Here is a 72,089-nt window from a genome sequence, read left to right as displayed (position 1 = left end):
CGCAATTTATTTATTCCATTTTATTTATATTATATAATACATAATTTGGCCCACATATTCATTAGAAGCACCGAGGTCCTCGTGTTCGATATATGAGGAGTTTAAAACCTATACCCTTCTGCACCGATATCTTCACCAGTACTTACTTTATATATTGTAAAGTAAACGATTCAGATTGTCTTCAAAGTTCTGGTATATAGGAAGTAGGCGTGGTTGTGAAGCGATTTTTCCTATTTTCACAACATGTCATTGAGATGTAAGGAAACTATTACAAACCAAATTTCATTGAAATCGGTCGAATAGTTCCTGAGATATGGTTTTTGACTCATAAGTGGGCGACGCCACGTTCATTTTCCATTTTGTAAAAAAAAATGAGTGCAGCTTCCATCTGCCATTTCTTATGTGAAATTTAGTGCTTTTGACGTTTTTCTTTAGTGAGTTAACCCACTTTTAGTAATTTTCAACCTAACCTTTGTATGGGAGTTGGGCGTGGTTATTATCCGATTTCTTTCATTTTTGGACTGTATTAAGAAGTGGCTAAAAAAACGACTGCAAAAGGTTTGGTTTATATAGCTCTATTGGTTTCCGAGATATGTACAAAAAACCTATTTGGGGGCGGGGCCACGCCCCACATCCAACATCCAAATATGCCCCTTCATAGTGCGATCCTTCGTATCAAATTTTTTTTCCATAGCTTAATTTATGGCTTAGTTATGGCACTTTATGTGTTTTCCGTTTTCGACATTTTGTGGGTGTGGCAGTAGTCCGATCACTGATCACTTTGGTATATATAACCCTACATCTAACTCGTTTAGTTTTGCGTGTTACAAACAATCATTATGTGAACAAAACTATAATACTCTTAAGAAACTTTGTTGCGAGAGTATAACGAGTAGCTAAGGGTTAACCCTTAAAAGCCTGATGACTCCGATGCACTACAAATATTGTTGGTTACAAACAACACTTGTTCTACGCTTTTTCTTAAAAAATATTCTTTTAGATTTTACAGGGTGTTTTATTGGTTGGTCCTTTAAGGAACCACTGGGTGCTCATTAGAGAAATATATTAAAAAAAAATAAATTTTATTACAATTTGAATAAAGTTATTAATAAACTGATAAAAATTAAATTAGTTAGTATGAAAATCTAGAGAACAATCTTGCTGTGACGAAAAAAGAGATATATCACATTTTATGCAATAAATTGGCGAATGTGATCAACAATTAGGATGATTGCCTCTTCGTTTAACCTCATTTAGAAACTTAGACAAATGTCCAATTAAACTCTATAGAATCATTAACTATCGTTCTGCCCGAGAAAAAGGGGACACATTGTGCTTGATATCCTATAGCCACTGTATGTAAAATATTGTCATTACATTCCGGGTCTTCTTGAATCTTCACTATCTGATCCCAAATTACGTCGAATCGTCAAAATGGTGACATTTAGATCAGCAATGCTGACGTCGTCAGAAACATCAGTTTCACAGTCACTATTCGACCAATCAAAATCATTAACGAACCTTACGGGATCATCCTGATGAATAAAACGATTACCCGCCTTGACATTCTACGTTATTAAAAACAAGTTATGCGTACACTACACTTTACACTTTTACTAATCACTTTATTATAATTTTCCATATTGAAGTAACAAAATATACTTCTCTAATGAGCATCTGATGGTTACTCAAGGATGGTCCCTAAGTTTAATTTCGTAAAATTTATTTTTTTTTTTAATTTTTATCAACACTTACATCAAATTAAATTGTCATAACGACGAAGATTCCAAATTCAAAATCAGCTCTAATTAATTACTATTATTTTCACACTAGTCACTTGAAAGAATAAAATTTTCCTCGAAATTATTTTTTCTATTCTCTCTTACTCAAGTCAAATGGCAAATGAATACAAAGGTCACACATAAGTGACGATTGAACTAAAAGTTAACGGATGTAGCAAAGCAATGCATATTTATACAAGAAAAATTTACAAAAATATCGCTTTGTTCCTAACCGCCGCCAGGCGTTTAAGGGCTTAGATTGGGTTTAACCGAACATTTTATACTCTCGCAATTTATTGATGTAATTTGAAAGTCTACTAGAATAACTAAAATCCTATATTGTATATGAGCGCTGAGGTAATTCCTCAACCGATTTCACTAATTTTCACCACCAAGGTACCAATTGCTCTTATTGATGTTGAAAAAATATTATGTGCCTAATTTCATTGAAATCAGTCGAGTAGTTTCTGAGATATGGTTTTTGACCCATAAGTGGGAGACGCTAAGCCCGTTTTCCATTTTTTTTTAACTGAGTGGAGATATTGTCTGCCATTTCTTCTGTGAAATTAAGCACTTTTAGTAATTTTCAAAATAAACTTTGTATTGGAGGTGGGTGTGGCTATTTTCCGATTTCCATATTTTCATGGTGCGTGTAAAAGAAATGACTGCAGAGAATTTGGTTTATTATTTTAAGATAGCTCACGAAACTGCCAATACTTTCGGTATAAAGTCAGTCGCAGGAACGGAGATCTTTAGATCTGGTATATTTGGATTAGAAATGGTATGATTAATTTCAGCTAAGTAGAGATCAAAGTTGACACACATTACAGGCACTTTCTGCGCTCGTTTAGTTTCAACATCCTCACATAGGACTTGTTTATTCGTTGCAAATGAAAATAACCTATTGGAATATAAATACCTTACATCTTCAATATAATAAGCAGATAGAACAAATTTTACCAACTGAATATGATCAAGTTGACAAAATATTTGCTGAACTAAGAATGTCTCCTAAAACGATTTCATCTATTTTTGAACTACATATATACATAGTTATACAGTTAAACAGTTGATTATTGTTAGATTCCAGGCTTGAATGTCTGTTTGACATGAATCTTGTATACAATTAGCGTACGTTTAAAGCATTCTTTTAACTAACCCACACGAACACAGTTTTGGACGAGTTTGGATAATGTGGAATCTGCATAAACCAGAGTTTATACTCCAAGATGCTCATACAAAAATCAATGATGTTTGAGAGATAACTGATGTGATAATACATAAATCTGTGATATATCAACGCAAACTTAGAAATATGAGTGGGAACCCTAGTATACATATGTGTAAATTCCTACTTATTTCATTCGTACGAAGAAATCTCGTTTGTCTTTTTTATATATTTTCACGTGTTCGCCTTCGTACAACTGCAAATGAATAAACAAAGATAAGCGATGTGTATAGATTTACAAAGCAAACAGGCAGCATAAATATTTACGCATATGTATGTGTGTGTGTGTATGTGTGTGTCTGACAGCTGCAGAACACATTACCTACAACAACAATGCCAACGGAGATGCCGGTCAAGAATGAAAACAAAATTAGCGATAAATAACAAAAGCGAGGCGAATGCTTATGCGCGGCTCAGCGTAATTTAAGTCGCTGATAAGCAACAGCAACACCGACAAGCCGACCGCAGCGATAGCTCCATAATGGCTTCGTGACGTTTCAAGTGAACCGTTGTTCAGTGAGCGATTGAGTGCGGCTTCGATTTAGTGTGTGACTGCAAGTGACAAAAGGCGGGTGTGCCGAGTACGTACGTAGTGCAGAGGAAAATAAAGCGCAGAGCAGAAATATGTTTTCGCATACACAACGCTGGCTACTATTGCTTTTTGCAATAACAATAGCCACAGCAACAACAACCAGCGCAGCAATAGTGCCACACAGTACAGCGAAAATCTCGCCGGAAATCATCAACGAGCTGAAAGACTTTCTCGATTTGATACCCACAGCCACGGTCGATGAAATCGTCGCCAAGCACTACATCACCGATTCGAATTTCCGCGAAGTGCTCAAATATCTACGCAGCACACAATTCACCGCGCTGATGCAGCAAGTCCAGCAAATACCGGAGGTTATCGACATACTGGATTATTTGCATCTGCTTGTGCCCGACGCACAACAACAGTTCGGCTATGGCCAGCCATCCGATGCTTGGACGTCCGTTGGAGGGTCGTCTGAGGGGCAGCTGTCGTCGGAACCGCAGCTCAATTTTGTGCTACTGAATGATTCGGAGGAGAACGAAGTGCTACCGACACGGGTATTGAAGGTGGAGAAGAAGGCGGAAACTGTGTCGCCACCACTTCGACTACGGTCACCACCCGCCAGCCGCCACTTACGCACGTTTAGTAGTTTTGTCGAAGAGCTGTTGGGACACTTGCCGCACGACCGTTACGTGCAACTGATTAATCAAAAGCGTCAGCAGAATCTGACATTCGCGCAATTTTATGCAGCATTGCGCAGCGCCGAACTGCGACCCATGGTCGATGCAACGCTGGTGAGTATCACAAGCTCAAGCTATTGCTTGGCGCTTGGCCGCCTGGTGTTGTAGCGCAAATTGAAAAGTTTTCGCTTCAACGCTGTTTTGTTTGCTTGGTTTTTTCTCTCGTCTTTCTCTTTAACACTCTCTCACGTTTTACAATTTGCAGAAATCTTCTAATCTGACGTCAATAATTAAAACGCTGGCTGCGAATGGTGTCGATGTGACGAGCTTGGAGGCCATCGCATTTAAAGTGATTTCCTGGGGACCTGTGCCGATTGCGTTGCCTTAGTTGCGAGATATTTATATTTTATATTTAAATGTGACGCAGTGTTGCTTTGAATTGGTGCGGAAGTAATGTTGTAGTGAAAGTGTGGCATTCACTTTAAGGCTTAATGCGAATGAGGTTAATTAATGTACTTTTGTGCTATAAATAACGAAATTATATGTACATTAATATGGAAGTACGTAATGACAAATATACCAACATTTAATATAAATGTACCTAGAATTTAATTTCAGTCGGGCCGTGAGCAAGAAGTATCTTCAATGTTTACATATATAAAAAGAAACTTAATAGCTCAAGTGTTGTTATTATAAAATGGTAATTTATAAGAAGACCCACTGAATCCTTTGATGCACAATTTTTGATACTGTAGTCACAGTGGATCTTCTTATGAACTGACAAAGCCCCGTCATCTTGATATCAAATTCCATAAACAAGCAGCTAATTCTCCGAACTTAAATGTGGTTCAATACATTTTTTGCATAAGTGGGCGTGGCTCCGCCCCTATAATGTTTTTTGTACATACCTCGTAAACTACTAAGGCTATATCAACCAAACTTTCTACAGTCGTTTCTTTTTGGTACTACCTTAAAATGGGGGATGTCGTATTATAACCACGCCCACATCCCATACAAATGTTAGGTTGAAAATTACTAAAAATGTTTTAATTCAGTAAGGGAAAACACCAAATACCTTAAAGATCTGCAAAATTGGTATACAAAATTTTAAATGGGCGTGGATCCGTCCACTTATGGGTCAAAAACCATATCGCCGAAACTACTCGACCAATTTCAATGAAATTTGATTTGAGTTATTTTCCTCGCATCCCAATGATATATTGTGAATACATGTAGGTCAAATCGGTTCACAACCACGCCTATTTCTTACATACCAGTCGATCGGAATTGTTTACTTTACAATATATAAAGTAAGCACCAGTGAAGATATCGGAACAGAACTTTCCATAAATACTGTATTTATAGTGTGGCCTCGCTCTTCTAAAAATCGTCGAAATCGGACCATAAGTTTTCAAGGCCCCATATATCGAACATGAGGACCTCAGTGCTTCTAATTTTTTTTACCGAAAATATAGTTAAGTCTCTCAGATATTTTGAAGAAATTCAGAGGGAATATCTTTCTTTTAATATAAGAACAGGTCAGAACTTCTCTTGGCTGTCTTTATAACGACTATATCTGGGAAGTGAGAAAGAAATTCTGCCTATTTCCTTTCCTTCTCTCTTTTGTTACATTTCGTCCTCTTGAAAGTCATGAACAAAGTCGGACAACTTTTACCGATTTTTATACACACGACTTTTGTAGGTTAGATCTACCTACGGTTTTAAGGGTATGACAATGGGCATTGGGCATTTCGTACAAGTGATCGCCGCAGCTGGCTCGAATAAATTTCAGACGAGCCGTGTCGGATTAGTCACGTAGCAAGAGTGGCAAATGCTTATGTACTATTTACTTTCACCTAAAAATCTAAAACTCAATTTAGTCACGTTCAATCTTATCTGACATTAAAAATTTATATTTAAAATATACAGTGGAACTTCAATAACTTGAAGATCTGCATAACTCGAACTTTTAAACTGGCAATAGCGTGTAGAAATCAAATTTCATACAAATTTCCTTCCATAAATCGAACGCTCTACTACGCTCGACGACTTTGCTGAGAATCAAACACCTGGACAACGTTTTGAAATTCAGGTGTTTACTATCATTATTGACAGACAGTACGGCTTCAACTAAACGCATGGAAGCATATCATAAAATTACTGGTATTTTGGGAGCATTTCGACATCTCTTAAATAGAAGAGATTTTGAAAACGCCTCAAGTATGGGCAGGGCTTACGAAGATGATTTGGAAAACAGCCTAGGCGACGAACTAGTGCAGTTCGCAGAGCTGCTGAAAACAGATGTGGCTGATGTCATTGACAGCAAGAAACAAGAGCCTCTGGAACCGCAATTTTATAAAATTTTATTTTATATAATTCCAAACATAGAAATTGCCTTGCGTATTTACTTGTCTCTCATGATTACAAAAGTCGATATTGAATGTGAAATCTCTAAATTTGCCCATATTAAATCCAGAAAAGTATATTTGTAACAGTTTGGTTTAATTTAATAACCTTAATTTGAGCGTACGCCGATGATATCGATATCATTGGAAATAACATCCGCGCTGTTAGTAGTAAGGAAGCGAAGCGAATGGGTCTGGTGGTGAACGAGGACAAGACGAAATATCTCCTGTCATCAAACAAACAGTCAGTGCATTCGCGTCTTGGCTCCCACGTCACTGTTGACAGTCATAACTTTGAAGTTGTAGATAATTTCATACTCCTAGGTACCAGCATTAACACCGATAATAATGTCAGCCTTGAAATCCAACGCAGAATAATTCTTGCCAATAGGTGCTGCTATGGACTGAGTAGGCAGTAAAGTCCGCTGAAAAGTAAAGTCCTCTCTCGACGAACAAAAACTAAACTCTACAAGTCCCTCATCATTCCCGTCCTACTTTATGGTGCAGAAGCGTGGACGGTGTCAACATCCGATGAGACGGCACTAGGAGTTTTCGAGAGAAAGGTTTTTCGGAAGATTTATGGTCTCTTAAACATTTGCAACGGCGAATACCGCAGAAGATGGAATGATCAGCTGTATGTGTTATTCGACGACATAGACATAGTCCAGCGAATAAAAAGACAGCGGCTACGCTGGCTGGGTCATGTTGTTCGAATGGACGAAAGTGCCCCAACTCTGAAAGGTTTCGATGCAGTACCCACTGGTGGAGGAAGAGGGAGACCTCCACGCCGATGGAAGGACCAGATGGAGAAGGACCTGTCTTCACTTGGTATTACCCATTGGCGCCAAACTGCCAAAAGGAGAGATGCGTGGCGCGCTGTTGTGGACTCTGTTATAACCGTGTAAGCGGTTTCTACGCCAGTTAAGAAGAGAATTTGAGAACGTATAGCAAACCAAGGGCTTCTTGACAGTATATGCTACAGGCCCCGTGCTGGCTTAATCCGGCATTGCAGCCGAGAACCCAATTTTGACAACTTTTTGCAGCAATTGGGCACTTTCGTTGTTCCAGATTATGTCTGTTCATTAAGAAATGTTAAACTAAACTCAGTATAAATGTAGTAATATCTACTAGGTATTGTCTCATTGAAACCACACGCCTAAAAGAATGAGTTTCTTAAAAAGAAATTATATTTGCATAAAATAAGAGAAATCCAAAAGTTGTGAAATAAAAGTAAAAACTTCAAAAATTCTATCATCTTTTAGCACTCTCTGAGCATTTTTCTATAGCACTTGAAAACGCACACTACCACACACATTACAACTTGCCACTTCCTCGTCCAGCTGTGCTATTTACAAGTGGAGTCTCACACTACCCCCCACCCCTGCTGACACAACAATGACACGCTTACTGGGTAAATGCCTAAAGCAAAATGTCGAGGCAAAACGCTAAACTATATTCAATTTGCACTCATTTGCATTACACTGTTTTCGGTTAGCGCCATGGCAGCTGTGCGCCGGTGACTAACACCGACCGCGGTTGCGGTTGCACTTCTTGCGGCCGTCGAGTCGGCGTACTTGGGTATTATGCAAATTGTATTGCGTACTTTTAGGCGCACAAGTGCAAGTAAAACTTGTAATTGTTTTTTCAGTGCCCCTCACACCGTTCGACGGTATGGAAATGTGGCGGTGTGTGGGGACGAATCATATATATGTCTGTCGCTGCGTTTTCTTTTCATATTTGGCATTTTACTAGCCACCATAGGACAGACAAACTCCTAAGCAGAGAGACACACACAAATATTTTAAGCCACGTGAAAAATGCTGAGCGAAAAAAGGAAGGAGAGAAAGCAAATTTTTTGAATCGCCAAAAAGCGCAGCTGCGGTCACACTGCAGCATGCAGGTGGTGGCGGGGGGTTACGCCGTGTCAAGCATAATCGCCCAACGGACAGGGCCACAAGTGTACTTGAGTACTGCTTGAAATGAAATGGAAATGAGCGTGACCCAGGACGGGTGTGCGCAGACAATCAGGCGCGCGCCGAGCGAAGTCTAAGGTAGCAGCGAGAGAACAAGTTGTGGGTGGTTTTAGTACAACAGCTGTCTTCGGTCCACTGCATGACTTCTACTTGTAAGTACATCAAATCTTTCGCCTGCACAAGCAGCTGCTGCTGCAGTTAACGGTATATGTTATTTTCAAACTCATACATTTTTGAGTTTTATGTAACGCTTTAAAAGTAACGGCGTTCGGCGGCATTCTCAACATTTTAGCTTTCTGCTTAATACTCTGTGTAAATATATGTGGCATAAGCTGGCACCTTTGGTTGGATTTAGAAATTAGAATTTCAAAAATGTAATTCTCTCTCATAGCTGTGAGTGAGCTATAAAATCTGCAGTTAGTGTTGCACAGTGGGCTTAATGGTGAAAGTGGAGGCTCACATGGCATTTTGAAACCGGGTTTTTTGATCCTTACAGACTTTTCTCGATTTCTCTCCTCAATAGTACTCGGTAGCATAGTGGCTGAAAAGGCTTTAAATGAGGCCTGCTACTTTCGACCAGGAATGACCAATCGTAATCCGACGTGGCCTTGTCTTATGGGCCACAAAGTAATCCCTTATTTCAAAACAAGATCACCTTTTAGCTCGCTACTCTTCATCCAAAGAATCTCCAACTTCTTTTGCAAAGAAGACCTCCATGGCGTTGATAACTTCTTCATTCGACACAAATCTCTGCCCGCCGAATGACTTTTACAAGTTTTGAAAAAAAAAGTTTGGAAAAAAAAAGTCTGACTGATCCAAATCTGGAGAACCTTAAGGAAGGCATAGCTGTAGATAAATTGATTCGACCAATTCGAAGATTGCGACAGCGGAGATGTGAATTAGTGAATCACAGGACACGGTGACCATCACTTTTCTGGTCGATATGACAGTCTACGACGTCGGTGGATCGGGTTCGCTTAGTGAAGTTCACAGTTTCGATTGTTTATTGTCTTTGAGGTGCGCCAATGGATCCATGTCTTGCCACCGCCTAAGTAAGTGGAGTGTTTTCACGGTAGTGCTTGTGGTTCTGAGTCAGTAAATGTGACATCCATCTCGTCGACAGCATTTTCATGGCCAATTTTCCAGGCAGTATATGACCCATGCTGTCCTAGCGGACCCGCGCATACCTTCACTCCACGGTCTTCCAGTACAAGCTCGGAGACTTTTGTTAAATTACCCCAGTGCGGGACGTTTTCAGGGCATCTGAACGTGGCAAGTCAAAAACAGTGTCCGATCGGGCTGGAATTCTCCGGGTTCGGGCCATCTACCAGAATGGTATGGTCCTATAAGATAGTGGTCTAGTGAAGCTAAGGACTCGTAGAAATTTAAGCATTTTTCGAATCAATCCAAATGGACTTGTAAGCCAAAGAGGTCTTGAAAACCTAACATTCCAGATAGTAGTCTGATCAGGTACTGTATTTATTCTATAAGAGGTCTATTCTATCTACATCTTTATAGAACCAAAAGAATTGCAGACTTTTCCTTTTACTCGCACAATCGTAGCAAATTAACCGTACCCACTGTGCAACGAATGCGTTTCGCTACGCCAAGTCCATTTTTGCTGCCATTATGTCCTGTAAAGCATATCCACCATAGGTGGCTACAAACGACAACTGTCGCAAACACATATACACACCCTCACACTGGCCCCACGAACTGCAGGCTGCAGCATGCAACATCAAGCCGCCATTCTAAGGTAAGGCATAGTGATTATGACCATGTTGTTGTTGTTGTTAGTTGTAGTAGTTGTAGAACAAATCACAAATTTGTAGTGCAGAAGACGGCATACGAACATATGTATGCGAGTGTGTTGGTGTGCAAAAATGCTGGCACGCGGGTCACATAATGAAGCCATATAAAACTGTAGCCAGCATGTTCATTGCAGGTTGGCGTAGGTGTAGGTGTGTAGGTGTGTGCCTTCGCTGTGGTACGTGTAAAACTATGCGAATGTCTTCATTTCACATGCCAACGTTGGCTGCTGCCGAGACTGTCGACGAGGCTTGACTTGTGGACACATGTACCGATACATGCATAATACCGTTAGTGTTACAGTTACACTCATATTCGCGTGACACACATACGCTGCAAGTCATCAGAGAATTTTAAAAAAATTTTATGAGCATTAACTTTTTTTTTTAAGTCAAATATCGCTATATATACACACACTCTGTCTGACGAAGCTCGACACATTCCATTTCGTCTGGGGAATCATGTCATCAACAGCAGTACTAACGCGTTGATAACTATTTGGCGTACTCGCAACTGTCTTCAACTCACTACACTTCACTTCTCTTCACACCTAACCTCACTTCCACTCACACCTACCTCCTATTCTTCACTGCAACGCCGTCACTTCGCATTCCTTCGTTATATTCTTTTTTAATTTTTTTCTCAATTTCCTTTAGTTACTTTGCGGCTTTGGAAAATTATGCAAACTATTTGTGTATTCAATGTGTTTTGTCGGTTTTTAGTGTCCTTTTTTCTTGCGCCCACATCAACTAATGACTTATTCCTTTGAGAGCCAGCTATTCACATGTGTGTTAGTGTGTTCTTTTTTCTGAATTTAACACTTGTATTTGTGTCACGTGCTCGGTGTGTTGACGTGTTGAAAGAAATGTATATCACCCTCTGCTGCTGCGAAATTCCGCAATTTCTTTAAGTGTGATTAAATTTCAGTGAAATCAAAGTAGTTTCTCATAAAAAAATATATTTCCCTGAGTAGTTTAAGGTTGACCTGGTTTGTTTGCTGGCACTTTAAATAACTCTCGAGTCATATGTAGAGTTGTTGATGAATGACTTTGGTTTAAAATGTTACAAGCAGTGAGCTTAAGAGGCAAGATTATTGTATTTTGTGTTTAATTTTCAGAATCAGAATCGCAGAAGATTATTAAAGAGAAGATAGAGAGATTATGTTACAGTAATGTTAAGCTTGAGTTTATAAGATTATAGGAAATATGATATTTTTAAGATGTTTGAGGTTATGGAAAATAGCACATTCGTGAACCAACGAAAATCTGAATCCGATATTGTTCACTCTTTATATCAGTTGCTTAACAACCAATAGCACCCTTAGTGCTTTTGAAACCAGTTTTTTATATTTTAAAATCAAGAAACTGACAAATTGAATTCGTTTTTATTGTAGTTTGGTGACATCGGACATTTATCACGCCTACAAACTGCCAATAACATTCGTTCTACTACTAAAGTGCGATAACGAAAAGCACCAGCTTAGATTTTTACCGTAAAGGTAGTAAGTAGGTATAAAAAACACAATAGGCGTGGCACCGCCTACTATATAGTGGAAATATGTATTTCAGCAACTATTTAACGAAATTTAACAAAATTTGTAATACTAGATATCACTATCTACATTTCCTTGCACCACTTTTTGATTAGGGATTACAATCACGCCTACTTCTTATATAATACATTTTTAAATTCCAACGGATTCTTTCCATTGCAATAAATAAATCGAAATTAGACTGTATCTTTTCAAGACCTCATATACAATTTTTCAAAAGGTGTTGATGAAAACTATTTTGGAAAACAATTCGTCGAGTTAACAATTCATTTCCTTAAGACTATCAAATATATTCAGAAATATGTCTTAGGTTAGGTTAGGTTATGTGGTTGTCAAAACAACGCACCTAAGCCTTTTGGAGGCCCATTGTGACACCACTGGGACTGTGATCCCTCACCCTATAGAGTCATCTTTGAACCACCCTGTGGTCTTAATAAAGTGAAAAAGTTCACACAATTTGATATGAGTAACTTCACCCACATCCTCGAGAAAACCGCGTCCAATAGTTAGAGAAATACATATGTCTTATTAAGTCCAATATAGTAATCTCTATACTCTCGCAACAAAGTTGCTAAGAGAGTGTTATAGTTTTGTTCAAATAACGGATTTTTGTAACACCTAAAACTAATCAAGTTAGATATAGGGCTATGTACTATAGTATATAAAACTGATCAGGGTTTGTAATAGTTTCCTTACATCCCATTGATATGTTGTGAAAATAGGCCAAATCGCTTCACAACCACACCTACTTCCTATATACCAAAACTTTGAAGACGATCTGAATCGTTTACTTTACAATATATAAAGTAAGCACTAGTGAAGATATCGGTGCAGAATTTTTCATAAATACTGCATTTATAGTGTGGCAGCCATTTTCTATAGAGCGCCGAAATCGGACCATAGGTTTTCAAAGCCCCATAGTATGTACATCGAACATGAGGACCTCAGTGCTTCTAATAATTTTTTTACCGAAAATATAGTTAAGTCTCTCAGACATTTTGAAGAAATTTGTAGGGAATATTTTTCTTCTAATAATATGTCTCCGTGCCAAAAATGAGTGAAATCGGCTCATAACTTCACCTAACTTCCATATACCTAATATTGGGGTTTGGAACTTTCAACGGACTTTATACCATATATATAACGTATATGTGGGCCAAATTGTGTGTTTTCTTAATGAAATTACATCAGTAAATTCCGAGAATATAAAATGTTCGGTCACAACCGAAATTAGCCCTTCCTTACTTGTTATTATATGATTCGAGTTTTCTGTTTTTCTTTCAACTGAAGATAGTGAATATTATTTGAACCTTCAAAAAACTTATAATCTGTGGCATTAAAGGTTTCTCCTTACTATTTCAAAAGTGCATAAAGCTTAATTGGAAACCTATGAAGAAGAAGTGAGGAGCACAATTTCAATAACAGATGCGAGCATATAGGATGCTTTTGTAGAGTTTAAGAACTGCATTACTTTATTTATACAAACACATTATAGCAATAAAAATGTATTATAATGACCTTTCGGGATATTTTAAATGATTTTTCAATTCAACCCAACGAATATTAGCTCTCAGCTGGCCATACGTGCTGGTTTATATTCATAGAACATTGAGTTGACTAACCTCAACAAAGAGTAGACAAACTTAGAAACTCATTAGAACATTACTAATAAAATCATGACTATAGTTCATAGGCCAAAGTTGACGGTTATATTGAATAATAAACAGTACCAATAATAAACAGTATTTTTTTTTGGATAATAGAGAGCCTCTTTAAGATTGTTCACACTTCAAAAACCCGCTCGATATCTCTCAAAAAGATCTCTGCACTCTATACATAGCTCTAAAAAGAACACCTTATATTTTCCGTAATATGCGTAAACTGATTGAAAGCTCTGAATAACAGAAAAAATAAAGTAATACAAATTTATTAATACTTTTATTTTCACTATTTTTCCGCAATTCGCGCAACTATAACCACACTTTTCTATATACATAAGTGTACATCGCTGTGTTTTCACTTCATTTTTATTATGCTCATGTGGAGAAAAAAGCAAATATCCATTTATTCCATATTAATGACGATTTTCATACTCCTTTTTTCACTTTTATTATTTCCGCTAGTTCATTCGACTTTCAATAACGAGCAATGTACGCCAAAAGCGAATAAATAACGGAATAATTGAATGAATGCATAAGTGAGTGAATGTATGCAATCAGGCGACATGGCTAATTCTACGGCAACATACACACATACATACATATATACAAACACATACATATACATGTAAATATGTATTATATATTGACTATTCACGCTGACATTCTACTGATGAATGCGAATATTCCAAATGAAATGAAATCAATTTTCAGTCAATCGACAACCAGGCAGCGCAGAAAAATATACATATACATGTATTCATATAAAATAGAAAAAAATAAATTTGTTGAATATGGTGAATGCAACACAATAAATTAAAAGTGAGAGTTAATATAAGTAAAAAACTCTTTATTAATATGAATGTGAGTAGATAATAAACTACATTCAATGTGGATGAGGATGTATTTGGTTTCAAGTGTATACAGAGCATGTCACACCTTTTAAGCCAAGCTGTGAGCCGAATGACGAGTATTTTACAAAATCTTAGGCTGAATTTTATCAATTGAAAAGTAAAATTAAATGCAAAGAGAGTGCAAATTGGAAACCGTTTCCGGAATCCTGAAATACAATTTCAGAACTGTTGTGTACCCGCATAGGTTATCATAAAAGAGCAAACTCATTTATTCTGTCAAATGTGTGATAAGTCGAGATGAATTGACTCTAGATGGCTATCTGTGCCTTCTTTGATTCGCCTTTCTATGGAAGGCAATAACTAGAATAAGAGTTGAATCGAGTTGAGATGTGTGAATATTATTTGAACCAATTGCATTTATTCTTTGTCGCTCTGAGAAGGTTAGCGTTATGGGCGGTATTGAATCGTTGCCATGCCCACCAAATAATTTTGCTCAAAAACTACTAATTTATAATTTTAAAATTTTCGAAAAGTCTCAACTTCTGCTAGATTCAATCAAACCCTTAGAACTATTTAAACAAAATTTTATTAAGGAATCGGAACATTAGGCTTCATAACTACGTTTTACCAATTTTGTTCAATAATGTTCTCAATACAGCATTTTTTACAATTTTAGGATGAGTTAATTTCTACTACAAACGCATCGACTACACACAGATAACCATTTTGGATCTCACAAGTTTCTTAGCTTTGTCATAAGGTTCGAATATGTTGCCTTCTTGCATTCGATAGCATATAAGTTCTGAATATTTCACAGGAAAGTAGGCGATTCAATGCCAAAAATGAAGGAATATGGACTGTTTCTTCCTCTAGTGCCCAAATGATGAATATCATGCCTGCCATAGAGCACCCAACTTTAAAGTATATAGTTATTCTTTTTTGAAAAATAAAATTTTAACTTTTTTACAGAGATCCTTCATATTAAGTTGTCGATTTTTTGCTCTTTATTCAATGCTTTATAAAATTGGTAAAGTGATATGCGCCGTTTAGTTCGATAATCTGTTTCCACATAGACGGCAACTTCCCCTCGCAACTACACCCTCGTAGAAGCCCCCCTCCTTATTTGACAGGAACCGGTGGTAATCACTTGGCGTTATATCCCGGCTATATGGTGGATGCGATAAAACCTCCCATCGGAGCTCCCGTAGCTTCTGACGAGTTATCAACGAAGTGTGCGGTCTGGCGTTGTCCTGATGGAACACTACACCCTTCCCGTTGGCCAATTCTGTACGCTTCTGGTCGATTGTCTGCTTCAAGCGGTCCAGTTGTTCGCAGTAGATGGAAGAATAAGGTATCTGGCCTTATGGGAGCAGCTCATAGTGGATGATTCCCTTCTAATCCCACCGAACATACAGCAAAACCTTCCTGGCCGTCAATCCCGACTTGGCCACTGTTTGGGACGATTCACCGCCCTTCGACTACGACCGTTTTCGCTTGAGATTGTCGTATGTGATCCATTTTTCGTCACCAGTCACCATCAGCTTCAAAAATGCGTCGATTTCGTTCCGTTTAAGCGGCATATCGCAGGCGTTGATTCGGTCCAGAAGGTTTCTTTACGTCAAATCATGCGGTACCAAACATCAAGCTCTTTTTGTGTATCCAGCGTTCTGTATATGGCTTGAAATGGTAAGTTCTATCACCTGGGCGATGTCACGAGATGCCACAGGCCGGTCTAACTCGATGTTTTCCATGATTTCATCGGTATTCGTCTTCACAGGTCTCCCGCCGGCTGGCTTATCCATGGTGTCGTTTTCACCCGCTCTGAATCATCGAAGTAGTAGAGTACCATCCCCCAAACACCATTAATTTCTCGGAACGTTTCTCAAGAGTATTTGAAGGAGGGAAAACTTTAAAATAGCGCGAATTTCGACGTTAAAGAACTCTATGTTTAGACGTCTATAACTGTTGAACGCAATATCCAAACTAATCATGTTTTGTAGGTTATGTCAAGACCTTTCAAAGATGTATAGTATTGCCAGATACGAGCTCTTTAGCTCTTTATACATAGCCGCGAAATTCAAAAGACAAAAAGGCGGGTGGGAGAGATTTGACAACAATAGTGACATCGGTCATAATATCTTGATCGAAAAATGGTATACTTCATTAAAGTAAGAAGTAAATGTTTATTATGCTAATATTTTTACTTTTTTGGTAACTCATGTACTATATTATACATATTTAATAGTGACGGGTACAGTAAGCAGATTTTCGAATTTCGAAGACGAATATTACCAACTTCGAAAGACGAATAACATACTTTCTTTATTTATGACTCAATCTCGCGGAAAAAATAGTTTGGTTCAATAACCAGGAAAAAATTGATTTTGCCGTCTCGTGATAAAGATATCTTAATAAAAATAAAATCAGCTTATATACATACTTATCCACAGGGATTGGTGCTACAAATTCATAAATTGGTTCTTCTTTACCATGTACTCAATATAAATATTTTTGTCTTGTCGGTTGACCTAATATCAGAAATAGCTATATCAGAGTACTGTGGAATCGAACTATCAATATTTTTTCGAGATCTTTGAGTCCGATTTTAGCATTTCACTTCAACACAGCACTCCCCTTTGGATTTTTATTGATTTGAATGCAAAACTCATCTCACGCCATCACCAATAAATCAACCCATTAATAGTATGCCCACCTACCAAAAACTATTTACATTTATTAACTGTACATGCGGACACTTGAAAACTTCCGCAATACACTGAAATTTATTTTTGACACCCAATTCGTGCATTTTTTTGTTTTTTTTATGGCCATTTTGAATCTTTTTGCCCATTGTTGGGTTGGAGACCCACTCAAATAAGCAGACGAAATTGAATTTCAGCCGCAGGACACACAGTCCGGTAGGAGCGCTACCAAAAAGGACGAATGGAAAGTAAGAAAATGGCAATAAAGTGCTACGCCGCTTGTATGTTATGTACAGTTATGCAGCGAGGCCCAAATGAATAGGACGCAGCATACAAATGAACTGAGTGTGTGAAAGGGGGGGGGGGAGTGTGCTCTGGTAAGTGGTAGTTAGCATAAAAATTTATGCAAAAGGTGTGAACGCTTCGTTTGCCATTTTTATTTGCATACGCATATACCGTTATGTGTGTGTTGTTGTTGTTGTTGCACTTACTGCCACAACTGCATTACAACTGCTACGTGACATTCGTATACATGGGCATTAGCATATGCAATTGCATGTATGTGTGTTTGAGTGTGTGTGTGTGTGTGTGTGTGTGTGAAGTGGCAATACTAATCCGTGATCCTGCCACTGGTCAGGCGATTTTGCCATACTTCAAAAAGTTTCGAACTTTGCAATGGAAACACTCACATTCGCTCGCCATTTGTGCGCTTCAACGATTTTTATTTGTTTTTCCATATATTTTGTTGTTGTTGCTTTTTACTTTTTGTTGTTATATTTTTTATGTTTTTGCTTCCGTGTGGTTTGTTGTTGTTGTGTTTTCCTTGTTTTTGTTTTGCTTTTGTACTTGTTCATAAGTGCCTACGGCGCTACACAGGAGTCCTGAGCCTCTCCGCAGCAATAAAAAATTGTACTTTTTCCAACAACAACAACAATAAATAGCTTAGAAGCCTTACCTCACAGCAACCAAACAACCGCTATACGGTTATGTCGTTCACTCATCATTCCCGTTATTTCTTGCCATGCAAAATTAGTCATATTTACCTACAAGGGTTAAGGTATAAATGTTATAAGCTCTCAGGCTTTATTTGGGATTTGCAGTGTTAGCTGGCACTTTTTGCATCCACACAAACATATAACGGTACAAGTTTGCAAAATTTGCAGAAAAAAAACTAAAAAATCAGAAAAAAGTTGGCGTGAACAAAGCACTCATCCAGCACTTGTCCATCCTGTAGTCGGTCCAAAACTTGTCGCCTAAGGCTAACTACTTTTTTCCTCGCTCGCGTCAAATGTAAAACAAAGCTATCATCTGTACACCTATGCAGCAACACAGGTTTGTTTGAAAAGGATAACGAATTTACGTATTGTATGTCCTTTTTTGGTGTTGTTCTTACTTTGCGAAAGGATGCGGGAAAGTGACTCAGCAGCGTTGGCGTTTGGTTGGGTTAACTGGCAAGTGCAAGACAAAAAAAAAAACTTTTCGAAACGAAGCAATTTATATGCTGACGAATAGTTATGAAACTCGCAGCAACATTAAAATTCACACGCACACTCCCAGAAACACTCACACGCACATAAAGAAGCTGGTAATTGCATAAGCGCCGGCACGCAGGCGTTATACTTGTACGCATTTTTCATATGCAAAATCATAAACTTTCTTCATTATAATATTTTTTTTTTTTGTGCGATTTTTAGCGCAAATAGACTGATTTTTGCGTAGTGTTCGCAGGTGTCAGGTGAATATTGAATATTTTATTTTCATTCGTGTGGGGAATAGAGGGTGCTGCAATTGGTTTTCACTATAAAATAATGATTTTATAATTGTCTTCGTTTTATAACATCTCTCTTCTCTTTGTTAAAATTTTGCATTAATCTCGAAATCAACATCAAAATTATCCAAGATATATGGATTTACTAAAATTGCTTGCTACGTCAACTCTATTTAATTATGCCAGTTTATATGATTTATACCAGTTTTTATACGACATTATCGAAGTTTTGGTAAATAAAGATAAAGACACATTTTCATAAATGAACTCATTATGAATAGCTTGAAATAAAATTTTTACGAAATATTTAATTATAAGTGGCTTTTTTGGAAATTTGCCTCACTCACATCTCTCAAAAATTAGTGCCGCTATCATGGCCCTTGAAAACCAAAAAACAATTGATCCTCAGATTCCCAGATTGTAATGTAATGAAGTGAAATATAGACTATTTTCAATTAAATATTACTCATTGTTATCGCAGTTGAATCATACTAAGGCCTCAGTTAATTTTTATACTCTCGCAACAAAATTTGCTAACAGAGTATTATAGTTTTGTCCACATAACGGATGTTTGTAAGTCCTAAAACTAAACGAGTTAGATATAAGGTTATATATATGAAATTGATCAGGGTGACGAGTAAAGTTCAAATCCGGACGTCTGTATGTCCGTCCGTCTGTCCGTCCGTGCAAGCTGTAACTTGAGATATCTAAATGTAACTTGGAACACGTGTTCCTTGGCACCATAAGAAGGTTAAGTTCGAAGATGGACGGAATCGGACCACCGCCACGCCCACAAAATGGCGATAACCAAAAACATATAAAGAGTTATAACTAAGCTATGAAAGTAAAATTTTGTACAAAGGATTGTTCTAGGCATATTTGGATGTAATTCTTTGGGATTAAGTATTTTGTACATATCTCGTAAAATGCTAAAGCTATATCAACGATTCGTTTTTTTCAGGCATTTCCTTATATAGTCTAAAAGTGGAGGATATAGGATTATAACCACGCCCCTCTCCCATACAAAGGTTGCGTTGAAAACTACTAAAAAGGAAGGAAAAGGAAAAAGAAAGAAGAAAAGGGAAACCAACAGAAATCCTAAATTTAAATATAAAGAAGGTACAGAAGAGCTGCTGAAAACCATATATCCGAAACTACTCGACCAATTTCAATGAAATTCGGTTTGTAATATTTCCCTTGCATCCCAATTATATGTTGTGAAAATAGGCCAAATCGGTTCATAACTATGCCTACTTCCTATATACCATAACTTTGAAGACGATCTGAACCGTTTACTTTACAATATATAAAGTAAGCAGTACTGAAGATATCGGAACAGACTACATTTATAGTGTGGCATCGCTCTTCTAAATATAGTCGAAATCGAATCATAAATTTTCAAGGCCCTATATATCGAACATGTCGACCTCAGTGCTTCTAATTTTTTTTTACCGAAAATATAGGTAAGTCTCTCAGATATTTTAAAGAAATTCTGAGGGAATATCTTTCTTTTAACAATATGTCTCAGTGCCTAAAATACGTGAAATCTGGTCATAACTTCACCAAACTCCTATATACCTAATATTAGGGTTTGCAACTTTCAATGGACTTCATACCATATATATGACGAATATGTGGGACAAATTGTTTGTTATATTAATAAAATTAATTAAATAAATTGCGAGAGTATAAAATGTTCGGTTACACCCGAACTTAGCCCTTCCGTACTTGTTTTTCTATAGAAACAACTTTAATAATTTCCCAGTCCTAAGACAATTTTCAGATTTTCCTGGATTTATTATGTCTTCATGAACATAACGCACGATTTTCTTTGTAAACTAAAACTATTTTGGGGTGGATGTATCAATCGTAATCATGAATCAATATTTAATATTATTTTTATGGCTAATAAGGTATAACTTGGAAATCTTGGAAACATCCCATTAATTTTTATCTCCATGAGTTCTTTAAGTTCTTTTCGGGTTGTTCTGAAGACAATATCAATATTTCTAATAGCATTCAAACCGATACTATTCTTTTTTGTTCCAATTTTATTAAAAATATTCAAAAATATTGTGAGAAGAAAAATATATGTATTTGAAAATCCGGTTAAAATGTTCGAAACTACTTTCGGAAACTATACATTTTAAAATATATAGCCATATGTTTACTTTATTAGCTAATATGAAAAGTATAATTCCAAGTAACGCATGTATATGAATTATCGGAATGGATAGAAATCTGTTATAGAATAGAAATATTGAATAACTATATGTACAAATATTTGTTTAAATATCAATTAAATTACTTAAAACAATAACCTAATTAAGAATTGAAAATACAGACTTCGATTTTTTGGAAGGTTATTTGTATGAAATATGACTTCTATTGCCAATTCAAGAGTTCGAGTTATGGAAGTTCAACTGTATATCAAATAAAATCTAAAAATGATGATGACCTATAAAACTGAATCTATTATAAATTTTGCTTAAATTGTTGCTATTTCAAAAAAAAATTTGAATTTCACAAATAGATAAAAAAATTTAAAATATTAAAACGTGAAGATTACAATATAATAATATATAAAAGTGTAAGTATATGTATGTATGACTAAATTAATTATTTTACGACCTTTGATGGTGGAGGTCAATGGAATTTTTATTAAATTAGTAAAATGCATAATTAAAATCAAAAATGTTTTTGAAGTAATTATTAATTGGACTCACCCTTTATATTCCTTTCACATAACATCGCATGTAACTCGCTGCTATGCTCTCGCTGTAATATTACGAAGCGACGCAAAGCTGCGCAGTCCTCAGTACGCAGTGTCGCTCTACTACGCTTGTGCGCTGATGCCAACTCTTACTTTTACATTACTTTAAATGACAATAAAATATAAGCAAACACACTTTAGTTCAAATATTTACACTTTTCATCAATTTCTTAAACACAAAAACATTTTCAAAGTCTTTCGCACAATTCGCGAATAATTCCAACCGAAGGAGATGCCAGCTAAAATGAAACTGATATTCAACAGCTTCCTATAGAAATCTTTTTAAGAAAAGCTCTTTCCAATTGACTGAATTAAATGGAACGGGCATCATATTGAAATATTTACTTTTAATAGATAATCTGCGCGCAAAAGTATGCAGTAAATAGTGCGAGGTTATGGAATAGGCTAAGTAATTATGGGAAATAAACTCTGTAGAGGGATATTGTTCAATTTGTTAGATGCCACAAATTTCTGTTTTCGAGAATATAAAAAATTTAACTCAAAATTTGTAAATTAAAAAAAATTAAATAAGTTAAAATTATTATTTTTTAACTTATACGAATACATAATTTTTTTTAATATATTTAGTAATTTAAGTTTTCATTCAAACACATATCTTGAAACACCCTTTATCATAGCGACTACTAAGCGATTGGCACGCTTTATACTTATCATACACATTTTTTTATCAGCTAGTCACAATACTTTTGCACTATTTTTTCGCTTCAACATAGAAATATGTAAATATTGGTAAAAAATAGACTTTCCAAAATTAAGCAAATTGAAAAATAAAAATTTCAATTTGCACGGAAATGGAAAAAGTTGTTCAATTTTTTTTAGACATCCTTCCTCCGTACCGTGTATGGTACAATGATGTATTCCGCACATGCTCGTGTGCTAAAAATATGTATTGTTGGGTTTGTGTGTGCGCGAGGCCTCACTAAAATTAGTGTGGGTATAATACGTATCTACATATTTGTTTGTATGGATATATGTACATATTTGAGCGCAGGAAATGTTCATTTTTTGTAACATTTTTATTTATGTTTCTTATATTATATTTTGTCTGAAAAAGCAATCGTTGGCCGTTTCAGTCGCAAAGCTCAATTTTTCAGCCAAAGTTTTGGTGTTTCGTGCTTCACCTGTGTTAAGCCTTTTAATGCATTTATACTTGTATTTAATATATATGGAAGTACAAAATGCGACAATTGAATAGAATATGTTAAAATATTTTATAATTTGGATAATACATAATAACTAATATTTTTTCAAGTTATTATAAATGTTGAAAGTATATGAGTTATTAAAAAAAAATATTTAACAGAAAACACTTAATAATAATTAAAAAAAAAAATGAAGTTTTTATGAAAACTAAAATAAATTTTTTGATGCCAATGAATATAACAAATATTTAAAAATAAATTCTAAAAGATTTAAATACATTTCTTTTATATTATCTTTATCTCCGAAATAATTCCTAAGCTATGATTTTTTTTAGAATCATTTAGAAGAAAATAAATAAAATTTAATTTCAGGTTGGTTTTATGATCTCTTATAACTTGGTAGTGGTTCTTTGTTTACCCAAATCTAATTGAGAATACTGCCCAGAAACGTTTTTAAAAACATTGAGATTGAGAGAGTAAGAGAAGGTTAGCTAAATATTTCTTCTTTTACAGGCTTTAAAATTTCGGCTATGTGGATTAGTTGATTGTCATGTTCACCCGTTCCATTCAAAGGTCAAAAAGGCTATGGAGTTCTGTGAAAACCTATTTATAGTATGTTTATATCGCATGTGAATAACATATAAAAACATATAGATTCCCAGACCCTTACTACTTCGTACTTAGAGTATAGATGATAAGGTTCTTTATGAAGATCGTCGGTATTATAAGAGTAAACTATCGAGACCTTATAAATTAAACTTTTTTATTCCAAAAGACTATGCTTTCTAATCCAGGTTCCAGGAATCCAGTGAAATCGTCTATACTCCTTGTGGACAGCATTAAGTGGACACTTTCCCGGAATTTGCGATCTTTTCATGTTTTCAGCTTCAGAAATTATTCGGAGAAAAGTTGTCACACTTGCTTCTATCTCACATTTATCTTTAAATTTTGATATACCTCAGTCAAATAATTATAAGTGCATGAACTTTTTGCAAAAAAAATTAAAAATTACAAAACTGCAAAATATTTCTCAGTATGCAGGTTTGTTATTATTAATGTATACGATATAAAAAACAAAAAATTAACAAATTTCAAAATATTTTTTAAATTATAAAACAGAATTGAAGTTTAGGCTAATAGTAAATATTTATATGTGCATTTCACTATTTTTACCAGTAAAGCCTATACATTTGAATTGAACTGAAAGAAATTTTTATTTTAATAGTCAGTAGAATTGTCCTTATATTTTAAAACTAAATTAAGCCGCTTAATCAGAGAATTAACTACTGACTGTAGAATAGTTATATAAATATTGGCAAATTCTTGCTTTATGGCTAATATAAGGTGACGTACTGTCGTTTTGGAAAACCGGAGCAGAGAGGTTCCCCCAGAGATCCTCAATAGGATTTAGGTTCGAACTCAATGCTGCACATTGTAATACGGGAATTTTCCGGTCGTTAAAGATGTTCTTCGTGTGGATTGAAGCGTTATCCTTTCGATATGTCCCGTTATATGCCATAAAAATTGCCAGCAAATTTTATTAACTCGCTGTCCAAAAGATCTACATTGATATTAGCATTCATTTCAATGAATATATAACATGTAGATAGCATTCCACAGCAGCAAAATGCAGCCCACGAAATCAAGGTACCGCTTCCAAAACATCGCTTGTAGTAGGACCGTCGTTCCTGGTACGAATCCCTCCAATATTTCTTGCAATGACCTGAGCCGAACAAATTTAATTTTTTTTCGTCACTAAAGACTGTATTCTGTCATTCAACGGCACAGACTTGGTATTTATTTGCAAACCTCAAATGTGCTTTATTGTGTCTTTCTTTAGCATTGGTTTAGGTGCCATAGAGGTGTGTTTCAGAAACTGATTTTTATGTATAATTGGAAAAATTATATTTATTGTGATTTTCTGTCTTAACTAGGTCCACATTTGATCGCTGCTTATTAAGTCCGCAACTACTAGCCGTCGAATCATCCTTTCGCACCGCTCATCAATGTTGTTTTTCGTCCGCTGCCTCGCACTATACCATAATACTATGATTATTACTTGTTCCTCGGCTGATAAACTAGTACCACGAGGCATTTTAGGCTTAAAGTTAAATAATTGTAATCAAATTTTTAATAATTCATTAAGTTAATGCACCTACAATAATTTTGAAAACAAATTTTAGCAAAAAAAGTTTTTGCTACGACACTATCAATAAGAAAGATCCGCTAAACTGATTTTGCACATATAAAGAGTTACTATGCAATACCCAATTCACAAGCACATTCTTAATGTAACTGTACAACGAACGAGAAAAGTATGAAACAATTTTCGTTGCATAATAACTGTCACATATCAAACTTTTTATTCCACACTTACCGAAATCCAAAAAAATAACAGTGAATAAGATATATATACAAAAGCAGAAATGCACATATAATTATTTGACTGGGGTAGAGTCATGTGACTTTGAAGTTATACAATATAAGATGACGGCCTGCATCAGACAGCTCGCAGTAAATAACGCTTTTTATAAAAGTTTTCAATCTTGAGACTCATGCCTTATAAATTTGGCCAGAAATTACCCTTTAATTTGATCAGATTTCAAAGTGTATGATATCCTAGCCTACATATAAGTTTTTAATTTGGATTTTCCCAACTCCGTTAAAGTTAATTCTCGCCTCATCCTAGTTCAATATACTTCAACTAAAAGTGACGAAATACAAAGGGGAAATGGTTTGACAAAGTCTTATAGGGTATTCAGATTGATGGAAAAAGCATATAACGGTTTATTAAAAGTGTTAAGGATACGAGTTGGTGAATCCAAATAAAATAAATTAAAGGGTTTTTCAATAAGAGCGCTACAAGTATAAAAACGTGTTGTGATACCAATGAAATTCTTTATTCCGGTGAAAGTACATTCGATGCCAATAGGTATGGAACTCAATTTCTTTTGCATGGCCACCACAGGCCTGATTGACAGACGCTGAACATAATTTTCGACGGGTTTGAAGCATAAATCGGCCGATACTGGTGCAATTTCACTTGCGATATTCGTACGGAGTTCATCAATCGTCGCTGGCTTGTTGTCAGAGACCATAGATATGACGTAACTCCACAGGAAATAGTCTAACGCCGTCAAATCGCACGACCGAGACGGATTTTTTGATGAAAATCCGCACTTAAAGTTGAGTCCACTAACTCTGAATTTCGGTAGTAAATTTTAATAATTTCGATTTGTTGCTTCGATAGTACCTAACTGAAGAGAATTGGCAAAAGAGCGGGAAACAATATGTCGCTCTATCGTTCAACTTTTGTAGCGTCCCTTTAAAGAAAACCCTTTATAAAATTAATTTTTATTGATACAACACATCTGGTACTATTCAAGTGTCGCTTAGTGTATAAATGGTATATTTTAGACATACAAACATACATATTTAAATCGATATACATTATAATTGGTTTATATTAAATAGTTTTATATTTTTCCAAAATCTTTTTTTTTTCACTTTTCCTCGCACAAAATCAATTTAAACGCTTTGTTGGCCGCAATTGTAATACACTGTAAGCGTGTTTTTGTTACAAAGCGAGCGATATTTTCACTCGGTTGTTCGCAAGCATTCGACTGTATGAACAATTTCTAGTTAAAAATCGGGGAAAAAAGATTTTTGTCAAATAACCATTTAAATAAATACAGCAACAGCGCACATGAGCAATCGCCGCAATAAAAAGCCGCAAAACTTTGAAAAGCGCTTACATAAATTTACACATTGTCAGTTCGTTAGAGTTGTTATTATTTAACTGACAAAAATATGCAATTTAGTGAATTTTTTCGTTTAAAGAATTCTACATTTTTTTTGGCATGCACTTTATCAAGCTTTTGTTGTAATATTTCAAAAAAATATTATTTGCATGCTAACTCAGTGCTAAGCTATGACAAAATTCTATGTAAATACAAGAGAATATGAATTAAAATAGTATAAAATATAAATATATTAATAAATTTCATGAAATACTAAATATTTTGCATGCTTCGGAGAGAAATATTGCTTTCAGCAACAAAAAATGCATGCGATTTGTGAAATATTTCCATGACTTATTCAAATGACACTCGATTTAGTAGAATTCGACTGCAAAGTGAGCAAGTAAGCGTAGAATATTAAAAAAGATTTATTCGAGGTCACAGCAGAGTATTAAGTATTAGAGAAATATAAATAGGTTACGAGATATGTCACTTGTTTACAGAAAGCAGGTCGTAACTAACCACATATATTCAAGAAATATAGCAACTGAAATTATTCAAAGAGAAGTTCTTGAAAGACGGCATTATGATATGTTTATACAAGAAAAGATATGTTAAGATATAATTTCTTAAAGATAATGAGACAAAAATAATAAATTATCTATGGTTCTAAGTAGTATCTGATGGTTATCGCAGAGTTGGAGAGAGCGATGCTCTGTTCCCGCGCGAGTCGGTTCTATGCCGATCGGTTTTGGGAATGTTTACTAACGCTACAATAACAACAGAGAGCTCTACTCTTCGTTAAAAAAATATCGGGAAGTCTTGTTTTTAGAGAGGGATGTAGAGTAAGTCGATTTCAAGCGGTTGAATAACGCTAAATGACCTGCGGCCTCCACAGCATTGAGACTCTTAGAAATCACAACCTTTGAAGGATACGGACTATGATTAATTTTATTTTATTATAATTAAGGCCTTATAGATGGATTGGTTTGAATCCTGGTATGCCACCTGAGTATACAGTGATGGCACTCTGTAACAGAAGAGGCTGCTGGCTACCTCCGCCCCGTTAAAACACTGGTAGGCCTCAGAGTAGGTTTCCCTCCCGTCATCATTGGGTTGGTGTGGTAGATTGAGATGACTCTCCCTTTGCGCTGGTCGGCTCTGAACACATTTCACCATAAGGGTGTCTGTCAACGCTTGCCTTGACTTCTTAACAGAGATAACTTTGGGATCTATATAGGCGACTAAGAAGTGGATATCGGCTCTGAGTGGGGACCCATACAGCATGAATAGTGACAGTCAAAAAATGTTATAAAGACGGAAGAGGGAGATGGAAGGTCGAATCCGACTTCGACAATATCGACAGTACACCGAGAGAGTTAGCAATATTAGAGATTGACCTTAGTCACCACTTTTTATAGTTATTCTGTAGTATATTACTATACATATATAATTTCTGCTCAATTCTGTTCTAGATGCTTTGTGGCGTTTCTTCTTCGCCAAAGGTGTAGATCAAGAAGTTGTACGAATTCGTTGTTATTGAGTTTCTAAGAAACTTTTTCATTGACAAAAACATATTGAGATTTACCCGACGTATATATGTACATATGTATATATATTATGATCTAGACAGGAATTTGGTAAGAAAGTTTAAAGTGTGCTTTAAGGATCAACCGAGATGAAAAAGATATGTGTAAAGCGCTAGGTCCGAAGTACACGATCAATAGAAGGAACTGTAGATATATGGTCGGCATACTCACTGGTCCGAGTCTGCTAGCGGCGCACGTCTACAAGATGTGGCTGACAGATCGCGAGGACTGGAGGAAATGTCAAGAGCAAGGTACCAGAGGAACAATGAAACATCGCTTGTATGCTTGTCCTGCATTGTCAAGGTAACAGCTTCAGCATTTGTGGGCCTCACAGTATGATCATCTGGTAGAGGTGTTGTTAGTGAAACCACCTGACCTTTTGAAATTCGCGTCAAGCGCAGACATACTAATGGATGACTACTCCTCATTGACTACGTGACGGCAGTCTATCTTGTATCGCAAAGGGCAAAACTGGTTTATGTATGGCTCTCTGGCCAACCAGACCAACTTAAATCATGTAGGGCGTGTGGCGACCGTTTTAAGGAATGACTTTTTGAGATCGGAACCCTTTTTGCCGGTTCTGCATAGGGATAGTATGAAACAAGTGCTCTCTTTCATATATAATTGAATGTTTCTCCAATGAAATCGGGATCAAATATACATTTTTAAGACAAGGCCATCGGATATTGGATTAAGTATCTAAGGAAGAGTAAGAAATACTTAGTAACTTCAGATACAACCAGACCAAACTTCACATTTGAGTAAGTCTAATCAATCTTAATGCTGTATATTATATCTTTTTTTCTCAACTACGTGAAATAAATATCAATTAATACATGAACAACGCTTAGAACTCTTTCGTAATGTACATTGTTCCCAAAATATGCATTTCATAGGCGATTTAGTTTTTTTTAGAATGTTGCTCAAAAAATACTCAAATAATTCTCCGTTATTCACCATCTATTTTGCATTTTTAAACTATCACACACACACACATGCAGCGCACATTTGTTCATTAAACGCATTGTTTCGCTCCATTCAAATGTTAATCGAACAAGTTTCCCACGGCACGCTTAACGGTTGGTTTTTTGTCATTTCGGCCATAACTTAATATGCAAATGGAGTGAACATGAGCGAAAATTGCATTTGTATGAGTAACTAACTGTCACAATGCCAACACAAGCGCATTGTTTTTGTGTGTTGCAATTAATGTGCGCGATTGTGCGAGTGTGTATGGGTGTGTGTGTCATTGAGAGCTAAAGGCAAAAGTTTATAAAATAAAATTGTAAAAAAAAAAACAAACGCGATTGCATAAATTTTGCAGCGAAAACCGTGTTGAATGCGCGCCAATAAATATAATAAATTGATATAAATATGCGTGAGTGTGTGTATGCGTGATATGCGCAACAATGGCGCGCACAATGCAACGCTGCAAGCAAAGCGATTTTTTATTTGTTCTTTTTTTTAATTTTTATATTTTAAAAATTTTTTTATTGCCTTGTTGCCACTTAAAAATGTCCACACAATTTTAAAATTTTCACCGTTAACTTTGTGCCAAAAGCGTGCGCAGCGCTCTCATGCATACACCAGCAGCCTGCTGTCCGTCCATTGCAATCGGCGTGTTCATCTATTCTTGTAAATTTATTTCAATTTGTGTGTTTGCTGAAAATTTATGTGAAGTTTTATGCCAATTCTCGTTGTTCTTTCACCTCTACAGCCAAAAGGGGTGGAGCAGTGCTTTCTTGTTTGTTATTGTTATTGTTGTTTTTACATTTTTAGTTTTTCAGAATTTCAACGAATACTTTATTCAATATTTTTTTATTCTACATACATGCATAAAATACATATATGTACATATGTATATCAATGAGTAAGTACATACATAAATCAATTCCCCTACGGTGATGATTTTTATTGAATTTTTCAAATTGTCAATTTGTTGTAGGCACTGTAGCGTAATTGACAATTGAAATGCAACTTCACTGCATTTTTTGAATATTTTTTATTATTTATCGCTTTGTTTACATACTAGTATATATGAAAATGTTTCGCTCATTTTTTTAATAAAATTCATAACACAATTTTAAAATGTAGGCAAGTTCCACAAAATTAAGCATGGGAAGCAGAGAGCTTAGTGGGACTTTTCGATTGTGTCCTACAGAACTTACGTAATTTGATCCTGAATCAACTTTGAAAGCACAACTGTCATAGTCAAGAACTCTAGAATAAGATAAATTATAGAAAAGACTTAAACGAAAATATCTACTAAGCCTTGATCGGATTAAACATATTTCCATCAAGCTTAAAGCTTTAGAAAAGCTTCAGTAAATTTTTTGAGTAATACGATCGAAATATTATAACAAAACCCAGTTAAGCTAAAAAATGCTAAAAACTTCTAATCTATTTATACTCTCGCAACAAAGTTGCTAAAGAGAGTATTATAGTTTTGTTCACATAACGGTTGTTTGTAACACACAAAACTAAACGAGTTAGATAGAGATATATATAGTTAGTATATATACCAAAGTGATCAGGGTGAAGAGTGGAGTTCAAATCCGAATGTCTGTCTGTCCGTCCGTCCGTCCGTCTGTGCAAGCTGTAACTTGAGTAAGAATTAAGATATCTTGATGAAACTTACACCACTGCCACGCCCACAACATGGCGAAAACCGAAAACACATAAAGTGGCATAACTAAGCCATAAATAAAGCTATGGAAATAATTTGGTATGAAGGATCGCACTATGAATGGGCATACTTGGATGTATTTTTTTTTGGGAAAGTGGGCGTGGCCCCGCCCCCAAATAGGTTTTTTGCACATATCTCGCAAACCAATAGAGCTATATAAACCAAACTTTCTGTAGTCGTTTTTTTAGCCACTTCTTAATACAGTCCAAAAATGAAAGAAATCGGATAATAATCACGCCCACCTTCCATACAAAGGTTAGTTGAAAATTACTAAAAGTGGGTTAACTCACTAAAGAAAAACGTCAGAAACACATAAGGAATGGCAGATGGAAGCTGCACTCAGATTTTTTTACAAAATGGAAAATGGGCGTGGCGTCGCCCACTTATGAGTCAAAAACCATATCTCAGGAACTACTCGACCGTTTTCAATGAAACTTGGTTTGTAATAGTTTCCTTACATCCCAATGATATGTTGTGAAAATAGGCCAAATCGCATCACAACTACGCCTACTTCATATATACCAGAACTTTGAAGACGACCTTAATCGCTTACTTTACAATATATAAAGTAAGCACTAGTGAAGATATCGGTGCAGAGCTTTGCACAAATACTATGTTTATAGTGTGGCAGCCCCATTCTAAAAATTGCCGAAATCGGACCATAGGTTTTTAAGGCCCCATATATCGAACATGAGGACCTCGGTGCTTCTAATCTAACATTAAGGTTTCCAACTTTCAATGGACTTTATACAATATATATGACGAATATGTGGGTCAAATTGCGTATAAATAAAGTTAAATAAATAAATTGAGAGAGATAAAATGTTCGGTTACACCCGAACTTAGCCCTTCCTTACTTGTTTTAAATTTCTTTCAACAGCAAAAACCTTTGGGGCCTCTACTAATCAAGCAGTTAAAAATAGTCCAATCGTTCATTTGATAAAGTTCAGTCCAAGAAGATATATCGAAAGCACAGATCGTTTAGTATATATTTGATATAATTTGATAAATATAATTTGGGTATAGTTATTTAAACAGATGTCAGAGAACAGATGGAAAGGCATGTGATATCACAAGATTTTGCTGTCCAATCAATCGGTTCAAAACGTGAAATTATCTGCTCACCAAAGTATTCTTTCAATAAATCCATTGATAGAAGCGATGTGTGGTGAAGTGACGCTGTCTTGTTGAAATCAAATGACATCGAGATCACGGGCTTCATTTTCAGGCATCAAATAGTCGGTTATCATTGCACGATAACGGTCGCCATTAACGGTTACATTCTCACCGTCGTAATTTTTGAAAACATGATGATTTCTTCGGCCCACTAACCTGGACGTAGTATCTTCAGTCGAATATTATCTAATAATTAATGGTGATTCTCAAGATGGGTGGCGGTGTTGCGAATAATGCGCACAGTAGGCATATTATGTTGACCATAAGTTGAATGAGTCCGAATTTTTCGAATTAATTCTTGTACACTTCGAAATTTGCAATCCCTGATGAGTATTTTATTCTTTGACGTATGACAAATTAAATAGAGCTCAAAACTGGATGGAAAAAAAGATATGTCAAGATGGTATGGACCAGCTTTCATTGCAATCTCGAAGTCGCTAAAAGATAGTATGTTCTTGCTTAAATTATAGTTTGACTACTCACGGCCCAGCTTAATATCCCGTGATCTCTATCGTGAACTTTCTTGACCTTCACCTTAACTTCTCGTGAATCTAATTTAACTTCGCCTAAATCTCTGTTTGACCTTGCGTAATATTACACTTAACTTGATCTTGTGTAATCCCTCAAATTATTAATAAAATGGCCCTCATTTGACGTGTCACTTTTTATATCTTATGTATACACGCGAAGTCAATGGAGATCTACTTGGTTTCACGGAAGTTCAAGACAGGAGTCAAAATAGATCAATTTTGATCTATATATCAAACTGCTTGTGAAGTCAAGTTTAAATAAAGTCAAGAAGATCTTCGTTGACTTCATGTGTATCCATAAAATATATAAAAAGTGATAGCAGATCAAAATAGATCTATTTTGACTCCTGTCTATTGATCTATATAGATCTATTTTGGTAAAATCGTAATTGGAGCAAAAAAAACAAAAACGATAAATTGCTTGTCCAACCTGATAACAGGTTTTTAGATGTTTATTTTATAATTTTTCTTAATACAATTAATACAGGAGTAATCAATGAGATACATTTGTGTTCTTATGACAAATAAACGAACATAAAACATATCAACTTACATAAGAACAGTTAAAACACATAAAACATTTTGTGATTGTTTTTGTTAAAATATCATTAAAATATTCTTTTGTATTGATAAGATGAGCTTAAATATGCTATATGTGGACACCCACTTTTATGAGTCTTCATCGTCTGACTCGCTTCGAGCCTTACCGTTACCGTTACCGTTACCATTACCATTACCATTAGCTGGCTCTCTTGGTACAATAGCAGCTTGTGAATTTTCTGTCACTTGTGTGTTGTCTGTTTCTTCATTTGAACTCTCTTCTGAAAGCAAATCTACGCTTTCATAGGGATCAACCAAGTCATCTGAATTAAATAAATATAAAATATAGTATAACAGTACAATAACTACTTATATGGCAAAGTGGATTAATACTTGTAGCCTGCCTAGTCCAATCTGCAAGAGTTTCCAATGCATCCGACTGATGCAAGTCAACTTCGTTAGCGTCGTCCGTGTTCCTTTCGCTACAAGGTTGTCCATTACTACTGTGCGAAATTGGTGTCTCAATAGCGCCGTTCCTTGTTGCTTCCTCATTGATTGTTTCTGGCGTTTCGCCATTATTACGAGTATGCTCTTCATGCAAACATATTTCCTCCACTTGCTGTGCACTTTCTGTACCATTCATCGCTTGTGCAGTCTATAAGTAGTAAATCGCAGGAATTTGTTCCCAGCTTATTTGGTTATGGTCTCAAAATACTAACCTCTGCATCCAGGGAATCTACGTAGCTGTGCAGCTCTCCCTCTGCATGTGGAAAAGGCCAGTAAGTCGCTTGATTTGCTTGTGAATCCAACGGGAAAAGTTTGAAAAAACCGGTGTTTCTGCTTCTGGTGCGAAGAGGACTAATGCATTCGGTAGGTTCCCGAAAAATGGGATCTTTTGACGCGCCATTCGGAGATGGTTGTGTATTGGAAGCTGTTTTGCTCGAAGTTGAAGCAACGTCTACCGATATCTTGGAAATAGAGATTTCCACTTGTGTACTTCTTGTTACTTCTGGGAATCCCTGCAAGGCTCCAGCACTCGGCGAGTCAGTTAGTCCTGCAGTGGCTCGGGGCTGTTCATTTGAAAAGTTCTGGCCTCCTTCAATAGGTTGACCTTCATTCTCTTCAACTGAAGTTGTAGACCCTGCCTCAGTTTCCACTTCCCTTTTCTTATCTACTTCTTTAAAACCTTCATTTGAACTCTCATCGGATGATTCTATCCGTAGAACAAAATGGTCCTCTTCTATATTTGGTGTATCTCCAACATTAACACTTTCATTATTATTATTCTGAGTTTGTGTTTCATAACTTTCTTTAGAAGTCTCATCTTCTTTTTTCAAAACATTCCTTTTGTTTTCAGAATATTTTGATTTCTCTTCCTCAGTACTAGTCGATATTGTTGTATTTTTATCAGAGGATTCAGTTCCTGATGAAGTATTTTCGGTACTTCCTTCCTTCCTTTCACCACTCATAGTACTTTTATTACTATTTGAGTCTTTAATAGTCTGACTTTCGCCTTTGTCATTTTCGTTATTATCTGTGCTGTCCTCTGTCTGAGCTGCCCTCATAGCTGTCTTTACTGATGCATCCGAATCAGTTGACGTTTCACCACTTTCCACATTTGCTTTGGGTTCAGTATGATTTGAATTTGTATCTGAAAAATGGAGCTTAAGAGCAGCACTGTCAATACTACGCACAATTTCCATTGTACTACTACCATAGGTAGATCGAGATGTTTGTGTAGTGCTACTATCTTTTGAACTACTCTCCCCTGATAAGCTGGAGCGAGATGACCGCACGTTCTCATTATTTTCTGTATCTCTATCGGGCTGTGGCTTTTTTATATTAGACTTAGTTGTTGTTCTATTGCCCTGTGTTGACTCAGTGTCTGATGTGGTTTCTCTGGTACTTTTTTTGTGAGGTCTTAACTCTTCTTCACTCTTGCTTCTACTTTTAGCACCTAAATCACGAGAAGAAGTTTTGTTCATGTCATCTGTGCTCTTCTTTTCCGTATTATCGTGTGCAGTTGATGAGGTGGAATCTGTAGAGGAATCAAATAAGTTCCTCCTACTACTACTGCCTTCTACACCCAATATACTGCCTGTAGTGCCTGTTTCTCTAGTAGTATCATCCGAATATCCGGACCCTCTTGATTGTCTTTCATACTCGGGTCGTTCACTCACACTGTGGGCACTAGAAGATCTTGATTTCACATCATAACTTGGAGTTTCCTCATTTTCGCTTCCCGCATTACCTTCAAGAGATGTGGAGTCTATACCTGTTATATCAACATCTATCGAACCAGTATCGGTAGACGTAAATTGTAGTGGACTTTTTTCATATTTTGACTCGGTTTCAGTAGATGAGCTTGAATTGTTTGAGCACCTCTTCTGTACTGCAGACTTTTTCGAATCTTCATCTGTGGTACATTCCTTCTTTGTACTTCCATCAGTAGTACTTGTTGTGTCTGAAAGATCGACGTAAGATATATTATCCGTGTCAGGGTCACTTCCCCAATCTCCTCTATTAGAACAACCCTCGTCAGTACCCCCTGTGCGTAGGGTTTCATTTTCATCGACATCACATGAGCCGCTTGAGTTATGGACGTATCGGTGTTCAGTTCCATTTCTCAAAGTTCCCTCATCAAATGAACTTGTGTGTGCCATTACCGAAGCGGTAGTTAATGAACTATTCTCACGCTGTTTCACGTTCAATCTATCACACCTGTTGAAGGGTGATGATGAAGATGATGTTGATAATGAGACTACTCTCTTCTTGCGCTTCTTCAGAGGTTGATTACGTTTTGTGCTTGCCTTACGACGTGAAACATCTTCATCCCTAATCGACTGATCAGTAATTTCTGTAGTCGGCGGAGAAGATGTTGACGTGCTAGACAGCTAAACACGAAGATTTCAATTACAGTTGTGTAAACATTGATTAATTTTGGAAAAACACCTACCTGTGGTTTTCTTTTCGGCGCGTTGCCTTTATTGAGATGATTCTAAAAATTTAGAATGATAATTACAATAGTACAGTACTTCGGTCGAAGTCGTTATAGTGACTTACGTTGGTATCAGCGCTGTCGGCTGGTGAATTTTCCTGGAAAAATCCATTGCCGTTATGCAGGCGCTTGACCGGCGTATCATCCGTATGTGACAGTCCATCTACAGATTGTGAAATATCACCATCATAGGCTAGTTCGGGAGAACGTTGTGATGACGTTGTAGACTCGAACGACTACAGTTTGAAATGAAGTTAACATTCGTTTCTGGTATCTTTTAAAGAAAACTAATTTTTACCGTCTGCCCGAGTGTGGAGTCGAGTACAGTTTCCTCCGTGTTCGGTTGATTGTTCACCTCGGTGTCGTATGTAGTTTCCACAGTGCTCGATTGGTTGATCACCGCGGTGTCGTGTACAGTATCCTCAGTGCTCGGTTGGTTGATCACCGCGGTGTCGTGTGTAGTATCCTCAGTGCTCGGTTGGTTGATCACCTCGGTGTCGTGTGCAGTATCTTCAGTGTTTGGTGGGTTGATCACCTCGGTGTCGAGTACAGCATCTTCAGTGTTCGGTTGGTTGCTCACCTCGCTGTCATGTACAGTTTCCTCAGTGCTCGATTGGTTATTTACCTCGGAATTACCAGTTTCATCAGCGAGGTTGATCACCTCGCTGTCATGTACAGTTTCCTCAGTGCTTGATTGGTTGGTCCCCTCGCTGTCATTTGCAGTTTCCTCAGTGCTCGATTGGTTATTTACCTCGGAATTACCAGTTTCATCAGCGAGGTTGATCACCTCGCTGTCATGTACAGTTTCCTCAGTGCTTGATTGGTTGGTCCCCTCGCTGTCATTTGCAGTTTCCTCAGTGCTCGATTGGCTGGTCACCTCGTTTTCATTGTTGTCGATACCTGCAAAGAGCTGTGCTAAAGCTCGTGATCTTTAAACTCAGTACACATTCACCTACCCGCGCAATTTCTCAATTCGAGCGTTGCACGTTCTACTGTGCCGTCAGAGAGATGAGGAAAACGCGAATCCGGCAAATCCGGCAGATCTCTATTATGAAATATTACACCCAGTAAAAGATTTGGTCTCTGCGCATTATCCAAAAAATCATTCAATTCTTTCAACTGTATGCCATAGCGGAACAATGCGCCCGTCTCAAGTGGATATAAATAAACATTCATGTAGTCACTTTTCAATCTTGCCACTTTAGACTCTTTCAAGGCGTCATGCAACATTCTAAAAGTCGTTTCATAACCGCCAATAAACTTTGCACTGCATGGTAAAAAGTAGACGAACGTTATCATTTTATCATCATCATTAGCTACGGCTTCAATATTATGCTGAAATGCTTGGAGTGTACAAAATCCAGAAATATGTAGATATTCGTGCAGCCATTCTCCGATTGTGGACCTCCCCGAAATCAGACGCGTTGTCATCGTAATATTAACGGACCGTCTCAGAAAGTAACACGACCAAATTATGTTGGGATCCAATTCAGCGAAATATGTGTACAAATTGTGGCTGTTTTCACTTTGAGCATGAATTGCCATATCCGCAACAGTGTTATCTTCTATAGATGAGTCGTCGTCCGATTGAGAGCTCACCACTATTTGTGTTAATGGTGAGGAGCTACCCACAGCGCTGAGTTGTGCAGTTACCGCTGTGTTCTGTCGCTCCGTTGCAATATTTGTTGTATGAATCACGCACATGGGCTCAGAGTGTCGTCGCTCCCTGGTACCAACTGGTCGCAACAACCTGTCCAATGGCACGCAAGCTAAAAGTTGTGTTGGAGTGCGTGGTAAAGGTTCATGCGATTCAGGTTTACTATATGAGTGAAAGTGCGTCTCAGTATACGAAGTCGTGGGCACATTGCCACCCTCGAGCTCAATTGGACTCGAGCTGGAAACAATAGTTGCGTTATTTGCATTCATTCTGTCCTCAATTTCTTGATAGATCGCCAACTCAATGTTTGGTGACAAACTGACACTGCGTCGCCTTGCCGATATGTTGGGTCTGTATTGCCATCTATCGTCTGTATTTAATTCATTCAGTGTTTGTAGAGCACGCTGCGATGTTGAAGGACCCATATCCAAATCTGCATCAGTATTTAGATTTACACTGGTATTTGTAATCTTGACTTCATCATCAAATACCGGCGCATTCTCATCGTAGTCTTCTGGCCGTATCGGTAAGTCGAAGGGGTCTTGTGCTGATTCTGAAGACACTGTTATTACACTGTTTAGCAGAATTTTCGCAAGAAATTTTCTTTTATATAAATTACAGTTCGTATTTGGACTATCAACTGTTTCCGTACACATAAGAGATGGCTTTATGTTTTCGTCCGAATCAGCCAAAGATATGGGGCTTAGCATTCCATCAACTTCAACTTTAACATCCACAGGGAATTGATTGAAATGATTATTGTTATCATTAATATCATGATCTTCATCCGTGCCAACGGCATTCAAATCATTTTCTTCCTTTATCTCCTGTGGCGGTTCCCTTTGTGAGAATTGCTCGTTTGTCGGTTGCGCCGTCGAATCCGTTAGTGTAGCTGGTGTATTAACTTCAACAGCAATAGTTTGACTTGAATCATGCATTGAAACATTCTCCAACAACGCTGAGCGACACAAAGCAGATAAGGTATTAACCTCAAAGCCAGCGGGTTGGACTGGAGTATGTGTGGACTGTGGCGCTAACATAGCCATGCGACATAATGTCGAAAGCGTACTGACTTCACCACCGGCAGCTTCAATCGCAGTTTGTGTACTCGTCGCGGGCTCTAACGGTGGGGGATCATACTGCGTGGCCGTATTCACTCTTTCCGGCATGTCGCATGTTGTAGACTGTGTTTCCGTGCTTATCGGTTGAATTTGCGTTGCCGCTGTAACTATTTGGTTTTCTGAATCTTCCGTACCCACCACTGTGTTGGTACGTAGTCGATTTTCTGTCTCATTTGTATCCACCGCTGATGTGTCTGTTTGGATATCGTATTGTGTTGCCGTTGTGACCAGTTCCACTCTGTTTGGCGTCGTTTGCTCTGCTTGAGCGCTAACAATTTCCCTGCATGTGTTGGGTCCATTAGTTAGGCTATTTCCAGGGGTTTGTGCATTAGCGGCTCTTGCTCTAGGTAAGGTTACCCTAACGAGAAATCGTCGTCCAGGGCTCGCTAATATAGGCACTAATTCGAACCAACGTAGATCGGTCTCTACTGATCTTGAGGTCGTTGTCGTCGATATTTCTGGTGCAACTGCATTCAAATGTATAATTAGTGGCTCCGAGTTATGTGTAGGTAAATTCTGTTCTGCCCTCTGTCTCAACACATGTCTTTCATACTGTACTGCAACGCTAACGAGCTCATTTAAACTGCAGGCAGCAGCCTCTCTATGCAATGGCATTATATGATACCAATTCATAAGAGTTTGCACGGCAACTGTTTTCAATAAGCGAGACGTTAGCGATTGAGGTTGGTAGAGTGGTTGCCGGTTGATTCTGGCGGCAACTTCTGGAGATAGTCTTATAAGATGACGGCGGTCTCTTATTCGTGGCATTGTGACGTTAATTACCTTAACAACAGATGTTCTCTGAGGTGTTTGCACTAAAGATGTTTCCGGTGGACTGTGCTCAATACTTGCATCATCCGCCAGCGTTGAGTCCGAAGGTCTTTGTTCTAGTGGATTGTCAATTCCTTCTCTTTCAGTTTCCGTGGACGTCGTTGGTTTTTCGGGGAGTTTGGTGTCACCATCTGACTTTTTTGTTTCTTCTGAAGCGGACGGAGTTTTTGGCTCATTAGATTCATTTTCTGTAGCTTCAGCATCGTTATTTGACTGGTTGGGTCCTCTGTTTTGAGCCTCTTTAGTAACCAACGTCTCTTTGTTTTTATCAGGACTTTTCACTTTCTTTTTGTTAACTGACGATTTTTTATGGTTATTACAATAATTTTCTGGTGATTTGTCTTTATTTGGGGAGGAAGAAGGTTTAGGTGAGGTCCTTTCACTAGCCGGTGTAGCGTCTGAATTTTCCAACTGATTTGAGTCACTTTTTATGAGAGATGTTTCGGAGTTATTTCCTGTACGCTCTTGCTCTGTTGGAACTGATGAATTTTTCGGTTCTGGTTCAGCCACAGTGGACAACGCAGATCTTGGAATTGTTCTGTCGCCACTTGTTCCACTTTCAGCTATCGGTGTTGCTACTGCGTTTTGGCTGACATTAAATATGCTTTCTTCACTTTTTGCTCTCTTTAAAACAGCCGATATTTTCTTATGACTACCTTCACCCGACACAGTTCTATCTTCACTTTGCGCACGTTCTCTGGGCGATGACATTTTCTTTTTCTTGTACAACTTGTACGGACTATGCGGTTGCCAAACGCGTTCTGAATACATGCTACCTCGTCTTTTTCCAATCGGCGCATCTTCTTTCGGCTGATTTGGCACCTCTAGCTCCTCTGTCAAGCAGTCAGAGTCACTTGATATGTAAATGGGTGATAACTCACGATCCGCGAGTGGTGGGTTAGAATTATCTTCGACTTCATGTGTTATTTCCACAATTTCAGTTACATCTGGAACCGTTAATGATTCTTCAGAATCGATAGTAACTGTAGGAACTGATATATCACTTGAAAGCGTCACAGTTTCAATTACATCAGGAGGTGAAGCTGGTTGGGAATTTTCAGATAATTCAATTGTAAGTAGCTCATCTTGTGGCTCCAGCGGCGGTGTCAATGTTCTGCGTTGTCTTACGCGTTGTGGCGAGGCAGTACTTGGTGATGATGGTGTTTGTAAGTGGGGCCGCGTTCGTCTCATTTTTATTGTCCGACTTTTTTTTAATAATTATATTTGAAGTACTTTATGTGGGTGTCCAAATTCTAATTGGTTTGTACCAAGCAATCTTTTTTGGTACTATTTAGAAATAACAGTCTTTCTTACTTTTTCGCTGTTTCACTTTCTCACTTTGTTGATCGTTAACACTTTTGAGAGCACACACGGAAAATTACATAACTGTAAGTGTCTCGGCAGAACGAAAGTTTAGTTTTATAAGACGTTATTAATGAAGGTCTTTTAGAGGAGGGAATTATGATTTAAGAAGTGCATGCTCTTCTGCGGAGTATATTTCTTCTATAAGAATAGTAATGCATGACATAACTTAATATGCCGCCTCTGTGGAAGCATATTCTGCCAAAATTTGTAGAAATTTCTCGAGCAGAAAAATATTTATGGTAAAAGATTAGTCTAAAGTAAGGGTATCCTTACTTATTATCATATCTAAACTTATTAAGAAGTGATAACCGGATCTAAATGCTAATAATCCTCATGAAATATATCTGTAAAGGTTCTGTCTAGCTCATAAGATTTGACACAGTTACACCGTTTTTTATTACGGTACGTCAAGTCAGTAGTTTAGGCTGATAAACCGGTAGGGACTGACCACTGAAAAAACCAGTATTTGGTCCTTTATCTGCGAGATAAGTCTTTATATTTTAGGAATTGTACCGACAGATTCGTTTTCATAAGATTCATTCCAGCCCGAATATTGGCAATTTCTATACATCATTAAAAAAAAATTAGAAAATATAGTACGCATTTTTCGGCTAAAAATATCGTCGGAAATCAGGAAAAGATCAGAAATTATAATATTGCCTCTATTGTGCTGTTTCACCTTAGGTTATCAAAAGTCTATACTTTCTAATATCCTTTAGCTCACAAAAGGGTTAAATAATCAATTCATTACGCAGTTTTCTACTGTTTATTTCTGATTTTATTTTACATTTTCATTCGCCCGACTTTATATGTAACAACTGTTACTTGAAACGCGTTTCATATATACAAACAATATATGTAACCTCAAAGAACAAGAAAACAGATGATGAAAGTAGAAACAAACTTTTTGTATTTTTGATTAGTTGCTTTTGTAATTGGTACTTTATTTTATGAATACTAGAACTGGAATATTTTTTATCGATCTACGATATATTACTAGTACTTTGCTTTAAAGAAAATTAAAAAACATCGTCTTGGCATTCTTCACAAAAACCTACATGATCACATGTAGCTATGCTGCATGTTATAGACTGTGTCTCCATAATAATCGGCTTAATTTTAGCAGCTCTAGTAAATACCGTGAATACAGGTATTTTATTTTCGGGATCTTCCGAACCCGATCGCTATGTTGCATGTAGGTAGAAATTGAGTATCATCCATATCCACGGCTACGCTGAATGTTGATGTTTGGAGATCATATTGCGTCGCCGTTGTAACTAGTTCCACTCCGTTTCGCGTCGAATGCTGTACGTGAGCGCTCGTAACGGTTGTTTCCTGATATGTGTTGGATCCATCAACTGATCGCCTATTCACAGCTTTGCATTTAGCGGTTTGTGTTCGTTTGGGTTTTGTTCCAGAAAAGGTTATCTTACAGTAATAGCGTTGTCCAGGACTGTCTAAAACTTGCACCAATTCAAACCAACGGAGATCGGTCTCTACTGATCTTGAAGTCGTTGCTGTAGATATTTCTGTAGGAACTGCACTCAAATATATTATAGGTGTCCCCGAGTTATGTATAGCTAAACTCTGTCTCAACACATCACTTTCATACTGAACTGCAGCCTTAATGAGTTCTTTAAGACTACTGGCAGTAGCATCTTTATATAATGGTATTATGTGATACCAATTCATAGAAGTTTGCACAGCAGCTGACCTCAATAAGCGCGCCGTTTGCGATTGAGGTTGGTAGAGTGGTTGCCGGTTGAGTCTGGTATCAACTTCTGGTGATATCGCTAAGGTATGACGGCGAGCTCGTATTTGGGGCAATGAGTTAATTACGTTAATTACCACGACGTTGGAAACTTTTTCAGATATTTTTGTTGGTTCGTTCTGCAGTGGTTGAGAGTAAATTTTTCGTCTTGGATTGAAGGCACTTTTTGTAAGAGACGTACCAAAGTCATTTCCTATGCTCTCTGCATTTGATAGCACGGATGATTTTTTCGATTTTGATTCAGCTGCAGTAGATATCAAAGATTTTGGTGGTGTTTTGTAGTCACATGTTCCAGTTTCGTTCATTGGTGGGACTAAGATTTCTTGGGCGGTAATAACGATACTTTCAGCTGCGCTTGCTTTCACTGAAGCAATTGATCTTGTGTTATGATTAGCATCAACTGATGTATTTTCCGCCTCTCTTATGAGTGATAAACTGTTCGAATTTTGACTAGACCCACTTTCGGCTACAGTTTCAGTACTTTCGCTTAACACATCGCTACTTTCACTTCGCCTACGTTCTCTAGCAGCTGACATTTTCTTTTTCTTGCACGGACTGCGCGGTCGCCAAATGCGATAATAATACATTTTAGCTCGTCGTTTTCGTCGAGGGGCATCTTCTTTCGACCGAATTGGCTCATCTACAATCACGCAGTCTGAGTCACTTGATATGCAAATGGGTGAGAACTCACTGTCGGTATCTTCTCCTTCTTTGGCAACCACATCTGGAACCGTTAAAGATTCTTCAGAATCGATAAACTCTGTTGGAGTTGACATATCACTCGAAAGTGCCAACGTTTCCACTGCATCAGGAGTTGAAGATGGCTGCGATTGTTCACACCATTTGAGTATAAAATGTTCATCTGAAGGTTCCAGTGGTGACGTCGATGTTGCACGTTGTCTTACGTTGTCAGTCTGTGGTGTCTGTAAGGGGGGCTGAGTTCGATCCATATATATTGTCCGATCTTTTTTTTTTAACTTTTCTTTGAAGAACTATGTGTGGATGCCCTAAATTCTTGTTGAATTGTACCAATTAATTTTTTTTGGTACTATTTATTAGACTGCTTATCTTTTTCATTTTCACTTTGTTGACCTTTAACCCTTTTGTGAGCACACACGGAAATTGCATAACTGTTCCGTAGAACGAGAGGTGCTTTTAATAATTGGTAGTTAATATAGCAGATTAGTTTCGCAATAACAGATGGTGGATTCAGGTCCAGAGTTTCTAATATCAGTGTATTCACCTAAGGGTTAAATATTTTCTTATTTACTTATTCATTTTGGCGTGCTCTTTCCTTTATCTTTTTTTATATATGTGTCGATTCTCACGATTCTCTAGAAACTGTTATGTGATACTCGGTACATATGTATTTACTCCGATAACAGATTGTGATAACCTCAAGGAACGAAGAGAATATATGTATGTTGTAAATAAAAACAAAAACAAACTATACCCTAAGTTATTTTATTTAAAACATACTAGAACTTGAAACCTTTTTATAATTTTGTAAGAAATGGTACTAGTTATTTACTTTAAGGAGTCTTTGTTTCTTAATAATTTTATGAAACTTATTGGTAACATTTTTGGATAATTATTATTGCGTCGTTGGTTTATCTAGTTGAAATTTTTTAATATAATGTTTCTTAAAACATATTTTGAGGTTATTTAATATAACTTTAGTGGATACTTTCGATATTCTTCTTAAAATACCTACCGGATCGCTTGCCTCGATCCACATTTGTTAGAAACTCATATAAAATACATAAAATTTAAAATGAAACAGAAAATAGACTAAAGGAAGATTACACATAAGTTCAATTTAAAATTAGCACAAAAATCTCGAGTAGTGTCTTTCGCAGTTACAATCCATTTATACCGTAATGGCGTTGTAGCTCAGTCTTATTTGCTGACGTTCTAATTTTCTGAGCGCCGCAGTGGTCAACTTAACTGCTGGTACCTCCAATTCGATATTGGGACGTTCCATCCACACGCTGGTTTGCAGTATGAACAGCTTCTCGAGTGCACGCTTCGATGTCGATGGATTAATATCGTCAAAATCTGCAGTATCCACCAAAACATCATCGACATAGCCAGCTTGATAGTCACCCTCATTGTTGTATTTGAATGAAGCACGCTCGTCGCATAGCAGATCCTCTGGTATGGGACAGAAACCGAATTGTTCTTTCAGCGTGTCTTCATCACCAACGACCGCAAGTGGTGGTTCCTCCTCGTCCTCGTCTTCGAATTCTTCTTCAGTCTCTGGTGTTAGCTGCAAGAAACCGCGCAGTGGTGCCAGCAATTCTTCTGACGCTGTTATGACTTGAATGCCATCAAATACTGAACCGGTTTTCTCATTTGCATAGTGATTTGTTGACTCAGTTTCGCTGATAGTGCCCTCGTCGTCGGATTCGGTTTTCTTGTAGGCCCACGGATTGGCGCTGCTTTTTGTACCCCATGGATTGACATTTTGCATTGATGAGCTGTCGGCTATGGTATAGTACGAGCTGCGTTTGTGCGCTGCAATGCTTGCGGTTAGTTGTTGTAGTATATGACCGCTGCTCAGGCGTTGTCTCAAACGTGGCGGCGAGGCAGCATTGGGCGATACAGAGTTTGGCATTTCGGTGCGGCTTCTTCTCATTCTCACAAGTCACGAAAAATGTTTTAAATTTATTTTAGCCGCAGCTGCGACTTGTCGTTCAAATGGCCTTGTATTTAGTTAAATAGTTATAGTTTTTGGCACTTCTAAATTATTTTTATTTTTTTTATACCATAACCTTGCTTAATTGCATATTACGCACGTACAAATCTTCTGTTTTCACGGTCTTTTTTACACTCTTTCGTATTGTTCTACAGTTATTGCAATTACTCATTTGCTTTGTCAGTCAGACAACCCAGCACTAAACAGAAGTGCAGCACAGTTAAGAAAAATATCCTCCAAAGAATAAAGAAGAATGCAAAACTTAAGTTCCTTAAGGAGAGTGATAATTATTTGGGATACTTGAAAATTATTTTTAATGGACACATAATTTTGGTGAATTTCAAATACTAACGATTTTATTGTTTTAAGTAAAGAACGACCTTTTAAAAATAATATTTTAAAACTAAAGCTTTCTCAAGCCCTGAAAAGATCTCTCACTTCGTATCTTCAAGATCCATAAAATAATTTTATTTGGAAGGAAAAATAGTCCTTTATGATCTGATGTCTGTCATGTTATCTTTGTTCAGTATTGTTTGGGATTCCATCATGCAAAGACTTACGGCTGAAAAACGCTTACAAATTGTTCAATTTTATTACGAAAATTCTATAAAGAATGTGTTTGCGCGCTTCGCACAACTTATGGTCAACAAAATCGGCCTACTGAGCGTACTATACGCAATACCATACCCATCTTGAGACCCAACATCATTATTGGATAACTTTCGACCGAATAGACCACATCCAGCATGACGTAAGGCGCATTTAACGACGAGATCTTAAATTTAATCTGTAGGAAATACAGCTTGTGCTAGAACTGAAGCCGCTCGACCTTCCCAAGCGACATCGCTACGCTCTATGGGCTCTTGAAAAATACCAAGAAGATCCGACTTTTTCAACCCAACTTCTGTTCAGCAAAAGGCTCATATCTGGCTCAATGGGTATGAAAACAACCAAGAGACCACTACGGTGTGCAGATCATTTCATGTTTTGAGTCTGTCGATTGGCCATCAAGATCGTGTGATATCACACCGTTAGAAATTTTCCAGCGGTGATATGTAAAGTCTAAAGTCTATGCGGATAATCCCACTTCGATGCAGGACTTCGAGCAAAACATCAGGTGCTATTCGCCAGTTACCAGTTGAAATGCTCGAACGAGTCATAAAAATTTGGACTCAACGGTTGGACCATCTGAGAAGTAGCCGCGGCCAACTTTTGAAAGGTATAATCTTTAAACAAGTAAGGAAAGGCTAAGTTCGGGTGCAACCGAACATTTTATACTCTCGCAATTTATTTAGAGATTTACCTATATTTTCGTTGAAACATTACCCTTAGGCTCTGAGTTCTTCATGTTTGATATCAGGGGCCTTGAAAAGTCATGGTCCAGTTTTGACAATTTTTCCACAAGTGGTGTCACAGCTCAAATACAGTATTTGTGTAAAGTTTTATTTCGCTATCTTCATTGGTTCCTTATGTATATCTTATAAAGTGAAGGAATCAGATGAAATTCAAAATTGAGTTATATGGGAAGTAGGCGTAGTTGTGAACCGATTCATCCAGAAGAAAGTATTATGTACCGAATTTTATTGAAATCGGTAGAGTAGTTCCTGAGATATGGTTTTTGACCCATAAGTGGGAGATGCCACTCCCATTTTGTAAAAAAATCTCAGAGCAGCTTCCTTCTGCCATTTCTTATGTAAAATTTGGTGTTTCTGACGTTTCCCGTTAGTGAGTTAATGTACTTTTAGTCATTTTCTCCATCGCCATTTTGTGGGCGTGGCAGTGGTCCGATTCCGTGTTCCAAGTTTCCTTAAGATATCTAATTTTTTACTCAAGTTACAGCTTGCACGGGCGGACATCCGGATTTGAACTTAACTCGTCACCCTGATCACTTTGGTATATATGTATAACCCTATATCAAACTCGTTTAGTTTTAGGACTTACAAACAACCGTTATGTGGACAAAACTATAATACTCTCTTTAGCAACTTTTGTTGCGAGAGTATAAAAATGATAATAAACATTCTTATTATATTTGAATTTTCTGTGAAGAAGAAGGGAAGCTGGAAATGGATCACCATTTACTTGAATTTCGTGATGATTCACTAATAACTCCTCTTTATGTTATTTTGGCAGAATGTGTTTCTGTGATTTAAGAACCGGGGCTTCGCTTATATAATTGTTGTTCACTGGTATTAGTGAAATATTCTCCATCTCGAAGAAACATGATAATTGTATCTGGAATAGTCAGGACGAAAAGAGTCGTCTCGTAGAAAAGCTCTATGACCTCTATAACAGCTATATCAAATACAAACTGGTATTATGGTCTTGCATATCGGGTTCCCGATAATGAAAACTCTACCAATTACAGTGGCAGCTGAGCTATTTAGCTGAAGGTCTGGGGACAGTCATATATGCTCTGGAAGAAGGAGTATCCGAGGGAAACTTTAATAGTATGGAAAAAGTCTCAAGCATCTTATAAGTATTTAACGGACCCTCAATACATATATTGAAGCACTATCAAGTTATTTTTTCTGGGATATCCCATTGGACTGTTTTTATAAAAATCGAAAGACTGGAGAAACTTAATTCACTACTATTATACTCTTCTTAGATTATTGAATTAATTATTTTCTTGTTCCAGCCAAATCAGGGAAATATATTTGACCTTCAGTTTCACAAGAAGTACATGATATTTCAATTAAAGAATCAGAACGACTATAACTTGGTGAACCTTTCTAGAATTACTTGACTATCTTATAGGGGATTGAACTGCAGCTGTGATCATTGTAGACTCAGATGGTATTTCTAATATCACTTTGTACCAAAATTCAAGACTCATAATTGTTATTAACCCGATATTATACAGTAACCTAACCTCTACCTTCATTTAATCAAAATTACTTGGACTTAGTGAGTGCACTTCAGAGATCCGATATTGCTAACTTATTAATCGAAAACCTTGAAAAATTCAAAGCAATACTCATCAACGGCACGTCAGGGACTTTACGACGCTTAGATATTCCAATCGCATGCCAAATTAACCTCAATTCATGCTGGTATAATCAAATTACATAACGGTGCATATGTGAGCAAAAAGTGTGTGTTAAATTATTTTGATTATACACACATTAGCTGCAGCAACACGAAGTTCAAACATTTGTCTATGGATATGCGATAGAATTTATGCCGCGCAAACATGCAATGTGGACACCGCTCTCTTCCCTTCTCTCCAAAACAACCGCGCTGTAAAATCGCCGAGCATGAGCGGGTGCTGACGCTGCGGCGCTGAGCTGAGCAATTGTGCGAAATTTTCATTATTCATTTGCTATTAGAAAACTTGCTGAGCATTGAGCTTTCTTGCAATTGACGCTATTGTTGGCGTTGTTGTTGTTGTTTGAATGTAGCTAATCATAAATATTTACTTAACATCATTAAATTTAATTGACTTGTTGCACGCGCGTTCACGCCGCCCCAACTCAACGCTGGTGCTGCTGCTCTGGGTGGCCAATGGCTAACGGTTGTTGTAATTGTTGAGTGAGCGGAAACCGTTGTGGGGAAACAAAAGCGCCAAGGATAATTTAGCACAAACACAATAATTGTTGAACTGCGGACTGCAGATTTCTGTGGAAGAAGTGACGACGGTGACGGCGACGGCGTTGACGCAACATGAAATCCGTCCGGCAACGCCAACGGTAGTGTTAATGTGAAACGAAATAATCTTAAATTACGACGAAACTAATCGCATGTATCCGGTAAATAATATAGCGCCATAAGACCCTTGTTGAATATATGAGTGTGTGCTTGTGTGTCGGTTCGCTTGGAAATTAGCACGAAATCAAAACACCAAACATGCAACATGCAACATGGTGTGTGTGGTGCCCGTTTACATTTTGCGCTTTTGGGGTTACCAGATGTGCGGGATTTAATTAGACGTAATATGGGTCACGTGAGCGTGCACAAGCACACACCCTCATATACAACATGCAACACACACTCACACACGCTTTTGTAACTGTAAACACTTGCGAGTCGAGCTGCTTTTAAGCCGCTGTAACAACGTGTGAAACATGCCACAAATTGAATTAAACGTCCGCTTAAAATTTTTCTGCGTAAAACAGCGCGCGCTGAGTCTTCAACGGATTTTATAATAGTTCAAATACTCTGAAGTGGCGACAGCTCATGGTAGCTAGGAGTGGTGTACTTGATCTCCCCACTTCACTCACAGCTCATTCATGTTTGAAGTACGTTGCTTACATAACAAGCCTTTGATAGAACTTGATATACTTGTTGACAGCTCGTTGTCTTCCGAATAACTGCTGTCGTGCACTGTGGTGCATTTAATAAAAAAATACGAAAATTAAAATATAATTATATGAAGAAAACTTAACCTCAGCAAGAGACAACACATTTCGGAAACCTTAAGTCTTTAAAAAATTTCGAAATGTTTACAAAAATCTGGCCTGATGTTATCGTACTAATTGGGTCCACTTTCGATACCAGCTGACTTTAAGATAACGGCAACATATCTACTTTGACTCATGTAAGTCCCCCCATTCACTGTCTAACGTATCCACTTTAAAGTCTTATGGGCAGTTCAATTTTTATTAAGGTAAGGTAAGGATTTCGATGGATTTCAAGCATAAATCGGCTGATACTGTTGCAATATCTCGTTCGGAATTCGTACGAAGTTCATCGATCGTCGCTGTCTTGTTAGCATAGATCATAAACTTGACGTAGCCCCACAAGAAAAAGTCTAACGGCGTCAAATCGCACAACCGAGACGGCCAAATGACTGAGTCATTTCGTGAGCAAACATGCTCACCAAACTTAGTTTTCAATAAATCGATTGCGACATTCGCTATGTGGCTTGTGGAGCCGTAAAAGCCCTTATCATCCAATTCCGGCCAAAAATATTCGGTTATTATTGAGCGGTAGCGATTCCCATTCACTATAACGTGCCGGTCTTGATCATTACGGAAGAAGTACGACCCAATGACGCTACAGTCCCATAAACCGAACCAAACCGTATTATTCAGGATGCAATGGTGACAAATGGAGTACGTGAGGATTGCTGCCTGACCAATAACGCATATTTTGCATATTGACCAAGATGATTTTTTGATGAAATTCCGCTCTTAAAGTTAAGACCACTGACCCCGACTTTCGGTAGTAAATTTTAATAATTTCGACTCGTTGTTGTACCCTATATCTTTCCATGATGAAATGGCAACTTTTACTGAAGAGAAATGTCAAGAGAGCGGGAAAAAATATGACGTAGTTCTGTCAAAAAAGCCTTAGCGACCAGACAAATATTCATATTCTGATTGGGAGACACGTCAGCAGACTGGGGCTACCTTTCAATGATTACTGCAGGAGCTGCCAAGAAGAAGAGGAAGAAGAAACGATTACACACTTTCTTTGTGGATGTAAGGCTCTGTACAGCAAAATAATCGCAACTATTGGACGCGGTTTTCTCGAGGATGTGGGCGAAGTTGCTCATGTCAAATTGTGTGAACTTTTTTACTTTATCAGGACCACAAGGATCTCAGTCCCAGTGGTATCACAATGGGCCTCCCAAAGGCCTAGGTGCGTCGTTTGACAGCGTCGAGGATAACCAGAATTAGTATTTTGTCCATAATTAGTTTCAGGTCAGATATACAGGCAAGATATAAAAAAATATGACTTCCATTAAATTTTCCAAAAACACAATTTCACCACAAACATACCACAATGCGACATGCTAGATTTTGCATTTCGAATTTTCGTATATGAAAACTTTACTTCTATATACTCGTACTTATGTATAATATTTACATACTCATTTCAACGCTTCGCCCACTTCACCTATAAGCGAAATCGCGCTTTAATGGCGTTTTATTGCTGTAAACACTTGGTGGCTTCTTTTGAGCCTTGCCATTAACGGTGGGAAGCGTTTGCCGCTGAACTTCCATCAGTCTTAGCCAATATTTAGCTGGCTATCGACGCATCCGCGCCTCAGCCGCGTCGAACGTGTTCAAATATTTACCAAACGTGTCAAATTCGCGTTTTCGCGCCAACACCGCAACAGGCGACGCCATGTTTTTGCAAGTCAATGCTCTGCGCTGAGATTTCGGTTGTTTTGTTGACGCTAAGTATCGACATGTTGTTGAAGTGTCTAATAAACATTATCGAATGGTGTACAAACATATAAAAAATACTTAATATTTGAAATTTAACCTAAATTTCAGTTTTTGTAAAGTGTGGTGGGGTTATGTTGGGTTTAATTCTAGGGGAGGATACTTTTAGTCTGATTTAAGTTTGTAATAAATTTTAGAATTCTCGTAATATTTATTGAGGTATATACTCCATTGGTCAGAAACCATCAAGCACTAACTGTATTCTCTGTATTTCTTGAACAAAAATTGTCTCTGAGAAGAGTGCTACTGGTATATATGCTTCAAATTAAGACTAATCGCGCTAGGAATCTTCTCTTATAAAAATGTATATAGAAGAAAAAGAATGTGAGAATACTTCCTTCACCAACATATTGATTCCATTCGAAACTAAATATGCCTTTAAGACTCCACATCAACTTTGTGTCAAATGCAATGACCTCACCTGACAGTTGAATGACAGCTCATCTCTTTTGTGACGCTTTCTTTTTCGCGCTTTTGTTTCTGCGCCATCTATCAATCAATTGTGTGTACTCATATCACGAGTTAGCTAAAATTGTGACTACATTTGAACAAAAAAAAAATAATATAGACCTTTACAACTCGTATAGACATTTGGCTGACAAGTGTCACAGTGTAAACTTGAGTGAGATATATTATCTGCCCGCAGATGTTGGAGCGTATGAACAGGTGTCTCAAAAAGCTTTGGTGATGAAGTTCACTTCAGCAATCTACCACTAGATTGAATAAAAATGTATAATTAAGGGATATGTAAATGTATATTTGCAGTCAAAACTAGCTAAACTTTTATAAGTAGGCGTGGTATTTCTCTCTAATAGCTTTAAAACATATTGAATACAAGCTACTAAGGTTTTAGACTAACAAAAGTCGAAATCAGGGAATAACCAGGACAACTTCCAATATAAAAGTGATGTTTAAAGCTACATATGTATGCTTTCGAGACAATATACCAGGAAACGTTTCTTAGTTTTATTTACGCCAAATAGAGGAATTAACCATATTTATGGGGCTGATAAATTTTAGTCGAGTTTAAAAATCTCCTAAGCAATTTGTTCACTTTGAATGTGGCATCCCTTAGCCGGGCTTGATCGAAACCAACTCGCAACCCCGCCTACTTTCTTTATAATAAAATTATCATTCTCTCTCACTTCCTTCATATATTAATGAAATTATTATTATTCGTACTTGTTTAAAATAATTGTGCTGCGTAGTCTTCTCCGGCTTGTAATATCATTGATTATCTGAAAGTTGAACAACCTGAGTTACCTTCGTTACAGTTGAATTTGCATCTAGGACGGACACGTTGTTCGCATTAAATCTCAATTCTCGGTGGTATAATGACGAAATGCCGTTACAAGGAGATACCCAGTAGGAAATCATTACCAAAATTTCATTTTTTTTTTGTTATCAGTGAACAGAAAGGCGCTTAAAGATGGAAATTGTGTAAAAATATTATTGCAGAGGCTCATCTTTTTAAAGTTGATTGAACCGTTCGGATATTTATTCTAACACTAATCTATTACAAAATTTATTCCAGTAAGCGAGTTACAAAAGTAGTAAATGATTTCTTGCCAGTCTTCCCAAACCTATAGCAACATCTACCTAGTCTGTCGCGGTTTACCTCTTCGATTTTTTGAAATAATGAAGTCTAGATGATAGTCCTTCACTCAGTATATGTCCGTATTGTGCTCTGAGTGTTAGTTTTCATAGATGCGCCTGCCTGGTAACCGGATTTATAATGTTTTCGCTTCCAGAAGAGATCCAGAGGTAGCACCTAACTCTTGATGGCAGAGGGATAATAATTTTTATCTTTTAGGTTGACTGATGCTACAACAGACTTTGTCAAAATATAGCAAAGATTATAAAACTCAGATATGGAACACATACTTCCAAGTCGATTAACCCTCAAAGCAATAGATCGACAAAGTTATGTTCGCCTCTGGTAGGGAAAACAGTCAGTTTGGTATGAAAGATAATTTTGTCAGCCGAGGTTTTGTCCATTTATTTCAAGAATTGTCGGTGTAGCCCACAGGAATTAGAAAGTAAAGACACTTCAATTGGACAGATGAAGACCCTCTTTAAATTATGTCGAGAAAAGTCAGCTAATGGAGAGAGTAAGAGATATGAAGAGAGACAATCATTATAAGTTTAACTCTCCCTACGATCACACGAATATCATCGATTCCTAGAGGGTACTTCTTCCTCATACATATACTCTTATATACAAACATATTACCATCTGACTCATCTGCCACATTTCATCTCATCAACATTTATATGAACTGCACACCAACTTACATGGACAACAACAACAGCATAACCACCATAACCACACAATCTCAGTTGCCGCGCTCACCACGACATCTCATTGCAATTGTTATTGTAGTAGTTGTAATGGTACATACATATGTATGCATGTAGTGCCATTTCTAGCGTTGGCGGCTGGGTCTGCTAGTGCCTGAATTGCTTCATCGTTGGATATTGCTTTTGACGTTGTCGGAGATGGTGGCCAACAGCAGCAGCAGCTGGCAATCTAATCGCCATTTTCTATCATCAGTCATGAAGTTGTTGCGAGACAATGTGACAAAGACAACGAAAGTAACAACAAACCGCATAGACAAACTCCCCGCGCCCTTCGCCTGCACTCCTGCTGCTCGGCAAACAGCTTGCAATGCAGTATCATCGTTTGACACATTTCCGCCTACTTATGTTCGCCGACCGAGCGACAAAGCAAAGTGAAATTTGCGCCGATACAGGTGCGGATAATATATCAGGGATGTGCTGTGGATGCGCCGCATTGAAAGGTATCGCAATGCCTTATCAACAGCGAAGTGATTGCGTTGCGGAAAAGCGAAAGTAACCATACCAATCATGTACCGCTATGTATGTAAGTAGGTTTGTGTGGATTTATGCGAAAGTATAGGGTTGTCAACAACCACTTTGTGAGAGTGTATGTTTGTAAAAATGCATTACATTAAATGTAATCGCTGTGGCAGCAGTTGGCGTTATTGATTGGAAAGCTTAAATTTAAAGGCAGCTAGGCATTCCTTAGTTAAAGTATTAAGTGTTAAAGGCTAAGGATATGGTATATGCTTTGTGACTTCAAGAGACCATTTAAAATATATTCTAACCTGACTCCAAACGGCCCTAAAAACTATAATCAAACCAGACTCCATGGGACCCTAAAAAATATAATCAATGCAGACTCCAAGCGACCCTTCAAAATATAATTAAACCCCACTCCAAATGTCTTTTGAAAATATAATCAATCCTGCCTCCAAGAGAACCTTAAAAATATAATTAATTCTGACTCCAAACGACCCTTCAAAATATACTCAAACCTGACTCCAAACGACCCTTCAAAATATAATCGATCCTGACATCAAGCGGCCCTTCACATTATAATCAATCCAGACTCCAAGCTACCCTTCAAAATATAATCAATCCTGCCTCCAAGAGAACCTTAAAAATATAATCAATCCCAACTCCAAGTGACTTTTAAAAATATAAGCAATTCTGACTCTAAACGACCCTTGCTAATATAATCAATCCTGACTCCAAGAGAACCTTGAAAAAATAATCAAACCTGACTCCAAACGACCCTTCAAAATATAATCGATCCTGACTTCAAGCGGCCATTCAAATTATAATCAATCCTGACTCCAAGCTAATCTTCAAAATATAATCAAACCTGACTCCGAACGACTCTTCAAAATATGATCGATCCCAACTCCAAGTGACTTTTAAAAATATAAGCAATTCTGACTCTAAACGACCCTTGCAAATGTAATAAATCCTGACTCCAAGAGAACCTTGAAAAAATAATCAATCCTGACTCCAAGCGAACCTTGAAAATATAATCAAACTTAACATTACGTGTCTTCTCACAATGTAAACAATTCTCGGCCAGAGGTCATTGACCTTTGAGGTTGCTTTACATTTTGATATGACGTTTGTGTATTTTTGAAGAGGCGCGTGATGTATATTTTGAGATGTCAGGGGAAGTCATATTGTTTGTATTTACCGGACAACTGAGGTCAGGTTTGTTTATATTTTAAGAAGTGACTTTAAGTAAATTTTGTTAAAAATATTAACTAGGCCTTTCTAGCCTCAATATACACAACATGGTGATTATATGATTTGCCGATAGGTGAAATATTTATACCCTGAACAGACAGGGTATATTAAGTTTGTCACAATGTTTGTAACACCCAGAAGGAAGCGTCGGAGACCCTATAAAGTATATATATACATGATCAGTATGTTGAACTGAGTCGATTTAGCCATGTCCGTCTGTCTGTCCGACTGTATATATACGAACTAGTCCCTCAGTTTTTAAGATATCGTTTTGAAATTTTGCAGATGTTATTTTCTCTTCAAGAAGCTGCTCATTTGTCGGCCGATATCGGACCACTATATCATATAGCTGCCATACAAACTGAACGATCGGAATCAAGGGCTTGTATGGAAAACTTCCGCATTTTACTACATATATTCATGAAAGTTGGTGTGAGTTATTGTTCATAGAAATAATTTAATCGCCGAAAAAATTGTTTAGATCGGTTCACTATAGCATATAGCTGCCATACAAACAGAACGATCGGAACCAATGGCTTGTATGGAAAACTTTCGCATTTGTCGTGGTATCTTCACGAAATTTGACATGGATTACTGCTTAAGGTAATAATATAATCTCCGAAGAAATGGTTCAGATCGGTTAAGTATATAACCTTAATGTTTCTAGCAAACAACCCGGCTAAAAAGTATTAGTAAAATGTCTTCTTTTTTTTACTTACTTTTTCTTACGTCCTTAGATTTGCTTAAACACATAGTTACTAAAATAAATGTCCCTGTGAAGTGTATATTAGATTCGGTACAGTAAGCTAACGTTTTTTCTTGTTTATTATGACTAAGGAATAATATTGTTTGAAGTATAAAGTGGTTTGGTGCCATACATTGATGAAATATCTTTATTTATTCGTTGCCTGAAAAAACAGTGTAGAATTTGGTTATTTCATCTCCATTTTATTCACCCAAACAGGTCTTATAACTGCCACCTAACTATGGTGGACAGCTGCAACTCGCCGATAGGCGCTCAGTAGTTCTTGCGTTGCGGGCGCAGCTGGAGTTAAATGGCATCCCGCGTTCAAGTTTCGTTGGCAATGAAAAAGATTGGCTAAAAAACTTGTTACCAAAACAATTTAACGTTTTACAGTTAAGACAACATAATTTATGACAGCAACAAAGACGCAGAGAAGAAGTTGTGCCAAAATAAAAATAAAATCAACTGTGAACACAAGAAAGAGGACTACGACGACAAACGACAACAAAAAGGGTTCTTTATTATAAATACTACTATATACATATTCATAGGTGTATATGTGTAGTTCTTAGAGAGAGCTAGTCCACCATGCTGTGCGACTCTGCGGGCATCAGGTTGGCTGGTTGGCCCGTCGGGTCGTTGGCAACATGGCTGTGAAAACTTTTGCTAATTTGCGGTAATGTTAATGCCTGAACTTTGCAAGTAAAATTAGTGAAGTTACTTGCTTTGCTTTTGCTTTCGCCTCTCACTCTCTTCGCGACTGTTGTACGCATACACTTATGAAGATGTTGTGTATATGTACGAGGCTTTGGTGTTGTAACGACATCTTTGGTTTTGGTTATTTTTCATGAAGTTAGTCAGTAGACTTTTAATTTCTCGTATACATTGATGATGAGGGCATTATTGCGGACATTGACGATCTCGTAGATTCGGATGGAGAAATCATCATAATCATTCAGGAAATTACAGTGATTTTTAGGCAATCCAAACATGGAAAATTATTGCAAGCACTCAAGAAGAACTCTTCCCGGGTGTAATTCGTCGATCAAAAAATTAAATTTTTTTTCTGTTTAAGCTTAATCTTATGGGGTAACCTTATTTCTATAGATTTTTACGTAGAGTTTCGAATACCTGAGGCGTATCGACTTTTCGAAGACAGGTCTTAATTTACAATGGCTCATGTATATACTCCCATACATAGGACAAGTTCCAAGTAAGAAGCTCGTACGTAGCTCGAACCAATTTTATTCGATTATTGTCTTCTACAGACGAAGTTCATTAACTTTCGAAAAGAGATCTATAGAACCTCATAGTGTTATCTAATGAAGCTTTGTGTATAGTAAATCCTGGTTTAGCTTTAAAGTTTTAAGGTTCCTTCATTCAATAACTATCTGTATACACAAGGGTTTTAAAAAATTGATAGTATATATCTTAAAGGACATCCGCTCCCACGACAGTCGGAAATGCGTAACTTCAACGGATTGGCATTATTATTCTTTCAAGGACTATCAATTCGACAGTATTCCTCAAAATATTTGGGGATTGTTGTCAATCGCTTAAACAACACCTTAAAGGAGATATATATGGATAAATGAGAAGAAATAATATTCCTAAAGATCATTTCCATCATTTATAAGGATCGCCTAGTTTTTATACAAGGACAGATTTACTTCCAGGAAAGTCAAGTGACCTTAAAATAATTTAGGTACCTACTTCGTAAAACGATAGTTATTTTTCGAAAGACAGAACATTAAATTTTTATCTATCCTCTGAACCAATATATTTATTTTTGAAAACGATCAGAACCGAGAGTTGAAACAACGTCTTTAAAGGTCTCTAGTGACATATCACGTCAGCGATCTAGTCGATCTTAAATTACTGTTTCGGAGATCAGAATTAACAAACTAACTGGAGGAGAAGGTTTTGAGAAACTTGAATGAACCGAAGTGTTACCATAATACGAATGAAATAGATTTTTCCAATAATTATGATATGATTCGCTCTTCTAAATAGTATCGTTTAAAGCAACTAAAGATGTGCTAAGCATCTAAGGAAGGTTCCAAGTCCACCAATTGTACTGTTTACTCAAGTTCTTACTATGTCTACCCACAAGTACTACCAAAAATAGACAAACTCTCTCCAGACACCTACGGTTGAGCATTAAATACTTAGTAATAAAAATAATAAGTGCATGGACAAACAGCGGTGCCCAGACACAACAGGTCTCTCTCTTTGCATTGCATTTTGATGTTGGAAAACTTGTATTTTCCACCAAAAGCCCTTATGAGCAGGTGTCGCATATGCCAGGCGACATAACAGCTCAAGTACGAAGAACTTCTTTGAATTATGCATTTTGTTGGTAAAAGTGGCATTAAAGCGAACGAACTATGCAAAGTATTTTACCGACGCACTTACGCACAAATGCTCAGAGTTATGGGAACATAAGGTGAACATCGTCCAGCGGTGGTAAATTAATTTTTAAGTGCTTATGAAGCTGTGGCGCTGAAGAATACAGACATATATATTTTCATATAAGAAGAGCTCTGTGCAACCGGAAACTATGGGGCTCATATGTGTAACAAAGTTGATGCGCCAACTTGCTAGTATGAAGATAGTTTGGATACTCAAAGCTCTCACTTATGTGTGCTGAAAATTGTAATAACAACAATGTAACTTAACTTATATTGAAGAATACATATTATTATTTTTGTAATGGTTTTCAATATTGAACTTTTTTGACAGTATGAGTATCCTATGCTTTTATAAATAGATCTATGTATATGTACATCCAAAATCGATGTCCCAGCTTGTTTCATAACAAGAAAGTATATGCTGAATTTCTTTGAAACGGTTTAAGAATGTGGCCAACAAATTCTTTTGAAAACTTCCTTTGCTTTTATTTGGGATTTTTCAAGAATTTTAATGAACTTGCCGCTTGTAACACATAAGCAATGTCTCATTCTTCTCGATAAAGAGTTTTTGTACTGAACTCACAAAGGTTAGTTCATTAGATCATTGTACCCAAAAATTGTTCGACATACTTTTAAAATGGTTAATACGGGTTACTCATATGTGAATTCCACGCATTCGTTGACCAATACCACAGATATTTGTAAGCACTTCACACCATGTTCTTTCTTGAAGTAAATTGACTTTGAAGTTCATCACTTAAGATGGGAACTTCTTTTTTAATAATTGTGCCTTTTATAAAGTATAAGAGAAGTAAATATAATCACTTATAATGCAATGAAATTTACTATATATTAATGATTTTTGCCCGCACGCAAGTACTTCCTTCGGATGATATACTAACTATGCCTATGAAAGTGTCATGACATAGTATATTAATAAATTAGGATATAACAGATACAAGAAACCATTTTATGGAGTTCTTGAGATTCGCTCAACTTTATATACAGTTTCAGTTTCAGGAAGGCATTCCAATATTAAACTCGATCAGGAGTTTCAACATTGAATACAGTTGCGTCATGAGACAATCTATAACCTCTCAATGGAGAACAGCAAGAGATTATGAGGTATTGAAGGTTGTAGGAAAATTTAAGAGTTAATATTAATTTGATTGTAATATACAGCCCTATTCTGTGCACTTTACAAATTCAACAAATTTCTAATTTGTAAAAATTTGAAATTTATCAAGCATTTCGTATTCTGTGTCTAAAATGAAAAGCTTTTTTCTTGATAAATTGTTAAGAAGTAAAATGCTCTTGACAAATAAAATATCTCTTGTGGATAGTTGTGAAAGTGAATTTGTTGTAATGGAGATATTTTACTTTTGTCGTCATTTCTATACAAAGAGGAAAAATATGAACATGATGATGGCTCGCGTTATTGAGCCGTTTTTATATTAAGAAGTTTATTTTTCCCTTTTTTGTATAAAAATGTGGAGGTAATGAGGGTAACTTGAGGAAATTATTTTCTATATATCGCATGCGATTACAGCTTAGCAAATTTTTACCAATAATGAACAAAGTTTAGATTTCGTAGTCCCCAAGGAACTTTTGTGAAGCTAAACATAACATCCAACTAAATCAAAATTGCTATTAATGAAATATTTGTAAATATATTATAAAGGACATATGTACATATGTATATGTTATGTAGTATTCTATGGCTTTACGGGGGAATAAAAGACTTAGGGGCAAATCCAAATCTTATCATCTATATAGTTGTTGTGGTAAAACCAAACCAAATACTTTGCATCAGGTCTGGGAGGCTTCAATCGATATCTCGACATCAGAATCGGATAGATAAGCTGATAACCGGTCAATCGGTCAATCAAACCAAACTTATCAACGAAGCCACAATGAAGAAGGCTCGGCTAAAACAAACACTCATCCAAATAACGACCTTTTTCATGAACAAAATAGGGCAACATTCGGAGCATGGAATATGTGTGCACTCTCAGAAACTTCACGTCCAGACCAAGAGCAACGGATTTACTCTGAAATTGAAGTTAAATTACTAACTATTTTGCAACAAATATTGAAATGCATGTGAAAAAGTACGTTATAGAATATTTCAAATATATTTTTCAATTCAATTCAATATTACAGAAATCAGCTGTTTCTGTTTACATTATTTTGTTTCCCACAAGTGTGGGGAAAAGCTATGGATACTGAAGCTTTTTATTTTATCAAAATTGTCACAGAATACCAAAAAATTTCTTACTTGATAAAAATGCACAGAATAGGGCTGATAGTCACATCTTACTTTATAGACCCTTAAATATTTGCAATGGTAGTGGTAAGTAGAACTAGGTGTTAAATAGTAGGTGTAGATATACATCGGTATTGATGGCTAAACCACAAAAAGAAAACAAAAATTAATAGTGCACTGTGCATTTAATCTCCAGGTTTCATCTCTAAATGATAGACTGAACAAAAATGTTGAATTCAAAAATGCGAAAAACCGTAAATATTATCTATGCGAGAGCTCAGCTTTAAATTACTCAGCTCTAATAATAATTCTGGTGATTGGAATTGAATAGAAACTTTTGCCTTGAGCTGATTCAAGGAAAAAGTGAGTTTTTCAGTTCCCTGGTACATATGTATATAAATAGAAAGAATTGGAATAATGCCTTTACTTTACTTAAGAATTCCTCACATGCAGAAATCTTAATCTAAACAGCATCATAATCGAAACAAGAGTCTTCGCTTTTACCGAGCACGGTGACCTCCGTTCCTTCAATTAACTTATATTAAATCTCATAATCAACTTAAGTAGAGATATGACATGAGACCAAAAATGAACGAAATCGGATCTCACCTTCCTTTGGATCACATATATAAGTACTATATATAATTAATAATGTTATAAACTAGTCCCTCAGCCACTTTCTTTGCCAGATTTCTCCCCCAGCGACTGCCTCCTCTTTTCAGACCTAAAATGGGGTGTTCAAGATGGAAACAAACGCTTATATTGAAGACCTCGGTGCTTTGTAATATCGAATTGAAGAAGGAGGAGTAATTTAAAATGTTCTGCTTCGATTGAAAGTTAATATAATACCACTGGTAATGTCAAGTTGATGTGGTGTTATTTAAGAGAATAAGTCAGCAGGAAAGTCTTCGCCGGCTTTTCGAGGAAAATGATATATGTAATGTTCCAGTGAAAGGTGAAAAAACTCATAAATCTACTTCTTATCCAAGAGTATTTCTTTCCTTATCCATTCCCGCGCAAGCTCACCAAACGTGGCTGTGAAATTATTGATCTTAGTCATGCTATGATCAATATGCTCAATATAATTTTCATTGATTCTCTGGTTCTACATATTGGTTAGAACGCGATTATAATAAAATTTATCGTGTGTTTCGGTACCAGAATCAAATGAAATGTGATTGGTTTAATAATAAACCAAGCAGTAGTAAGCTAAGAGGACAGTGTTTAATATTATTCATGATTCGATCTGAAAACTGACCACTATATTGATTCTCTGAATAGCTCCTTGAACTAGTTATAATCTTGCTTAGTACTTTCCCATCAAATCTGCATTTAAATTGCTTTTACAAAATTCGTCTAATAAATAATTAATCGGTAATAGTGGAAAGTTAGACACCCTCCACCCAATTAATACCAAAGAAATTTTTTATAATTGCCTGCAAAATTAGTTTTCGCATGCCGTTGTCTGAGCATAACGGCTTTCATTTTGAATTAAACAATTTCACGACTCATGCTAAATAACTGTGAAAATATTATTTGCAGGCTCGTTAATTCATTCTCCTGTATTCATATGAATATCATACTGCTCGTTTACATATGTTTATTTGTTATAGTTCCTCTTGTTGTTATTATTATTGTCGCCTCTGCGGCATATTATGATGAAATTTCATTTACTTGAATAACATAGTGAATGTTTATTGTTGCGTTGTTACCGTGATTTATCACATTATCCCATTATTATACTACTCATATGTGTGACGGACAACATTTTGAAAACAACTCACAACTATAAAAACACACACACACAAACGCATACAGAGAGCAAATGTGTGAAAGTTCATGCCAGCGTTAGCGCCTAATGGACAGAGATCTATAATGTGCGAATGCCATAAACATAGTGGCGCAAGTGAACTAAATATTAAAAAAAATATTCCAAAATATGATATATGTATAGGTGGTTGATATGCAGATTATTTTTTAGTTTTAGTTTTAGTCTTATTGAGGAGGGACTTAAGTGGTTAAAAATACTGTAGCTTTGAAAAAGGTGAGTACCGGAAATATAAGGGCGTAAGGGTAGTCAGAACACGAAAACAAGAAAATGTTCAGTAATTTTTTTGCTATTAAATCATGTTATTTTACAAAAGTAATAAAATAATTTTAATATAAAATTATAATTTCCATAGTTATAGCTGTTTGTGTTGACCCAGTTCCAAAAAAGATTGCTTGCGGTGACTATCATAAGTCCTTGGAGATTCACCTAAAATCAATCGGACAAAAAAATTTGTTTTTAAATAGATAATCCTGGGCCTGTTCGAAGCTTTTTTTTCAAACATGGCGGCCTCAGGACATTTTTTTAGATTCTCGGGAAAAAATGTACAGTTAATTGGTCTTAAAAAATAGAAATTTTGAAAAAAAAACATTCTTCGATAAGTCTGAGTTTATTATGTATTCTAAAAAATGTATAAATTTCATTAAAATCTATTGAGCGATTTTCGAGTTACAGTTGTCACCAATAAAAAAACATAGAAAAATAGAAAAAAAAAATAAAGTTGCTTGCAGCTGCCGCTAGCGTTTTGGGGGGCCCGAGCTCTCTTTATTATTTGTCTAATACTCGAAAAGTAATTATCGGACCAACTTTTTTGAAATATTACACTTAACGAAAATGCAAAAAACAAAAAAAATATATTTTTTGAAAATCCTGACTACCCTTAACCCCATAATGTATATTTTTTGGCAGTCTCAAATTAAAGATATGAATTTGAATATCTTTTATTCAACCAGAATGATTCAAGCAGGTTCGAGATAATAGACGATGTTTTGTCAAGCAAGCATAGCCGCTGTCTTTTTATTCGCTGAACTATATCAATGGCGTCGTATAAATCGTACAGCTCATCGCTTCACCGTCTCTCGGTATTCGCCGTTGCCAATGTTCCGTCTGTCTTGGTGATCTCAAATTGAACATGAAATTGAAACCAGCTGCCAAATTAGACATATGTTTTTAACATGTATGTTAATTGAAAGCTAATAAGGGAGCAGAGCTATTAGAGGACCGTTGCAATTCTATTTATATTTTACTCTCACATCATTTTCAGCAATGAGGTATGTTTCTGGCTTAATGAGTTCATATGCTTTAGTTTCGAATAATTCTGTAGAGTCTTTCCAGATTCCTTTGTCCCAAAACTTTCACATCTAAAGAAGTTGTTTTGATGTCGAGTTACTACTTTTTGAGAAGTCTCGTAAATATTGATCAGTGAGAAACCAACCCAGCTGAAGATATAAAATTAGCTATGCAAGAAATTTGGAAGGGTGGGTTTATATATGTAAATAATATAAAATTTGTGAACCATAAAGCCAAATATTTAAATTAAAACTAATTTTTTTGTTTGATTTAAAATAAAAATTCTATGACTCTCAAAAGCATCCTTTGCATATATATTTGATCAAAAGAACTAATAAAATTTTTCAAAATCAGTCCTTATATGGCCTCCAATAAATTTTTTTTGGATTCTTAAATTGTTAATTCATGATAAACGAACCACCCTGTATATATTATATTTGGTATTATGCATTTATAACAATATTTTCATAAACAAACACATACTCACGCATGAAAAACATATCGTTGTGTGCGAGTAGTCAATTGATTATGCGACATTCATACCCACAGATTTATCCGTGCATAAATTTATTTATTTATTCGCCACCATGTATACATATGTGTGTGTGTATATATATTTACACAGTATTATTATAATTTTTTTGCAAGTCACCAAACTGCAGGCAATTGAATAAAATTATTTATTTGTATATGTAGGTATGTACGCTTATGTGCATTAAAGTCACCCACACATAGAGCCAGTCTCATTCACTATAACAGTAATATGTATGCATAGTTATGAATGCTTTATTTAATAAACAATTATGTGTGTGAGCAGCGACAGCAACAACATTTCAACAACGAAATAACAACAATATTTATTTAATGGATTTTTGAAAATTTCCACATTTTCATTTTGTGATGCAGAGAGCATTTATTGCAATTATTTATGCATAGTATTTGCCAATATCATACTTAAATGCATGCCATATCCATACATATATAAATATAAAGTATTTATATATATACAGATATGTATAGTCATAGTTTGCTATTTAATATTAGTGCACTCAGATGACAGGCGCATAGGAAAACAAATATTTATATGCCATAACTAAATAGCCTATTTGAAATGTTTAAATATTTATTTAGCTGTCGGCAATGCATTTTAATTTCATATTTTTCATTTGAATTCTCTATGAGTTTATAAATTACGCAGTTGTGGTGAGTTGACATATTTTTGGGTACGGAAATGTCACTGGTTTCCTCAATGGCAATTTGGGTGAACACAGAGAGAGAATTAAAAATCGATGTTTATGAAGAATAAATATATTATATCATACATACATATATACATAAATACAAAAAAAGCACGGTTTCGACAAAAAATTGATTGGAGAAATAATTGAAGTACTATAGATATATTGTATGAATCAGTTTTTTTGGTTTTTGGTTTGGCCTGATTGAGAGACCCTGACACAAAAAAAATCTATATGCTCGTTTTGTGTACTAGCCATTACTAGAATAATGCCAGTTTACGACATTTCATCCAATCGTTCTCAAGTTACTGATCTCAGAGTGATGTTAGCTGTATTATTTTTATTTGGAATAGAATGAATTGAACAAATCTTTGATTAATCTATGTTTCCTGATGTGAAAATCAACTTATTCACATTTGTCCTAAATAAATACTGCCTTGCTGAAATGATGCATAGGCTTCAAGAAGATAACTAACTTCCTTACCATATCTCAAAGAAATGTCATATCATTCAAGATTTTTTTTTTTATCAAAAATGGACCCAGACAAAGCAGATTCAGCTTGTATTAAGTAATATATATAATTAATAATGTTATAAACTAGTCTCTCAGCCACCTTCTATGACAGATTTGTCCCCCAGCGACTGCCTTCTCTTTCACAGACCTAAAATGGGGTGTTCAAGATGGAAACAAACGCTTATATTGTAGACCTCGGTGCTTTGTAATATCGAATTGATGAAGGAAGAGTAATTTACAATGTTCTGCTTCGATTGAAAGTTAATATAGTACCGCTGGTAATGTCAAGTTGATGTGGTGTTATTTAAGGGGTTATATACAGTTAGACGGCCAAAAAAAAGTGAATTTTCCAGAATTTTTTCTGAGAAAACTTTTTAATTTATTGATCCAAAAATTTATACACATATTATGGTATCTTTTAACTGTATTTTAAGACTTAGTTTTAGTAAAAATATTTATTTGAAAAAGAGCTACAGCTGATCTCCAGGAGCTCCTCTCAAAAAAGACGTTTTGCGGTGACCACTATATCTCGGAACTGGATCATCCGAAATTAAAAAACCAAACAGATTTCGTTAAAATAATGTTAAATCTAGTAATTAATCGAAGGAATAAGCAAAATAAATGTTTTGACAAAATGGCGGTTTCTCAAAAAAAAAATCGATTTTTCACCGAAATTTCAGCCTTAAATTGTTTATAAAAAAAAAAACTATTTATCGAAGAGAAAAAATCTACGATTAATTACTAAAAAATATATTTAAGAAGGTCGTGTTAAAATTTGAGACTAATCGGTCTTGCCGTTTCGAGTAATGTTGGTCACCGACTTTGAAAACACCATTTTGAGAAAAACGCGTTTAAAGTTTGGACCATGTACTTCCAAGCACTCTGAAACGCCTTTTCAAATTTTTCATTTGCTTGTAGCTTTGAAAATATTAATCGGAACGATATGAAATTTTCTGTGTGTATTCTTAAATATATGGACATTAAGAAAATGAAATAAAAAAATCGATTTTTTGAAAATTCTAACTGTATATAACCCCTTAAGAGAATGAGTCAGCAGGAAAGTCTTCGCCGGCTTTTCGAGGAAAATGATATATGTAATGTTCCAGTGAAAGGTGAAAAAACTCATAAATCTACTTCTTATCCAAGAGTATTTCTTTCCTTATCCATTCCCGCTCAAGCTCACCAAACGTGGCTGTGATCCTTCCTTTAAACTAGTTAGTATACGAATAAAAATTGCATTCTAAAAAGTGGGCCAAAGTTATGACTTCATCGTAAAGCTGCCATCGGAACTATAGGACCCAATTTTAATAACTTTATTATTCTTCAAGACATTTAATTATTTTCAAATTGACTTCTATTAAGTGGAATATTTCTCTCAATTTAAGGGTTTTATTAAAACCCTACTACTATATAAAATAATAAATCCATGATAAATCCCATCTACTATAAGTATCTATATGATTCCTACTTTAGATCCAGTCTGAAAAAATATAAGTCTTCTACCCGACTTGGATCGTACAACAGAAAAAAAGGTTAATCCTATTCACATCTTAAAAATATGAAAGAGAAGCGAGCAATATACAATACAATAATAATTTTATAGGGATTAAGTTCCCACAGCAGTCCGGAGAACACGTTATAAAAAAAAACAAGTTCTGGGTTAGTGCAAATCCCCGGCAAACACGACACTAAGTGTATAATGCGTAAATCATCTATAGATATTTTTCTAAGTTATACTCTTTTACTCAATACTCTTTATGAAGAGCATTAACACTCATAATTCCTTGATTATCTTACAATTAATGAGCATAATTGGAAGGTTCTAAGCTTGTGTTCTCATACTGAAGTTCAGAATGTTCCCAGAACGCTTTAAAATATTATTTTATTAAAGATTTTACCAATGTATATCGAGATAACATAAATTAAGGTAAGTAGAGGAAAAGAATTTTCTATGGTGAGCTAACTAAATAATAATCTACTAAGTTATTATTTATGGAGAATTCGACACTGATGGTAATTTCAGGGTTTGTAGCGTTCACCTGTTATAAAAGTGGATACGAGTTTTTCAACAAGAATACCCATTTTCAAGAATGTTTTATATTTTTTAAAATTCCAGCTCTGCTGTTTATGCTTTAGGTTTATATAAAATTCATAGAAGAATTGTAGTTAAGAGCTGAAATTTTTCTAAGCGAAAAAGAAATACTTTCTTATCTTATCTACCGTTATCTAATACAATAAACATTAACTTAAAGTAAAAACGCCGTAAATAGTCAACGTTATGCGAGTTCAGTGCGGTCACAACCGGAAGGCAATTGCGCCATTTTTAATTCATTACAAATGATATTGCATTGTGTATATATACTATGCAGCTAAATTAAATTTAACTAAATAAATGCTGACTGTTGTAATAAATTTAAATTGAAGCACCACCGTAGAAGTCTGCGTTGAAAGGCTATGAAATTGACAATAAGCAACAGTATCATAACAGCGACAAATGAGAGTGGCGGTTGTGTAGCGGTTGCTGGCAAAGATTTCAAAGCAAGTGAAAGACTAAATTGAAATAAAAAAAAATATTAAAAAAAAATGAAATATTATTTTTGAAAAAATATTAAAATAGAAAATATAAATTAATATTGGAACTTAATTTGGATTTGTTGTCAAGAGTGAAGTTAAAAGAAGGAGAGGTTAATGAAAGATTGGAAAAATGTTGTGAATGTTATTTTGGGAGTGAAAATTTAAAGATTAATATAAAGTGGAGTCCTTGAAAACTGTTTTGTGAAGTATTATAAAAATAATTTATTTCAAATATTTCAAAAATACATAAATAAGAGAATTGATAAATATTTTTAAGCATTAACACTCTATAAAAATTTGTATATAATATTAGATTAAAGAAAAAATCGAAATATTCCATTAGAAGCACTTAAATAAACCACATAAAAAGACAACAACAGAAACAAGCAATACTCAACAACCATCAGTAGTATATCCCTGGGACCACCAAAATCAACCGTACACAAAAATAACAAAAATGTTCGCGCAACATCCTCCAAGGACCAGCGCGACAACCACAGCGTGCATATTGTTCCATCTGTTCCTCACATTTTTTCCACAAACTATGCACTGTAGACCCGGCTATGGCTACACCACCGATGGCACCGAACTTTTTGTGTTGAAAGAAATTGTACGCTGCACGCGGCAGGGACTACATGAGCTATGCCAGAACGGCACAGCAACAACAATTGACGATGAGCAACAGCAACAACAACGCGCCACTAATGTGGCTAATGAGTCGGTGATGGATGTAGTGGATGATTTAATACTGCTAGAGAGGAAGACTCCACAACAACAACAGCAGCAGCGTAAAACAAATCATCCGTATGATACTTATCAACAACAAAGCGAACTGTTATCCTCTGCAGCCGCACGTGAAGATTCCATAGTCTCCGCCGCCGCTGCGGCACCAGCCATCGGTGATCCTTCCGACTCCACTGCGTTGGGCAGCTCCTATCAACAGGAACCGTTTAGTTCTGACAGCGATGGCGAAGCAGTGGATGATGTGAGACATCCAACTGATATCAAAACCACCGATGTGGATGCCGTTAATGCCGCAGCGGCTGATGAAATTATTGCCGATGGTGTGCTCTTCCATGGTGTATTGTTGCGCTTGGCCGATGGACCGCATAGCGTGCCACAAACGGTGCCACCAATTGATATGAGTGATTTTGTGTCGTTAATACCGGCCGATGAGGTCAAATCGATTGCCACCAATTATTATAATAATGATGCGGAAGTGCGTCGCGCCTATGCCTATCTGAGTGGACCCGATTTTGTAGCGCTGCGGCAGCACATTGTCGCCTCACCGGAAGTGGGGGCATTTTTCCAATATTTAAATGTCAGTGGCTTTGATGTGTTGAAATTTGTTGCGGCCGTGGCGAATTTGACCAAGGTGGAGGGGAATGCGGACTCGGCGGTGGACGGTTCTCGAAGTAGTGAGTTTGAAGCGCAGCAGCGCCAACTGGCGACTAAGCATAACAATGCAGCGGTGCTCGTGGTTAATGGTAAGTGTGGGGATTATTATTTTTCTATCGAGGTGGGTTCAGGGACCCCTCAAAAAAATTAAAAAAAAAATAAAAACGAGACTCACGTGAGTACTTCTATGGTCGGTTCAAATGCCGCTTAGTTTGTCTTATCAGCTCCACGCTAAATGTCTAAAAGCAGACATCACGTGCCGGACACTGTCGCTTTCAAAGCCATTTCATATTCAATTATATGCTTTTAAAGCTCGCAAAAATATTACCCATAACCTTCCAAAGGTATAGCACGTAGATTAACTGTCTAAAAATAATATAATTTCGCAAAAGTCCTTGTCCATCTCACTGACATTCAGCGCAATGCGCTAACTGCGCGTCTGTCCTCATTGCAATGGTTTTATTTGAATTGTTTTCAATGTCATGGTTCACGTACTCGCCGCCGCATATCGAGCCAGCCATGCCATACTCGTACATCGGCGCTTGGGTCTGACTGCAGTTACAGTACTTATATAATTGTGCGCACATGCATTCGCCGCGCTCGAGTTCGAGTGTGTTGTCTGTCTGCAGCGCGCGTAGAACAATGCATTCAGCCGCTATGTGTGCTCGTGGCACTGTAATGTGATCCGGTCATGACCTGAATTATTTTAGTGTAAAATGCGTACGAGCGTACACACTAGATAAAATATCCAGACATGGCAGGACTATGTAATATTGTGCCTGGCATTCAGTTTGGGTATATGTATATATTTTTGTTGTAATTTGTATTTGTATTAATGAACAGTTATTTTAAATTATAATCCGTTTCATATACGACTTTCAACAAATTGGGTGCTTTGGAGCGGAAATCTTTTGAATAGTGGTCTTTAAGTTGGATACTAAAGCCAAGTCTTCATCGCATTACATTTAAGTTACAGACAAATATTTAGTTATTCTATCTTAATAGAGAGCTAGAAGCTCTGAGAATCAGATGCCTATATATCTTCTTTTCGATAAAACCGGCTGCAGAGCTTAGAGCACAGATTCCTCTGTGTAAATTCTCATTCTTGACACTTATGATTACAAAAACATGACTAGATTAGGTTCTCAAAAACAAAATGTTTTACAAGTAAAATGATTATAATCTTCTCGAAAAGAGAGGTACACCCGAAGATGAACTACGAGATTAAAGAGAAAGATCGACAGACGAGACCTTTCGCCATCACGGATAATCTATAGTAACCCATACATATTTATCTTTTCTCGACCACGAAGAATCTATAATAACATATCCTACAAATGTAAAAACTTGTATAGGTTCAAATTTTAAGTGAGAATTAAAGCTCGCAAAATTGATATCTCGCTGAATCATTAGAAAATGTATTAAGATTATGATGTTCAAGGATTTTGAAGCTCTGAAAATTTTTGTATATTGAAGATCTCAAGATATTTCCAGGTAATTCCTATTGTAAAATATTAAGGTAATATTCCTAAAGTCGCGAAGTTCTAACCCCGACATGCCGAATAAATCATGAATATTATGCTGAAGATCTTCGCAATGCCTAAATACTTTTCATTTTTCAAATTCGTCCTGAATTAAAGCTAATTTACGAAGGCTTAGAAAGGCTTCCCTCAGAAACAGTTTCCTAAATGTCAATCAGGACACTATAACAGGTATATTCTCCTCTCGACCAATTTGGGTTTCCTCCTAAAAAAAATCTATTAATGAGCCTGATTCTCTTTTAAAGTATTTGCTGATCTACTTCGATGCTCCTGTAATCAGGGATAGAAAGCTTGTGAAGTATTTTTCCTTTTTCTTGTTTTCATCACCCTACAATTCAAACTATTATCTCATTAACGTGAGAGTTGTTCTTTATTGGTGGTAAGCTGTCTCAATTTGCTTGAAACTAGCTGCTTACGTCGGGTAATCCATGACTGAGGGTCAGTAACAAGCTGG

The 72,089-nt window shown here is 36.5% G+C and overlaps 3 protein-coding genes across 3 annotated transcripts in view; 2 read left to right on the top strand and 1 right to left on the bottom strand.

The window, feature by feature from the left end:
- The first annotated feature begins 3,513 nt into the window (after positions 1-3,513).
- On the top strand, positions 3,514-4,817 carry LOC105217303 (uncharacterized). Its single transcript, XM_011192237.3, has 2 exons — positions 3,514-4,335; positions 4,487-4,817. The coding sequence occupies exons 1-2, from the start codon at positions 3,634-3,636 to the stop codon at positions 4,607-4,609; spliced, it is 825 nt and encodes a 274-aa protein (XP_011190539.2). The 5' UTR covers positions 3,514-3,633; the 3' UTR covers positions 4,610-4,817.
- Positions 4,818-33,000: 28,183 nt separating this feature from the next.
- LOC105217307 (uncharacterized) lies at positions 33,001-41,095 on the bottom strand. The gene is made up of 7 exons (XM_054234518.1): positions 37,094-41,095; positions 36,436-37,037; positions 36,203-36,373; positions 36,096-36,137; positions 33,859-36,033; positions 33,533-33,794; positions 33,001-33,462 (listed from the first exon to the last, which is right to left on the bottom strand). The coding sequence occupies exons 1-7, from the start codon at positions 40,935-40,937 to the stop codon at positions 33,269-33,271; spliced, it is 7,290 nt and encodes a 2,429-aa protein (XP_054090493.1). The 5' UTR covers positions 40,938-41,095; the 3' UTR covers positions 33,001-33,268.
- Positions 41,096-68,588: 27,493 nt separating this feature from the next.
- LOC105217305 (uncharacterized) overlaps positions 68,589-72,089 on the top strand; it is an 8,729-nt gene continuing 5,228 nt past the window's right edge. Inside the window, exon 1 of the mRNA XM_011192239.3 lies at positions 68,589-70,183. Coding sequence (XP_011190541.2) covers positions 69,154-70,183 — 1,030 coding nt within the window. The 5' untranslated portion in view covers positions 68,589-69,153. The remainder of the gene's footprint in view (positions 70,184-72,089) is intronic.

The sequence above is a fragment of the Zeugodacus cucurbitae genome, chromosome 6 (assembly GCF_028554725.1).
Source record: "Zeugodacus cucurbitae isolate PBARC_wt_2022May chromosome 6, idZeuCucr1.2, whole genome shotgun sequence".
Classification (NCBI taxonomy): Eukaryota; Metazoa; Arthropoda; class Insecta; order Diptera; family Tephritidae; genus Zeugodacus; species Zeugodacus cucurbitae.
Note: the sequence above shows the minus strand (reverse complement) of the source record. Positions and strands in the feature narration are given on the sequence as shown.

Excerpts from the sequence above, each read along its gene's own strand:
- LOC105217303 (XM_011192237.3), top strand. The coding sequence starts at position 3,634 with ATGTTTTCGCATACACAACGCTGGCTACTATTGCTTTTTGCAATAACA. Across the intron at positions 4,336-4,486 it reads CCATGGTCGATGCAACGCTG|AAATCTTCTAATCTGACGTC; the intron begins GTGAGTATCACA and ends TACAATTTGCAG.
- LOC105217307 (XM_054234518.1), bottom strand. The coding sequence starts at position 40,937 with ATGAGACGAACGCGGCCCCACTTACAAACACCATCATCACCAAGTACT. Across the intron at positions 37,038-37,093 it reads CGAATTGAGAAATTGCGCGG|GTATCGACAACAATGAAAAC; the intron begins GTAGGTGAATGT and ends AGCTCTTTGCAG. Across the intron at positions 33,463-33,532 it reads TTGGACTAGGCAGGCTACAA|ATGACTTGGTTGATCCCTAT; the intron begins GTATTAATCCAC and ends TATTTAATTCAG.